Here is a 72,089-nt window from a genome sequence, read left to right as displayed (position 1 = left end):
TTAGTTGAGTCGAAGCTCGATAACAAAAATGAAATTGCCTAAAATTTCTTTAAATACTAAGTTTCTATGTGAATTTTTCAGTCTTGCTTCCGCTCAGCCTAGGATACCTTCGTATATGCCTCCGAAATCGGCCGTCTTTCCTTTTTCATCTTGATTTGAGGAAGGCAAGTTCCATACGTCAATGAGAAATTTCAATCCATTCAACTCGCATCGACGCTTGCACAAACGATGGTCAGACACTGGAGCACTTCACCACATACCAATAGAAATCTATTCAAAACTTATTTTCTTGAATTTATAGTTTATTTTGTTAAGTAATAAAAATAAATAAAAACCAAAAAATATTATTTTAAAATAATATTTTATAGAACACATATCTTTCTAAACTGAAATGATTGTATATATATATATATATAGGTAGATATATATATAACCTGAAAATTATTGTACCTAGCACATGTGCTGTGAGCCTATCTAGCCATTGACTGCATGCTTCTGGCCTTTTAGATCCAATATTCCTTTTGTACTATGAATTTTATCATTAGCTTTTTGAGTCAAAACAGATATATCTTTTTCTGGAAACTAGTTTCAAACTTGTGTATCTTTCTCCTTTAATACAGGAAAATTAGTTTAAAAGAGAAAAGGAGTATGTAAATATATATTTTATATCTAATATGGATTAAAATTGAAGTTGCATTTCATAAATAACTTGGTTAAAAATACATAGTGTATATATATCCCCTATATATTAATCCTGAAACTTTACAACATGTTTTCGTAGCCGCGTGTCATCATGAAACTGATTTTAAGAATTTTTATAAAAGTTACTTGGTCCATATAAATATATATTATATTTTTTTATTAAACTAACTATCAAATTGATTAGTAGTTTACAAAAGAATACTCTTTTAAAAAAAAAAGTTACGGAACTACCTAATATGATTAACATATATATGACAATTAACGATTATGAATAATACATATTTGATAACAATTTTGTTATCCTTTTTTTAATTTTATATTATTAAAAGAAATTAAACAATCACGTTAAACTTATAATAATAAAATTATTTTTTCTTATATGTTATATTTTGAATTTTTTAAAACGACTATAAATTACTAAAAGGTAAAAAAACCCACATTGAAAATTTTGTGATCAATGGTTTAATTTTTTTTTTGTTCAAGCAAGATACAAGTGATCATGAATCGTATGAATATGAAGTCTCATTAATAGATATTCATATCATTTAAATTAAATTATATACTATATAAAAATATGTTAATTTCAAAATTTGCAGTGAAAAATCATTGAGATTTTAATATTTTAATTTTGAAATTTGTATTAAAAAATCTCATATTAAAATTTTTGTAATTAACAGTTTAAATTTTTGTTAGAGAAAATATACAAATATTAATAGAATCGTATGAGTAAGAAGTGTCAATAATAAATATTTATATTTACATATACTATATATATCTAAGTCACTATCGGTAAAGTTTAATTATGTACCGTACAAAGTAAATAAAGTGATTTTTTTATTTATTTACCAAAACGTGATTGTAAATTAACAAAAGCTATTGGTTTTGATTTATGTGCTTACACTAATGTATATACTTTTATGTATATACATTTGTTGTAATAGGTGGTTTCTAATAGGTTATTTAATCCTGACAATCGCAGAAATATACTTTTTCAAATCGAAGTAATTTTTAATATTGTAAGCACAATATATATATATATATATATATATATATATATATATATATTATTTCATTCAGATTAAATTTAGGTATGATTTTTATTATTAAAAAGCTTTTAATGAAATATCATGACAAGATTCCAATCACCTCTTGATACACTAAAATTGTGTCTTTTCTACTGCAAGCAAACAATGTTGTTGTAATATTTGAGATTCAATTCCAGAGGAGCAGTTTACACTTTATTTCTATGGGATCAATATTAAGCTAAAACAATATGGGAGTTTTAAGATTAAGGTATCCTAACAAGCAAGTGACATGTTTTGATTTGGGTTTCAGATTAAAGAGAATGATAGCCTAGGGTGGTTTGATTGGGTGTTAAACAAGTGTGAGCCAAACAATTATTCAAGTTCAATTTAGTACTAGTCTAAAACTCGGATCACTTAAGATAGATCAGCCCACTGTCGTGGTGCTTCACCTTTTGTCAATCGATCTCATACCTAAACTGTCGTTTGTGCTGAGACGCGATGACAAACATTGAGATCAAATCTGATATGTTCACAAAACACCCAAACATCCACTTTCGCTGGTTAGGGATGTAAAGCTAATTCATATCATGTCAAACTATCTACTACACGGTTAATGAGTAGAATAAACCTAAGTTCAGACATTAATCTATCAGATTAAAGCAAGCAGTAAGCACATTTATGAATGAAGACAATCTAACACCCTAACACCCCAGACTAAGAAAGCTGACTACTCATCCATGAAACAAGAAAACATAGAGATAATAGATGCATGAAGAAAACATGTCTAAATCAATAATAAAAAGCAAGAGGGTTTAGAAATTTTCTCTAAAGGATGTAGAGATTTTTCTCCCTCAACAAGGTTACAAGTTTTCTCTCTCCAAAAATCGCCTTAAAAAGTAACGTAGTCTGTCTAGAATAATAATAAAATATATATTTAGAGGTCCTTAAAAATCTCTGCCGCAGGAGTATGCACTCGGGTTGCTCCGCACGTTCAGGAACAGCCTACAAGGTTGCTCCGCTCATGAAAATCTCCAATTCGGATTCTTTCTGACTATTTTGCTCCAGATGATCTTACTTCTCTCATATGCAACTCCAGACCTGTAATGACTCAAAAAAGATTAAAAAGACTCGAAAAAGACTTGAAAACCAATTAGAAAACATATATACAAGATGTCAAAAATATCATATATCACCTCCGTTTGAGTTTGCTCGAAGAATGAGAGATTTGATCATTCGTCTAATATTTGTTTCTCTTTAATACTCTATTTAGCTATTATAATTGTAAAAATGATAGATTTGAATTATTTATTATAAGTTTTCTGGTTTATCATTTAATAAATCAAACAGTTCTTAGTTTATATACACACTTTACATATACTAGAATGGTAAAGTATTATATTTTTTTTTATCGGTATACTCTTAAGTAACCAAATTTCAAAAGCCTAAGTTAATAAAATAAGAATTTTGTTTAGTTGTTCTAGAATTAGATGGTTTTTAGACCAAACATGTGAATATACACTAGACCTACATTTATATTTCGAGTCTGCACTTATATTTTATAACAGTTTGATATATTAGATTTGAACACTAACCTATGAATAGAGTTTGCTAGTGATTTTTTTCAAAAATTTGATTCTTAGATATGTATATGGAGTAGAACTAATTTTTACAGATGTCCATCTTTTTAAACTGACACCTATGTAATACACCGAATTCATAGAAGAAGTTAAAAAAAAAACTAAATTCATATCAATGAAACAGAAACGAGAACGAATGCACAATTTTATAGAGGTAGAAAATGAAATCACTTATGAAGAGTCAATAGTAAACAAATCGAGAGTAGAAAACCTAATCTCCTTTCGTCATTTTACAATCGATATTACCTATCTTATTTCGGTGATTTGTGTGAGCCGCAAAACTTAATTTCAATTTGTGCATATGAAATCATAAAAATAATTAAAATAAGTTGTAATACGTTAACTCTTCAACACCGATGATACATTTAAGAGACCAACATTTGTTTTCATCATTTTACAATCGATAAAGATTATAGTGTTGCAAAATGTTAAAACCATTTAATGAATAAACATTAGTATAAAAAATTATTTCGCGCATGCGCCTTTATTATCATCTAGTACATATATTATATAAAGATTTATATTATTAATTTTGTGAAGGATTTATATAGAAAGGCCATATATCAAAATAAGGATAAATGTTTCTAGAGAATAATGAAGTGCACATGTTGTAGAAGTGACAAATGAGTATGACAATGCACAAACGCGTGATTCGATCGTAATAAAATAAGCAAATAATTCATATATGATATGGTTAAGGTTGTTCAAAATGTCTTCACATCCTAACAAATTTTCATCATCATTATTCATCTTCACAAGGGAAACGTTATTCTTTCAATTTTTTTTCACGGAAATTCTAAATAGATTTTAGATATAATATTATAATTTATTATAACGGTAGACATTGTAATAGTACAAAATAAACAGTTCGTTTTTTTTGTCAAGCAAATAAACAGTTCCTTTATTATTAAAAATCAGCTTTCCAAAGGTTCATGCATGCAGCATGCATACTATTTTCATGAGATGGATAGCATTTGTTAAACAAAAAAAACAAATTATATCTAACCATCGGAATTTTTTTTGTTATAGTTATCCTAAACACCAACACCAATAATAGTGAACCGTACCGTAAGAGTTTAAAGGTCATTCTTCAACCATTCAGATCAAGTTATTATAATATGTAAAATATAGATAAATGTATCATGTATACTTAAGCTTGTATATTAATACCAAATTTATTATTCTAAACTCTATAATACTTAGTTTAATTAACTTATTCATGTTTGTAAACCACTAATCATAGGAGGTGATCGGTAGTTGTCGTAGGTGCTGTCTACAGCCCTATTTATTTCTACATCACCAAATTCAGAGCAATGAAGCTTTAAATTTTCTTTAGAAATCACAGTTCTTGAAATAACCTACAGCTGTACAAATGCTCTGCATAGCCAAATATTCAAAGCAATTTTTTAGTGTTTTTCATAAAATTCTACAGCAATAAAATTTAAAGCCACAACAAAAAGTCTACAGATTTTTTTCTACAACAAAATTTTTAAAGCTACGGCTATTACCAATCGGACCCATATTAATACTAATATCTTTTCTAACAACTAATAATTAGTTACAGAATGGACAAACGTCATGATTTAATGTGATAAGAATGTGATAAGATTGTTCTTATCACATGAACCAACAAAAGGGATAGGGAGCCACAGGTGAAGTGTTCCTGGTCAAATTAAAGCTTGGAAATATTAAAGTTCTTGAAATAGAAAGGTTTATTTTTTAATGAAAAAGATTCTTGAAAATTACACATCTCAAGTTGCCTAACAATCTACGCATCTTCTTATTTTTCTATCCAACTAAAAACTAGTTATAGTATGTGTGGAGACCATGTTTATTTATAGTATGATTCGATTGTTGTACGAGATTTAAATCTGACGCCCCATATATATATACATAATAAACCTTTTAGATAGAATATAGTGTTTTTTCTTTATCGTAGGTAAAAAATCTTGAATTTCAATACGACCATTTGTTTGAAAGAACTTGTTTTTTTTTGGGCAAAAAAATAACTTGATAAACAAAAGAATTGACTAATTGTTGGTCAATATTACCAATAAGAATATTTTTCTTCGTATTTCTCTAATGGAAAATTAGTATATAGAGGAGAGCTTCGTTGCTCAAACCCTTTCGTCTTCTTTCTTTAAACCTCAGCTTTCTTCTCTTTCTTTCTCTTCGAAAACCCTTTTCTTCATCTCCAAAAAAAAAATTCTAACAAAAGAGATAATAACTTTGATTGTTTCTGAGAACCATTAAGATAAAATGGATTGTGATGCATCAATAATAGTTGAAATGGTAGAAGATGAAGAACACATTGATCTACCACCTGGATTCAGATTTCACCCTACTGATGAAGAACTCATATCTCACTACCTTAAACAAAAGGTCTTCAACACTTTATTCTCTGCCACTGCCATTGGTGAAGTTGATCTCAATAAGATTGAGCCTTGGGACTTACCCAGTAAGTTTCTCAATCTTTCCATATTCAGTTTTTTTTTTTACAATAAGAGAATTCTAAATATGAATATAACCTCTTCTTTTTTGGTAAAATATGAATATAACTTCTCAGGACCTCTTATCCTTAATAAAAATTTGCACAAACAGTACAAATTTTATTTTTGTTCTATTTGTTTTAAGACCATTATTTTTGTTCTGTAATTAATTAAGTTCACAAATTTTATTGGTATGGCTTTTGGTGGAATAGGGAAGGCTAAGATGGGGGAGAAAGAATGGTATTTCTTTTGTGTACGAGATCGGAAATACCCAACCGGTTTAAGGACAAACCGGGCAACGGAAGCCGGTTATTGGAAAGCCACAGGCAAAGACAAAGAGATTTTCAAGGGAAACTCACTAGTGGGTATGAAGAAAACTCTGGTTTTCTACAAAGGAAGAGCTCCTAAAGGGATTAAAACCAATTGGGTACTGCATGAATATCGATTAGAAGGCATATTTTTACTCCAAAATCTTCCCCAAACAGCTAAGGTAATAGAGTTTATGTTTTTCTTTCTTTTTTTTTTGGTGGACTTGAGTTTGATCTTTTGTGTGTTTGGTTTTTTTGTCTGTGAATGTAGAACGAATGGGTTATTTGTCGTGTTTTCCAGAAACTTGCTGATGGTACAAAGGTTGATATGTCCGATTTAATGTTTCTTGATTCACATTTTAACCGTACTGAACCGACAAGATTACCTTCATTGATGGATTGTTCTCAAAGAGATTCCTTCCTTGGTTCGTCGACTCACGTGACCTGCTTCTCCGACCAAGAAACCAAAGACAAAAGACTCATGCATCACGAGTCCAAAGACCGTTCTGGTTCTCTGTTTTACTCCGATCCTTTGTTTCTTCAAGACAATTATTCGCTAATGAAGACGTTTCTTAACGATCAAGAAACCTTATTTCCCGGTCCTGACTCCACCGGTTTAGCCGCCGGTACGGGAGAATTGGATTGCTTTTGGAATCCTTGAGGTTTAGTTTCTGCTGTAGACTAGAAAGTCAATTTCTTTTGCAATGTGGAATTAATATTTTAATATACTTGATAGACTTGTTAATCAATTAAGCCATGTACAATACTAGACCTAACTCAATACACATAAATAAAAATTTATTAATTCTTTTTAACATTATTATTATCTTGAAACTAGAGTAGTTAGAAACAAAATTGTTTACTGTTCTTCGCAACGACGAAAGACATGTATTAGGCCACCAACCAAAGAGTTAATACTACGACTTATGAGTATTTTAAATAAAATTTGAAAGCTTTTATCAATAATATATTGTCACGTCAAACTTTAACATGTTTCTGAAAAGAAAAGAAAAACATGTTTTGGTGATCATCTTGTTTTCATACTACCTAAATTTTATGTTTTCCCAATTTCTAAGTTGGACATTTTTCGTTTAGCAAAACCATAACCGGCTTTTTCAAAAAAAAAGAAGAAGATAAACCATAACCGGCCGCCCCAAAATAAATCCTGAGATCGATAACCTGTTTCTGAAATAAAATGCTTATGTCAACGTGAACATGTGTGAGTTAATTATTTAATACTACCTAAACTAACAACAATAAACTACTAGACACGTTTAAATATATTGAACTCAACTCCAAACCCGATCCAAGAATCCGATCCAATAAAAAGACAATAGGTCCACGAAAGATATGATGTCCACTCCGAACTGCAAGAAGAGTCAGCGCAAAATGTAAAGGAGAATGAAGTAATAAATACGATCTTGAAGGCACATGATGGTCGCCCGAGATTACGTCGCCTCAACGTGAAGGAGAAGGGATACAAGTTTTCACATATCAAATTTATACTCAAATTACTCATATCAAATTTATACTCAAATTACTCTTGTATTCACTTATTCTCTTAAACCCCTTGTTCATCACAGTTGTATACGCTTATAAAATTTTAGTAACATAGACATTACATAGAAAGATCATCAGTAGACATTCTTTTTATAAGTTACTTTTTCGATATGTTAGTGTAAATCCTAACCCTAATTTCTGTGTGAATTTTGAAATCCATCATTTGACTCTAGAAGGAGGAGGAATTCACCATAAAAAGAACAATGAATCCGACGTAAAACACACATCGCAATGACTAGGATGGATCCAACGAGGAACAACTCAAGAATCACTCCACAACTACGAAATCGGTTCAACCCTGATGGAATTCCCATCACCCTGCCATTAACTAATCACTGAGCTAGATGCAACATCATTTCAAATACAAACTGCTCTATAAATTTTTCCTGAATATGCAAATTACTACATTACCGGGGTCACCTCCAAAGATTTACCCCTGTGCGACAAGTGAACGAGATCAAGCTTCTGAAACAGACATTTGCTCAGACCTCAACCAACCTTGAGCTCATGAAGTCGCAACTCCATCAAGCTACCAGCTCGGCCCCAGAAACCGATGAAATCTTTGAAGAGGCTCAGAGGACGCCATTCACAAACCGCATCGCTAACATTTTTGTTCCGGACTTCAAACAAAGAATCCATTGTTATGAGGGAGATTCGGATCACCTAGCTCACGTGACCACCTTTCTGCACTGCACTGGGACACACTTACTTTAGCGACGGGAAATGAGATGCCAGATATTCTGATTCTTTGCCAAGATCTTTGCAAGAGCGGCTGTGAACTGGTTCTCTCGATTAGAGATCTCTGTCGACAACTTTAATTAGCTGTCCATTTTTATTAAACAATATTTAATGTTCCCAATAAGATGAACCATCGTACATACCTCAGAAATATATTCCAACTTTGATCATTCATCGGAAGGTTTAGATATGTAGTTTCTGATCTTGATTTAAGCGACAGCTTGGGAATAGCTCTCAAAAGCGCATTATCATCGGAGCCACGCTTCCGCGATGACGGAGGTCAATGTAACAAACACAAACCAAGGAGGCACATCAATCCATGGGAACCAAAAAGTCCCGCTACCGTGACATATATTCTCCAATATAAATCAGGATTGGAACTTCTATAAAACTGATGGACATTCGACAGAAAAGTGTCGTGATATTCATATTTACATCCTAACCAAGTATAAAGAATAGAACCTATCCCGTAGCAATAATATGCCCACAAAGAATCCCAGTATCTATAACCCAACGAAACGAGATCAGAAAGCAACAAGCTCAGAAGTTCCAAGAGCTCATGTAACCCAAAAAACAATCGACATGATAATGGGACCAAACCTGTTTCATGATAATGCAGATCGGGGAATCAATGACCTCAGTGCACAAGAGAGCCATTAACCTCTCGAGACGCAACTGAAGTACTCAACACCAATAAGACGAGCATGAGATTCACGAAAAAAATGCAAGGGATCGAACCCCATAACGACGCGCTAGTACTAGAGATAATACTGGCTGAATCGAAGGTAATTTAATTAAGGTGGTGGTTGAAACGGAGAGTTCCGTTAATATCATCTACAGAAAATATTCTAGAATGCCTAAACATTTCCGACCTACAACTAAAGGCGGCAATACAACCTTTGACAGCCATCGACGGTACGATAATGGACTCCGTAAGAGTTGCTGATTCCCAACTCGTGTCGGCTAAGTCACAGAAGACACTAAGATTTCTGTAGTAGACTCCCCGAATGTTTATGAAGTAATCATCATCACGCCTTGGATTCACGCTATGTGAGTGGTACCATCCACATATCACTAATGCATCAAATTTTCAACTACTCAGGGAGTCATGACAATCCCGGGGAGCCAAAGAATGTTAAGAGAGAGCTAAATAAAAGAAAACTAGATACGTCGAGCTGCCAAAAATCAGCTACATCACGACTTCATCAAACACGAAAACAAGAGGAAAAGAATGTGGAAGCCAATGGTCCTCACCTAACATACAACAAATATACTTAGATCTAGCAAACCCGGATAACAGCATATGAGTCCGGGCGAAACTATAAGTCTGAGATTTTTTTTGAAAATGGTGACAAGTCATTATAAATTTTGATCTCCTCGCTAGTCAATGGTGCGCCAAAGTTGATGGCCGTCGGTTGCAGTGTAAGAGATGGAGAAGCTGGGGGGATTTTATGTATTGACTAGGAGATTGTCTGGGTAAGGTGAATAGCCTGTTGAACTTACTGTGCTCATCTGTAATACCATCGAAGACGTTTGCAACCTCTTGGGTCTTTTATTACGCTTGAGATCTTCGGGAATGTTGGAGCGAACTAATTTGCGCACAGAAAAAGGCTGGGTTCTCTGATGCTGGTTAATTGGGACCAGGTCTTTGACCTAATTTCTTGGAAATGTGAGTTTTGGGTTCTAATTTTTGCGAATATTATCATTGGGAAGGGGCGGCTGGGCTCGAGCTCGAGCTGCCTGCGTACCCTCCTCTAGGTATCAAGCTTTAAGGCAGGTTAGGTTGATGGGGGCTTGATGTCTTCGAAGCTTGCCTGATAGCAGGTTATCAAGATCTTTTGACTTCCGCATAGTCTCGATTCCTTTTGGGGTGTGGAATTTTAGGCATTGATGATAAGTTGACGGTACCACACCTTCATGCTCTAGAGCCAAGTTCTCCCAAGTATTGCGTTGAATGGGGGAGGTCGATCTATGACGGCAAATTCAACAATTTTTCGGATATATCATGTCGTGACTGCGTGTTCGATCGATCCGAGGAAATAGGTAGTCTCTTCGGTGAAGCCGATTGGCATGTAAACTCTTGATTGAGGAGGGCTTTGGTGAAGCCCATTATTTGAAGGCGTAGAAGAGGACATCAACGGATTCTATTTTTCTTTGGAAGTCTTTTTTGGAAAAGTCAAATATCTACAAAACTTCGGTCAATTTAAAAACTAACCTACTTATCGGAGGAAACTTCTTTAGAAGTCTTCTCCGGTATTATCGAGAATTTTTCAAAAACCAAAGTATTCCAGTATTTACAAACGAAGACTTCTCTAGAAATCTGCATTAGAAGAAGTTTGTATTAGAAGAAGTCTTCCATCGTAAATTTTCAATTGCAAAAATGACCAAAATGGAATACTTCTATAACTTCTCGTGGAAGACTTCTACGTCATTGTTTATTAAACTTTCATTTTCTCATAATTTAAAATGATTTTTTAAGATTTTCCTGTTATTTCATGTGTATTTAGTCAATATTGAGGCTTCTGAATGAAATTCAGAACATAATTGGTGATAATTACGAGGTTACAACATTCATGTTTATTAATGTTTCTAACTAATGAGAGAAGACTTTTTAAGAAGACTGCTAGGAAAAGACTTCGGGAGAATTCTTCTCCATTAGTTTTTGTAACAATTGTTTTTTCAAGAGTGTTAAGTTACTTCAAAATGTGTTTTTAACTTTCAAAATTGTTAATTAACTTCAAGAATAACAAGTAATGTGGTTTAATGTGTCGTTTTAGATCATAAAATATATATTTTTATTTCCTAACATAAGTTATTCCGTAAAAATATATATAAACCAACACAATACTTATTACACTTCAATAAAAAATAAAATAAAATTTTAAATTATTATAGTTTACTGTAGCATGGTTTAGTTTATTGAATATATTTTTGTAATTTATATTAAAATTACTCTTCATAACTATAAAATATGAATATATTATCATCTCAAATTAACGCTTTAGCATTATTTCACAAATTTTAAAGTTATATCTAAACTTATACACATGTAACAAAACTAAAAATTATATTTCTCATAATTTGTTTTTAGGGAAATTGCCAAAAATACCATTTTTTATGTTTACCTTAACCACTTTAACACTCACTTTCAAAGAGGAAAAAAGACATTTATAACCCTAAGGTTAACTAATCTAGACTTAGGGTGGAGTAGGTTTTTGGAATATGGATTTTAGGGTTTTAATACATAAATAAATAAATACTTAAAAAAATTAAAAAATATTCGAAAAAGATCAAAAAGAAAAAATTATAAAAAGTTTGAATTTGAAGAAGTATAATTAGAAAACTTTAAAAAAATTAATTTTTTTAACTTTTTATTTATTAAAGGAACAATGGGTGTAGTATACCCAACGAAGACCCAAATTGACCAAATGCCCATGGCTGTGGATAACCCAAAAAGAAGTGACACTGTGCAGAGGAAAATGCCCTCACTTTGTCGAGAACAGATTCGGCGGTAGTACGAGACATGTGTCAGACTGCAGAGATGGACGGCGGGGCAGACGATTGACTGTTGGATAAAGCAGTGAAGATCAAATCGAGATTATGTTACTGATAAGATATTCTGTAGCAGCTAATATGTTGTGTTACATATCCAATATATATTAATGATTAACTTTGTTGTTGCCAAACGTTACCAGGCTTACAAAGCGTGTAACTATAGAATTTATCGGGTACACATTATGTTAGTTGAAAACTAATTTGTGGTCAAATTATAATTAATGTAATGTGTAACCTCTAAGGCATAGTAGTTTATATCATCTAACATGTATGGGCTAACATATCAAAATATGTATATATAAAAATAGTATTAGACGCTAACGACGAAAAATACACCATATACTTTGATAGTTTGCATAAAGTGATGTAAATATATTTATGTCTACTTCAATTTTTAGATGTCTAAATATATGTTTATTGTGTTGGAGTATTGAAAGTTACTATACAATGTTAATTGTTGTATAAAATGTTAGCATATAAAGTTTTCGGTAAATGATAACAATAATAAGTATCGTTAAATATAGAGTGTAAGCAGATGAGTCATACGTAGTTGAAAGTAGAATGCTAACTGTTAATATTAGAAGTTATAAATTATATTAACGTCTAAACTAACTAATTAACTATAACATTAGTATGTAAATGGCATTGTAATCAGTACATCTGTTCAAATTTACTGATAAAAAATATTAGAGAAATTTTATAATTAATGATTATCTATATTGTTAAACAAATACTAAAAAGTTAGAGGCGAAATTTTATAAATAAAAATTTGTAAACAAATACATAAACTGCAAAAAAAAATCTGAATAACAATCAATCTGATAAAAACTTGGTTCCTCTACATAAAGACGTCGTCGTCAATCTTCTTTCACAATCTTTCAACCGTCACCAATTACGGTTCCGGAAAATTATGAAACACCTAACAAAACTTGTACCAGATAACAAAAATGTATCAGATAACAACTTATTAATCCACACCATGTATCAACTCATTTGTCAGCCAACAAACTAAGTATCAAAAATGTACAAGTTCACAAGCTATTTATTCAACCATTTATCATATACACAAACCATGTATCAATGAACGTCAACTCTCTTGTAATGTCATACAAACCAATTATTAATTCTTTGGTATCATATTATGTATCAGCTAACAACACAAGTACCAAGTAACAAATCGTTTATCGGATAACAACTAACTTATCCTGTAACGTATTAATTCAAAGACATATATCAATCCATTTGTCAGCTAATAAACCAAGTATCAAACGATGTACTAGCTAGCAAACCATTTATCAGCTAAACAAATCATGTACCCATTAACCTCAAGTATTTTGTAACATTACGTTAAACAATTATGAATTCTTCGGTATCAAATTATGTATCAGTTAACAAAACATGTAACATGTAAGAAATCATTTATCATATAAAATATAATTTGTTGATAAAACTGAAGATCCTCAAGAACATATTGAAATTAATCCGAAGAAAGTGTTGAAATTAATAATCTCAAGCTCACCAAAAATCTGTTTTGTTTGAGCTCTAGATTCAACATAACTTTCACCTACACCACCAAACAAATCTCTTTAGGCAGAACAATCAAACAAATTCAATAAATTCAATAGAACAAGAAAAACAAGTTAGAATCTAACTTGGTAAAAATTATTTTAAATTGTCAGATGCAGAAAATAATAAGAAATAATGGTGTAAGAAAGATTCAAAATCAAGGTAAAAATTATTCTTCGTTGTCACAAGCTTTTCTTCGGATTCATTTTTGTCAAACTCTTGTGTATTTGAAGATGAATGAGAGAAAAATGATTAATCAATGTAATGTGAAACTGGTTCATTTGAAGTGAGAGGAGAGAAGAGAAGAGAGAAGCTGATACGCAATTGGTGTTGTTTTGATTGTTTTTGGAAAATCGTCAAAACATTGCATTGTCCAATGAGTCGATCGGTGTCTTCTGCCAGAATACATATACTCTATGCAATGTAGGGGGAGGTAGCTCATAGGGGTAAAACAGTCATAAAAATGAACTCATTATTTGAGGGTTATACAACAAATATGATATAAATTTGGATGTATTCACGCTAATTTCTGTTTTTGAAAATGTCTCTTCAGTGATGGTAAACATGAATAATGGTACCAACAAAATTGTAAACATGAAAATTATCCTTGTTTTTATCTAATTTTAAAATATTTAAAGGTAGATAATCTATATAGAATAGTGTTTATAATTTTTCTTAGAATTCAAAAATTAAATTTCAGAAAGCTAATTAAAATGAATAATATACATAAATTTAAAAAAAAGTTATATAAAACTTAAATCATAAATTATGGATGCAATTATATTTCTACTAAATAAAATTTTGTAAACAACAGTAATTTCATGTTTTGAAATTGTAGATCAAAATCTAGCTAACGGTTAAGCCCAATCTCAGCTGCATAATGTTTTTTTGCTAAAGCAAGTGAGGATCATATATATATATTGTTAATAATATTGTTGGAGAAAATCAAACAGGAATAATAGGAGCTAAAGTTTCACGTTCAATATCTTAGATAAATTTGTTGGATTTCGAATAAGCACCAAGTCTTATGGTGAGACTAGTTAGCACTATGTTTTAAGAGTCTGTATGAAATTTCAGTTATTATGAAGGCTACATAAGTCATCCTTCTATCATTAATAAATATGCACAATTCAGATTCTAAAATACGGAGCATTAGATCCTTTCAAAATGGTAGTAGACGAAGAGATCACAGAGAAGCCGCAGCTTCTAAGTGAGAATAGATAAGAGATGAGAAGATGAAACTATCTCAATTCAACGGGAATCGAAACCATTGGAGTGAGGTCATGGAGAAATTTTTCCAAATCAGGTGATGGTGGAGTTTGATTGAGAATGGATTCGAGGAGTTAAAACAACTCCAATCGTAACACTGGAGTAAATACAACAACTCGAAAATGTCAAAACCAACAACCACAAGGTCAAATATTACATGTATCAATCCATTGATAGGGTACCCTAACGTTTGAACAAATTCACGACCAAAGTTTAGAGGCAAGGCTTGTGTGAAGAAGCCATTGCTTCATAAACTCATGAGAGGTTATCAGCTGGTGGAGATGAACGAACCTGAGAAAGTGGAGAATACTCAGTGTGTCTTGGCCATCACAAATCAGATGAGAATTAATGAATAAGTGATGTGTGACACAGAAGTGGTGGATATGATTATCATACTTCTAGTGAAAAGTTCATGTGTGTGGACTAAGTGATCAATGAAGTTAATGCATAATGACCAATCCAGGTGAAGAACTCCAATGGCTTGTGTGAAGAAGCCATTGCTTCATAAACTCATGAGAGGTTTTCAGCTGGTGGAGATGAACGAACCTGAGAAAGTGGAGAATACTCCGTGTGTCTTGGCCATCACAAATCAGATGAGAAGTAATGGAGAAGTGATGGGTGACACAGAAGTGGTGGATATGATTCTCATACTTCAAGTGAAAAGTTCATGTTTGTGGACTAAGTGATCAATGAAGTTAATGCATAATGACCAATTCCGGTGAAGAACTCCAATGTAAATTCCTAATATATCAATCCTAAACATTCAATCTCTTCAATTCCATTGAAAACCTTTAACATAACAGTGGATCTACTCAGACATAGAAGCAGAAATACAAATCATCATAGAAAACATAATTGGATTAAAGAGAATCAACTAGGGTTAGAAGAATAATCACTTGTCTCTCCTCAACTCAAAAACCTAATAATCCGCTGCAAAAATAAAGTTTTTTCTTCTAATTTACGTCCTAATAGGTATTTATAGACAAGGGGCACTTTTGGGAAAAAAGCCAAACCAAAACAAGAAAAAAGAAATTTCAGGTCATCACGTGCGAGTCCCATCGATTGATCCGGGTTTTGGATCGATGGATATGTTTACGTCCGTAAGATGCTTTGGTCGTAAGTTTGGCCCATTGATCAATTGGACTTAATCGATCGATGCATATGTCCAATCGGTCGACCACATTGTTCGGAGTGTTCCAAATGATCGATTCAGTTGTGTGCTGATTCCAATCGATCGATGTAATCTTGTTGCTCGATGGCTTTGCTTCTTCATGGGATTGACCGATCCGTATTTGCCATGGAATGTGATCGATCGATCCCCAGCTACAATGCACTCGTATTGCTTCAAATCGTCACGAAGATCCCTTAAAATCCCTGCAAAGTTTCACTAAAGTTTCCCAAACCATCCAAGCACATATAAATACATGAAAACATAGATAAAAACTCCAAAAAGCCTAGAAAACTACTAAAAACCATATTAATAAGTACAAAAATCTAGGATATATCACACCTTAACATAATGGCATTGTAGAGAGAAAGAACTACATAATGATGAATATGGTTAGGTCCATGCTTTCAACAAGAAAGGTAGCCAAGAGTTTTTGGCCAGAAGCAGTGATCTAGACATTATATTTCCTCAATACATGTCTAGTGAATGATGTGAAGAATGTTACACCACAAGAGGCATGGAACAAGGTTAAGCCTAATGTGAAGGATTTTTGTGTATGGTGAAGCTTTGAATATGTCAATATTCCAGATGTAAACTTTAGTAAGCTTAAAGACAAAATTTTACTGTGTTTGTTATTTTCTTTCTCAGAAAAACCAAAGGGTTACCGACGATTGTACAATTCAATCACTAAGAAGCTTATTACAAGAATAGATGTGTCGATGTGGTGTTTGAGGAAACAAAAGGCTGGAAGTACGAAGGAGAACAAAATCACCATTCTGATGTTGAGTGGACATGTAATGATGAAGACAAGACTTGTGAAGAAATAAATGATGAGGACAATGATGGGGCAGATTCAGGTGATGAATTTAACAATGAAACTCAAGCTGAATAACAAGCATGTATTGAAGAAGGAACTCAGAACGAGCTACCCCTCAAAATTAGGGAGGGAAGAAAAACAATCGGACCTTCACGCTATTTGAATGACTATATATGCCACAAGAAGTGAAATCACAAGAGAAGAGGATGAAGTCAACATGGTGGAGTTTAACTCTTGTGATTCTGCAACATGTGAAGAAGCATAAAGAAGTTCGAAAAGGAGGGAAGCTATGGATGAAAAATTAAAATCCATTGTCAAGAATCAAACATTGGAACGTTAAACTTTACCAAGTGAAGAGAAATACATAGGAATAAAGTGGATTTACAAAATTAATCTCAATTAGCTTGGATAAGTAACAAAACACGAAGCTCGATTGGTAGCTAAAGTCTACACTCAGGATCAACGCATTAATTATACAAAGATATATTCACTGGTTGCTCGGATGGATAGATTGATACTAGCTACTATAGAACAAAAAGCTTGCAACATCTACCAACTAGATGTAAAGTCATCCTTTCTTCATGGAGTTCTCTTGGAAGATGTATACATACAATAAACAAAGAGATGCATGATTAAAGGGAGTGAAGACAAAAATCTTCAACTTCACAAGGCATTATCTGGGTTAAAGCAGACTCCAAGGGTTTGGTTCAACATAATTGAGGAATACTTCCAGGGCCGGCTCAACACTGTTAAGGGTCCTAGAGCGAATATTTTTTTTTACCTTGTAAAATTTATATGTAGATAACGCTTAAAATATTTTTAAAATTTAATCAGTAATATTTTGTAATGAAAATAAAACTATATACATATCAAATAATTTGGACCATTTTCAATTTTATTTATTATATTTATAATTTTTTATATATAAAAATACAGATTTATAAAAAAATTGGGCTCCTTAATTAGTATTATACGGAGGGACACGGGCTTGGGCCCGGGGCGGTCGCACCGCTTGTCCCCCTAATAAGCCGGCCCTGAATACTTCATCAAAGATGATTTCCTGAAGTTACAAAATGAAAAGACCTTGTTCTTCAAAGTGAATAAACAAGGTAACTTATGCTTGTGAGTGTTTATGTGGGTGGTCTTATCTACAGAGAAAACAATGTGCCATTGATGGAAGTATTCGAGTTTTCAATACATAGGGAGTTTGACATCACTGATCTTGGAAAAATGAATTTCTTTCTAGGAGTTGAAGTACTACAAACGTCACATGGAATACACATGTCTCAACCAAAGTTTACATTGTAAGTTATGAAATGGTTTGAGATGGACACCTGTAACAATTAATGTGTACAATTTGATGGCGCATGGAAACAAACTTGACATAAATGAGCGAAGAGAACAAGTTCATGAGATCTCTTACAAGCATATCATATATAGAGAGTCTTATGTATATCACATCAAAAAGTCCTGATATGCAATTTGATGTATGTCTTCTCAGAAAATACATGTCTAAACCCACATTGTTACATTTGCATGAAACTAAAAGAGTTAACAGATATCAAAGAGGTACTACGGAATCTGAAATTTAGTATGAGAACGGAGGAACTGGAGATTTTCTGGTATATACTGATAATGATTTCACTGGGGATATTGATATTAATTAGAAACAATATTTCAAGGTGTGTCTTTCTCATGGATGAAGATTTAGTGATCATCAAAGTAGTAGTCCATCATCACTCTTTCAATGACTGAAGCGGAATATGTGTCAACATCAACTTATGCGTGTCAAGCTCAGGCTATTTGGTTACTTAAACATTACATGTTCTTACTGAAAGGAACATGGTATATTTGTAAGTAAACGTATCTCACTCGGTAGATATCTGTGAACCTTTTTTTAACTTTATGCTACATTGGTATCATAAAAAAATGCTACATTGGTATCATAAATATCGGATAATATATCCTTTATTCTATCAACCAATCCAAAGACGGTGCATTTTAAAATTAAAATCATCCTGAAGTACAAAAAAATCATCCTCCAGTGTACGCGAGTTTCCATGATCAAAACTTAACTTTTACGAGAGGAATATTCTATGGTCACATTCAATGTAAATGATTACATAATCAATTTACAGAAACAAACAAAAGAAAGAAACAAACCCAACATGCTCTGCAGTCGTCAACGCGCGGAGCCAGCTTAGAAACGCGCTTTTCTGTTTCGAATTGTTAAAAGGTCATCCTTTATACAAACAGTGTAGCCGATTACATTGACTTCCACGTTATCCTTCGACTTCTCTAGTTCTCTCAATATCTTTATAAGTTGCTCACGTTCTGGTATCACTTCACATGCATCTAAGCAAACTCAAACACACACTTGAGATTTTTTCTAAACACAGAAAAATATGGGTTTGGTCGGATCATTATTCTCGTTCATAGTCTTCCTTAGCTGTATCACTGCGGTTTGTGGCCAAGGTACGAGGATCGGGTTCTACTCAACCACATGCCCTAACGCCGAGACCATTGTTCGGACCACTGTGACAACTCATTTTGGTTCAGATCCAAAGATTGCACCTGGTTTACTAAGAATGCACTTCCACGATTGCTTTGTCCAGGGTTGTGATGGTTCAGTGCTTATATCAGGACCTAACACCGAAAGAACCGCTGGTGCAAACTTTAACCTACGTGGTTTTGAAGTAATTGACGATGCCAAGACGCAGCTTGAGGCCGCTTGTCCTGGTGTTGTCTCTTGTGCCGATATTTTAACCTTAGCCGCTCGTGATTCAATCGCCCTCGTAAGTATACAAAAGAATGAAGGGAGAATTATGCCTCAAATTATTTTAGATGCCAACTTTGCGTTTTCTGTTTTAATGTGAAATTATATTTATGTTACTATAGTAAAACATTTTTTTTGGCAAATTGCAAACAGAAAGAAAGGGTTTGTTTATTTTGTATATGCGTTTGGCGTTTACGTTTAGAATTAAAAATTGGTCTATTGGTTAAAACGCTAATGTTTTTTTTTTTGATAAGTATGTGGAACGCTAAAATTTGTAGAATCCTTTGAAGGGAAATACATAGTGCATGCAAGTTAACAGCATCTGAAAAGATATGATATGTAACAATAGAGATCTTAGTTAACAGATGTATATGAGATACTTATTAATTATAAAGTTTATATGACGTTTTTACCAAAAAAAAAGAAGTTCATATGACGTTTGCATGGGTGCATGTAGACGAAAGGACAAAGCTGGCAAGTCCCAACAGGACGCAGAGATGGACGAGTTTCATTGGCAACGAACGTTAACAATCTTCCTTCTCCAAGTGACTCCGTGGTTGTTCAACAAAGGAAGTTCGCGGCCTTCCGCCTCAACACTCGCGATCTTGTCGCTCTCGTCGGTCAGTAACTTTTACCAAATTCAAGATTCTGGTCCCAAACAAGTGTTTCACTCTTTTCACGCGTACTTAGATTAGACTCATAATCTTAAAATTAACTTCATCTTATAAATTAGTTAACTGAATATCGATTTTTTAAAAATTAAATTAAAATTAGCCTGAACAATATACCAAGCCTATAAAATATTCTCTAGACATTATTTAAAAAGGGATTTAACACATGTATTATCTACAATCACTTTCACAAAATGTGACATGGCTATTAAAATTGATGACATGGCTTATGGTTAAATATAACATTGACAATTACATTTAATGTGGGTTAATACTTTTGGTAAAAAATTTAATATATGGTAATAACTCATACATTACATATATTGTTGATTTATACTTTTGGTAAAAAAAAATTAGAGTATGGTAATTAAAAATACATCATCAATAAAATAAATATATTCAAATATAACATTAAAAAATTCGAAATATTAATTAATTCTATTTTTATAATTATACAATTTTATTACTAAAATTTTCAAAATATTCTATAATTTTTAGTCGTAAAATCATTAGTTTCTTACATATCTATGAATTTTATAATTTTATAAATACTATTTAGTTTTAATTTTTGATAATTATGCAATTTTTATATTAATTTTATTAACTTTATACAAGTTGATTTAATATATTTAAAGAAATTATTTATCTAAGATTATAATTTTAAATATTTACATATATACTCTTAAATATAATTTAAAATATTTTTTTAATTTTTTTTGTTCAATTAAATATAATTTATATTAAAATATCAGTAAGAAAATAATAAAATCGACAAAACTAATAAATTTTATTTTTAATATAATTTAAATTTTTAACAAAAAATTACAACACATGGTACAGGAAAACACCTAGTATATATATATACCAAGTCTATCATATGATCAAACATACTATTTCGTTGTATGTTTCGTTGACATTTTTTTTCCGGAAGTTCATTGACACTTTTCATGTCGGGGTATTGTGATATGTGGAAGCTAGGTGGATAAACAAATATCATTTTGGTTCATTTTCAGCTTGAATTTTATGTTTTTAAAATTTCATTACCAAACTAAAGAGGAGTATGGATCGGTTGATACAATTCTGATCCGATTTTGTAAATGACTATTCTCGGTTACATTTACATATATATTTGTAATTAAAGTGAGTATAGGGATGTATGATTTTAATAGGAGGACACACGATTGGAACAGCAGCATGCGGGTTTTTCACAAACAGAATATTCAACACGACCAGAAACAGAGCAGATCCAACCATGGACCAAACATTCGTACCAGACCTCCAAAGACTTTGTCCTCTAAACGGAGATGCATCAACCCGCGTGGATCTCGACTTCGGAAGTGGCAATACTTTTGACACTTCATTCTTCAACAATCTTAGTCGCGGCAGGGGAATTCTTCAATCCGATCACCTTCTTTGGACTAATCCAACGACTAGAACTATAGTGCAAGAGTTTATGGCTTCTAGAGACAGCTTCAATGCTCAGTTTGCGAGGTCGATGGTGAAGATGAGTAATATTGGTGTGAAGACAGGGGTGAATGGGGAAATTCGTAGAGTTTGTTCGACTGTTAATTGAATTGTTTGATTAGGCAAACCCGCACCCACCCCGCGGCGGGTCAAACGGGGCGGGGCCCGCGGGCAATGATTAAAATTTCCAGCTCTAGGCAAACTTATTGCCTCGAGTGTGTATTAATTTGTTTAGAGTGTGCCTTTTAATCTCAGTACTATGTGATTACCCGCAATAAAAAATTTATTGAATGATCATTGAATTCAGTCTTTTCAAATTATAACAAAATGACTCGTCTAATCTTTTTATCATAATGTAATATCGCATTGAAATAATTTATAGAAGCAAACATTTTTAAAATTTATATGGTGACGAAGTATAAATTTGCATTCTACATTTATAAGAGATATTATAGCGAAAGTTATAATGGGCATGATTTAATAAGTATAGAAAGTCTATTTTACCTCACTTTAGAAATAATAAAGTAGCACATATGTTTGTAATATATATGACAAAATGATTAACTGTATCTTTACTTCTTGCCAAAAAACATTCGATACGTTACATAATTGGAATTATTATGCATTTGAAACTATCCAAAAGCATTCTAACTACACAAACATACATTAAAAAAAGTTATTCACAATAATGGTAACCAATAGAATATGACAGGAACACTGCATTCCTTAACATTCCTCGAAAATGTTACCATTCATGAGAAATATTTTTTCCTCTTCATTCCTTCTCATTTCTTTTTTTTTGTAGAGAATTATAATGCAAATTTGTACCTTGTTAATTTTGATAAGGAATCCTCATTCCTTATCATTCCCAAAATTTTATTCATATTCATTCTTTTCCTATTCATTCCTAATGTTCTTCGATGGTTACCAGTCACACCCCAAATGAATTTAATATGGGATTGAATTCATGTCATATGGGTTGTCTCTGTTCAACATTTTCAACCACTTATTTAATTTTCAAGCTTATCCGGAATTGACTATGGAGAAAATGTTTATATATGTCTCCTGTTATAAATCAAGTGATGAATGTCCATAACCGGCCCGGTCCATAACCGGCTCGGTCCATAACCGGCCCAAACCCTAGAAGAAAGAGACATAGCCGAAACCCTAGAGAGAGGAGAGAGAGGCGGCCGCATGCCTTAGAGGAGAGAGAGAGAGGCGGCCACAAGCTTTAGAGAAAAGGAAATCCTATTTCATTTTCCTTGTATATGTAATCTTTCCATTTATGTATTTAGTAGTTATCCTAAATCTAGTTGGATTAGAATTTGTACTCTTTCCTTTTATCTCTATCTTGTAAACCTTATATAAGGGATGCCTTATTCATTAATGAAAGACATAGAATTCCCATTCTTTTACAACACGTTATCAGCACGATTGTTCTCTGCAATCTAAGCTAAAATCGCCAATCCCTTAAATCTAATCTAGCCGGCGACTTTAACCTAATTCTGACGAACCCTAATTTGTCCTAGCTCGCGTTCCAGCTCGTCAGCAACCGATCAGCTCGATCCCTAAGGTGTTCCTGATCCTAGACGACCTCAGCTTCCGTTCGCATCACAGCCAGCTCGTGTTCTCGATCAACCAGCTCGCAATCCCGATCAGCCGCTTGCAAACCCGATAGGAAGCAGCTCGCGAACCCGATAGGAAGCAGACGCGTCCCGTCCCGTTCAACTCGCATCCGACGACAGCCAGCTCGCGTCCGTCCGTGTGCAGCTCGAGGTTCATCCGTTCTCTTTGGTGGTCCGGTTTCAACCCTACAAACAAAGGTATACCGATTAACCTAAGAACATAATGATCAAACCCTAAAACCCTAATCCATTATTATGGAAATCCAATGTTCTTGATAAACCCTAAAAACTGGTATAACCTAAAACTGATCATCTTATAATCACTAGATTGAAATCGATTCCATTAGAACATGTTGATTGATTGTTCTGATCTGAATTATGAAAACCCTAAATCTTGGAATCGAAAACCCTAAAACCCTAAAGCTTGAAATCGATTTTAAATTGTTCTTGCTTGATTGAATGATTGATGATCTGAGTTTTAAGATTAATAGATTGATTGAATCTCGAAACTAAAATCTTAAGGCCTTGAAACCCTTAACCTCATGTTGACAAAATCGGCCACTTAAATGTTTAAAACCCTAAATCTCGTTTTAAATTCCTAAAGGCCTTGAAACCTTAAATCTCATATTGCTTAAAATTTGAATGATTGATTTGAGGTTTAGGATTGATTACATATTGCATGAGAGTTAGGTTGCTAGATTACTCTGATTCTGAAACCCTAAAATCTAGCCGCATATTACCAACCTTGAAATTGGTAAACCCTAATTGATATGCAACTGAATGATAAGATTGAATGCATCTAAATTGATTATCCTTGTTTGCATTATATTCTGTTGTGGCCGTTTGATTTTTCTATGAACCATACCGAACGGCCATGTGGCCTAACCATTCCGATGCATCGTTCATACTCGCGGCCTTGTGCCCTTGATAGATCACATTGTTTGCATCATGTGATTGAAAGTCGTGTGGCTTAATGCATCATAGCTTGGCCGTGTGGCCTAGAGAGACACCATATCTGAATGGTCGTGTGAACTTGCTTGCATATCTCATGAACCGATCTCTAGGATCATTGTATCACATTACATGGCCGTGTGGCCTAAGCATCACATATATACCTAGCATTCTCGACTTGTTTCGCACCATGATCGAGTAGTAAAGTGTTTTGGTCGAGAGACTTATGAAATCATATGCACTGATTATTTTGAATTGGTTGCATCCTAAATCATGAATTGATTGATAATATGGTTTTAGATGCCGAGATTTGAGCCTTTGGATTATGCCATTCTAAATCCCTCTGGAGAAAATTATCTAGAATGGGCAATGAATACTTCAGTTGTCCTGAAATCAAGAGGACTCGGAAGGAGTATCATTCAGGGTGATTATGCAACTAGAAGTGAAAAGTTAAGAGCCATAACAATTATGCGCCATCATCTCACTGAGGATCTAAGAAATCAGTACCTAAGTATTGAGAATCCTCTTGACCTTTGGATAAAATTAAAATCCAGATATACAATGGTGTTATTACCAAAGGTCAGGCATGAATGGATGAGTCTCAGATTCCAGGACTTTGAGTCTGTGGATGAATATCATTTTGCTTTGTCCAAAATCGTTTAAAAAATGAGACTATGTGGTGAAGTGGTAATAGAGGAGGATTTACTGGAAAAGACCTTCCTCACAGCCGATCCAAGAGATCTATTGTTACAACATATCTATAGAGAAAAAGGTTTCACCACCTATAATAATCTGCTCTCATGCCTAACTGAGCAGAGTAATCAGTTGCTAAAAAGAAATAGTGAGATGAGATATCCTGAAGCAAATAAGACTGATATGGATCAGGATGAATCCAAGGCAGCCGTGTCCAATGTAACTGATGGTGTGGCCGGCATGTCTATTGACTAAAGAAAGATCTCGACATGCTAATTGTGTTTTAAGTCTTTGATTTGTGTTTTGTTTTAAACCTAATTGTCATTCACGATTTTATATATAATAATAGAATTGATTTGAGTTCATTACTATTATATCTTTGCCTGATCTTACTTGATAATGTGAATGATTGATAAAGAAATCGCCTAAAAAGCATTATGGTACGGTATAATAGCCTAGTAAGAAATCTATGGCTAAGGCATTGCCTAAAGGGCATTATATACACCCAAGAATGTATGACCCATTGAGTTAATATGGTTTCCAAATAGAAACAATGGGCAAAAGGAAACAAGTTCCTTCAGATTTAAGAAAGAAACAAAATGCCTAAGACCCTTTTAAGAAAGTGGTCAAGACTATACCTATGTAATCTACTGATCAAAACTATGTTACATATCAGTATGATAAGAGGCAAGAGCCGTGGTGATCATACTGATATATCCCACGAAAATTATACACTTTATGGCAAGACCGGATTAGCCATCATAGTCTAAACTTGATGCAAAGATTGATATTGAGAAGGCACAAAGAGTTATCCCATAAGATCTCACGTTGTGAAACATGTATACAAAGGGAAACTCATTAGGTTTTATTGTCCTAAGAATCACGAAATTATAGTATGTTCATGAGGGGGAGAGAGGATAAACCCGTGATACATGATCAATACTACAAATTCGTGAACCATGGTCTATGACCATGATATAAACGGCTTGGCCGTGCAGTCCATTACCTATAAGGATCAGACATCCATCCTAAAGCTTAGGGACATCATGGATTTACATGTATATAAAGTGAAAATATATCAGGCCATATAAGTGAGCATAGATGTTCCCATATCAGATTGAATACGGGTCATAAACCATACATACACCATCTTAAGAGACTTTGAATAAACCACCACAGACATATGTGCTGTCTAAGATGGAACCTCAGAAGAGGATTGGGAATATATGTTGGATAACAGTATGACTTTCTCCCACGACTTCTAAGAGACCTTGAGACAAATATGGGTGATCAGAAAGTGACCAGGTACACGGATTGTATGATCAATGAATCCGACTATCCAACATTAAAAGAGAAAACTATAAGCTGGTAAAGAGTAAAGAATGATAAGAAACAGAATGGTATCAACCATCATTGTCTTGGCAAAGATCCTCGGATTAGACTTATAGACGTCCAAAGAAAGAAAAGGTTATACATAGCTAGCTAATCGAGATGCCAGACACTGGCCCGAAAAGAAAAGAAAAGAATGACTAAGTCATAACCAGCTTAGCACCAAACGAAATCTGATGTCCTAGAAAGAGACACAGTCAAGTTGCTACATAGTCTATACAAGATAGACCAAAGTGTTCCATAAGATAAGGAACCTCGGAAAGAAAAAGAGAAAGGTGCATAGAATACAAATCCGAGGTCATAAGGAAACCAGACCAGACATTGAGAAAAGGCAGCGCAGCTAAACATCCAAGGTATGTAGTTTGGGACGCCAAGCTACTAGGTAACAAAGGTCCTGGATAATGAAATCTCAAATCGATTAGATCATGTCTGGAACACAATGGAACCATATATAAATGTCGACACATAAAGATATATTTGTACATAAGAGAGTAGCACTTGAACATAAAGATATAAACGAGGATCAGAACCCACGAAAGAGTACTCATAAAGAATAAAGATTAGATTGAAAAGATAAACATGGGGTTTAAAGTATCTATAGAGAAAGATAGGCGTATTGGCCACATACATATATACAGAAACGTCATCTGATATAAACAAGTGAAATAGATGGGTCTTGTGAGGGAAAAAAAACGAGAGATATGGTACATGATCACGAGGTCTAAAGGTGTTCATGTTTCCTACTAACAGCATACGATCATAGCTTGTTACACAAGGATACTCACAGAGACCATGAAATAGATTATAAGGAGATAAACTCCTATGTGGTGGATGCTGCTACACAATTTCGAAATTGACAAAAGTCTGGTCATAAGAAAGAAATTAGATTGACATATAAAGATGTAGTAAGCAGCATATGGATCACTGGATAAAGGACATCATTGTTCCTAAGCTGTTCATGGACTGAAACAAAGCAGCTGGATATAGTATGTAATACTAGTAAAGGAGTTCTATAAGAACGATCAAATTCAGTCCATATGTAAACTAATAAAGAAATTCGAATTCCTTGTGTTTATACTAAACCAACCTAAAGAGAGGTTAAAAGGTTTATACAGATCTGTGACACTAGCATGGACCGACTAGATTGTAGTACGGGCTAGTGGAAAAGAAAGATCAGCCCAAAGAAAGGTAATTCGGATTGCCTCAGCTTGCTACCTCGGATAGCATGTTCTCCGGATAGACCAATCCAACATCAGATCCCTTAGATAAGGATCCGGCATAGCAGAACAGTCTGCTGCTGCTGTGAGGCTGAGAAGAGACATTTAATCTATCCTTCTCGATCGGATACCAATAGGTTGCAGTCCATAAGAATGTGTGATCGAAGTCCATGACCTAATGTATATTCAGTGTGTGATATGATCCACGGCAGAGAGGTCATGGGACGCCATCAAGATATGGATAAAGGACTACAATGCTTGATATATATGGCATTACCGAATGCAAGAGAGATTGATAACCGAGGTTGACGAATGTATTTGGCCGCAGAGCCATAGTTTGATAAGACTGTAAAATCCTTGCAGCAATGATCTTGGACGCTCATGGAACGAGTTACGGACATATATAGACAATGTCTATAATTCAAAACATGAATCGATCAGAATATAGTATGGTCGATGGTAGTCCGCACTTTATCATCATAACCAATCATAATAGCCAAGGTATTCAAGAGCTTATGTGGTTGGGATCTATGATTCAACATGATAATAGAGAAAGATCAATGGACAAGATATTGGTACACATCCGTGTAGAAGATACACCGGATCATAGGTTTACAACCTGAGATTATTAATTCATGGAACCATGCTCGGTATATTGTCCATATACACACGATTTGCAAAGACTCATGCACACATGAGTTTGCAAAGAACCGACAGTGATCTTCGAGTACAATGCAATGCGCATTGCTCAGCACATCATCTACTTTACTAAGACACACGATGTCAAAGGACATGAGAAAAGGCCGAAGAGGTCGAAGTGGTCCAATTACGGTTCAGTAATAACTTGACCGATTTGTTTACTTCCCACCTGCACGTTCAGGAAGATCACGCATCAGATGCGTAAACTAAAGAACTTCCACTGAGGTTCACATCAGGGGGAGTAGTACGTGTTGTACTCTTTTTCCTTCATCATGGTTTTGTCCCACTGAGTTTTCCTGATAAGGTTTTAATGAGGCAACGTGAAGCGTATTACAATCTTGTATGGTTATGGTATCCAAGGGGGAGTGTTATAAATCAAGTGATGAATGTCTATAACCGGCCCGGTCCATAACCGGCCCAAACCCTAGAAGAAAGAGACATAGCCGAAACCCTAGAGAGAGGAGAGAGAGGCGGCCGCATGCCTTGGAGGAGAGAGAGAGGCGGCCACAAGCTTTAGAGAAAAGGAAACCCTATTTCCTTTTCTTTGTATATGTAATCTTTTCATTTATGTATTTAGTAGTTATCCTAAATCTAGTTGGATTAGGATTTGTACTCTTTCCTTTTATCTCTATCTTGTAAACCTTATATAAGGGATGTCTTATTCATTAATGAAAGATACAGAATTCCCATTCTTTTACAGCATCTCCAACTATAGATAGATCATATATTTATTATTCACAAACATAGTAAACAAAACCGAAATCAATTATAATACCGAGTGCCACGTGTTGGTGATTACACAGGGCTACGCCAAATGTTATAATGCTTCTCAAATGTTGTAATGCTTATAATATCATTCACGTCTATTTGGATTTTTAATGTGATTTGGTATTATATATTGTTTGAACATAAATCTCTTATATATTATTTGAGAAGCATTACAACATTTGACGTAGCCATATGTAATCACCAAAATAATTTTTAGAATTCTTACAGAAATATGTTGGTCCATCTAAATATATACTAAACTTTCAATTAAACTAACCATAAACTTAATTATCAATGTTTTTCATACTTTCCTTAAATAAAACTACGGAATTGCTTAATTTCATTAAAATATATATGAAAATTAATGATTTTGAATAACAAATATTTGATAAAAATTTGTGTATCCACTATCATTTTATTTAATTTTATATTATTAAAATAAATTAAAAAACTAGATTAACCATATAATAATAAAATTTTATAGTTTTTCGTATATGTTATATTTTGAATTTTAAAAAATGACTATAAATTACTAAAACTGTTAAAAATTTCACAATGAAATTTCGTGATCAATGGTTTAACATTTTTGTTATGAAAATAGAACTAATTATAATCTTGACTAATTTGGACTTGAATAGTCCCGCTCGCCATATGGCGAGTCGGACGAGGGCGAAACCCCTTTCTACTTCGGTCCTTTCTGAAATTATTTCGGGAAAGTTTTCCAAGAGTAGCAATCTTAATTAGATGTTGATTTCGAGATTCCTGTTTTTGACCCCAACAGCAAGCCAACTACAAGCTCTTTATTAGCCATCAGCTTCATGGTCTGGACGTTGACTTGTCCCAATCGGGAATGCCATTTGCTTGCTTCAGTCGAGCCTATCAGCTGTAAGCACTTGACGTTTTCTACTTTTTTGGTCACCTTATATAGCCAATTCTTGGAACTCTTTGTCCTTACTACTAGATTTTCGCTTCGATCATACAGAATCAGATGATCATCTTTCATAAGAATCTCATACCATGCTTCCGTGGCCTGTTTTAACTTATGATATTGCTTTTTAAATCCGGAATAAAGTACACATTGTTCAGAACTTTTCTGTCGCCATTGAAGGTTTACATTCAGAGTCCACCATCGATCAATGCACACTCTGTGCCATCGATCGACAGCGAAGCGCGCAAAACCCAGACGGCTTAAAACCCAAGTCAAGACATATTTACAAGAAATACCCCTGGCCGACTTTTAACCTAATATTTATGTGCTCTGGCATTGTTCTAGGCAACACACGCTCTTTACTCTTTCCTACTTTTCTAGTTTTACACAGCAAAAAGGTTTTAGTAGATTTGGAGAGAAGATCCAAGACTCCTTCAGAGATTTGTACTGGAACTCCAATATTTCTAACCTTAATCTATTTATGCACTCTTCTATGTTATTTGCTATGAATTGCTTTGCTATGTCTAAGTAGTTCACCTTGTTAGGTTTAGGATTCAAATAGGATTATGAAGGATTAGCCCCAAATATAGATTGCTGAGTTGTTTGTGATATCCATCAGATAAATTGCTCTTATTGCTTGTGTTCTAGAGTAGCTAACTAGAACCCTGATATTAGGATAATTAGGCGCAAGTGGAAGCCTGGTCTTTTACCTTAAATAATTCATATTGTACTAGGATTGCTAGAAACAAACGGAAGTTAGTTTAGAAAGCCTAGTGAACATAGTTCAAATCCGTTCGGTAAAGCTTGCTGGAAGGAACATCGATCGACAACCCTATAGGTATATCGATCGACGTTCTGAAAGGTGTATCGATCGACTATCCATCGATAGCATCGATCGACACTTTCTACAGATCAACAAACGACAGTTGAGATCTGAGATCCAAATAATAGAAATTCTAAACAAACGAAAGTTGATAGTTTATTACTTTTTTTGAGTTCTAGAATATCCAATAAACTACTCTAGCTTCTATACTATTATAATCTTGATTACCTGAATATAAACCCTAAGTCTAAAGCTTTCTCATATTGATTACAAAACCTCCAAACCAATCAACCGCACAAGTGCCTTTTTCACCACTGCAATTTACTATGACCTAGCCTAAGTCATAAATTGTTTAAGATCTTTTGTGTGCCCTAGCTCCTTGTGGATTCGATCCTTAAGTATTACAACTCAAACTCTTATTTGAGAGAGTACAAATCACTTAGGGTAATTTGATTGATATCAACTTTTCAGAAAATTTTTAACAAGTGTTGATTCATCAATTGATTTCACCAAGTGCAATCGATTTCGATAAAATTTCTGAAAGTTTTCCCACAAAAATATCAATTGTATCAAACTCCTTCGTCTTGATCCTATCAAATTCGGCCATCAATGTTTGCAATCTTGCATCCTTCACCCTATCAGCTCAAACGTGTATTCCTTTTATGGCTTTCCACACTACTTATTGCGGTATCAAGGTCTCCAAGTTGTAGAATTAAAGCTTCAGGTATAGACTGGAACAATAAGGCGATCACCATGTTGTTCTTCCTCGTCTTTGGTTCCAATTCTTATAGCCTCCCATACCTTGTTTACCTTGAGTGCAACTTTCATTCGTATGGTCCATACTGTGTAATTAGCAGAATCTAGCATGGGAGACTTGATGGAAGATGGTCCGATCTCTTTTTGCTTGGTTATGCATTCGTCTTTCTTGTTGTCGCTCATGGTGTATAGTTAGTCACGATCCTTCTTGTTTTCTCGAACCTAACGCTCTGATACCAAATATTAAATCTCGATCTCAAAAACAAAACTAAGAACTCACTTAATAAGAATCACTCTCTTATTAATCTCTTAAGGAAATTCACTCAAAACCCTAAGCTCTTTCAATAAAAAAACTCATATGTTATGCAACTCCATATATATAAAATATAAATCCTAAAACCACTTGAAATATAATGTTTAGATAAATCCTAAACATAATAAACTTTCATATTTCCTAATCCATAACTCGGTAGGAAATAGATAACTTATTACTTAAGTTATTTCAAGCTTGATCCAACAAAAAAGCATGTGTTTTAAAAAAAAAAAAATTCTTCTTTCATATATTATGGGACTTTTGGATTGTTGAGCTGCTATTCTGGGGCTTCTGCCTTCTGGTATGAACATAGACGGGGTCTCGTCAGAGACGAGATTGTTGATCGGTTAGAGACTGATTGTTTGAATGTAAGCCACGTAACGACGATAGCTTCTCGGTCTCAGTAGCTGTTACAATTGCTGAACATCCTCTATAAGGTAAATTATATATTTATATTGCAGTATCTTAGAAGTTGTTATTGAGGAGATCCTAAGGAATTAAATTGAAAGAACGAGACTGCGAGTCATTTTCTGTGTACATCATCACTATTTAAAGTGTTAAAGCTAGCTTCTTTCCATAGCAAGCAAAGTCATGGATAAATAAATATGATCTATACGTACGACAGACGTGAGAAATGTCATGTACTTATTTTAGTTCAGAATATCATGTTATCATAACTGAATGTATTGGCATTTTCAACCATATCTCTAATATAACGTGTGATGCACCATCTGATGTGTTAGGTTATGTTTGTTGTCTTTCCTTTGGTTGCAACACAAGCAATATAATTAAGCTATAATATTTTACCCAAAAAACATAAAAATACTTAAGCTATAATAATTGTTTAATAGGTAAACTAAAACAGAAGAAAAAGTATTCTGCTGAGAACATTTTTGTGAGAACAACCGGCTAAAACAAACTGATTTTGTGCTTTTTCAGGAGAATGAGATCAAAAACCAACTTGATACTGTTCTCATGCTTTCCACGTCCTTGAATCCAGTTTATGGACGAAGTCTTTTAGACCGAACAGCAATTTCCTCAATACCAGTAATCAAATTGCTGACTTTATTTATGAGAACATATTTTTTAAGCTCTGTGGTGAGTCATGATAGCAGGTTTTGTATACACTCTCTCCTTTTGCCCTTTCTAATTCAAACTTGGGAAGACTTGTTGTTTGTTAGTAGGGGTTTATGGTCCCAAGGTGGAACGAGCTCTAAATGTGGCAAAGTGACTCTCTGTTCTACTAAAGAACTGAGATGCTTTACTTTTGCTTCCACTGAGATTAATAATAATATCAATGTCTCTAAACTTCGATATCATTTGCTTTGATTTGGACTACTGGGTTTCTAGACTATTGTATGCTTGTGTTGTCAAACGTTTGGACTACTAGAATACAAAGTAATATTATATTTTTTTTTTAAAAAATTGGATTACTAGGTTTATTAAGTATTACTAAAACAAATAAAACATATAAACATGAAAAATATATTTAACACATGTTTAAAACGTGTAAAACATATTCAACATTTTGACCCAAGAAAACAAAATTCAAGACATGTCCGAAAACAATATGGGAGAACTTGTATAGCTTAGTAAAACTTTAAATAGTTTAGATTGTATAACTTAGTAATACTTTGTGAATTTTATGATGATGACTTAATTTTATTATAGCTCATGAAAAAACGCTACAATAAAGGGGGGGGGGGAGGGGGGGGGGGGGGTTTACCATAGTTGCGGCAGACCTAGCGTTTGTGAAAACGCTACGAAAACCTTATTGTAGCGTTTTCAGTGTGTTACTAATGCCAATATATTTCTTGTAGTGGAAGTACTGCTTTCAAAGAACAAAAATTAAACTATCTGACCTCTGATAGTAGAGACATGGAACAAAGTGAGAAGGATGGTGGTTTAGGTAGTGGAGAGAAAAAAAAGAGTGTGGATAAGGGTGCAGGAGAGAAGGAAAGTAGAAGTAATATGAAAAAAATATCGTGGAGATGAGAAAAGCGAGAAAGAAGCAATGAAGAACAAATCAACCATCACTACAAGAAAACAGCGGTATTCTGACGGACATTCCGACGGAAAATGAAATCCTCGGAATATCCCGAGGAATTTCCGAGGAAATTCCGAGGAAACACAAAATTGGGTTTCCTCGGAATATACCGACGGAATTCCGAGGAAATATTAATCCGTCGATATATTCCGAGGAAATTCCGAGGAAAAATGGGTTCTTCGGAAAAAACCGATGAGTTCCGAGGAAATATTATAGCCGTTGGAGAACCGTTGGGGGATTTTACAAAATTCCGAGGAAATTCCGACGAACTAGCCTTTTCCGTCGGAATTCCGTCGGAATTTCCTCGGTCTGTCGGCATGATTTAAACTATAAATACAAGCACTCCTCTTCCTCTTCATTCACTCCATATCTTCATCCTCCCTCTTACTCTATTTACACACGAATTTGATTCATAAAAAATATGTCTTCTTCAAATTATTTTCGTTCTTGGATCGATCGACCTCATTTGGATCCGAACACGAGATTGCTTACGGAAGAATACCAACGAGGTATAACCGAATTCATGGGGTTAGTTCACCGACAACCGGAAGAAAAAACAGGTATGTTAAGATGTCCTTGCTCTAATTGTAAAAATAGAAAGGTTATTAAAGAGTGGGATGTTTGGACTCATCTATATTTGAGTGGGTTTACACGAAGTTACAAAATTTGGTATCATCATGGGGAAACTGATTATGAACATGGTAGTACTAGCGAACCTCAGCCAGCGGTTAGATTAGAAGAACCAATTAGAACGGATGTAGATTATGGTGTAGGTACTGAGCAAATGGTAAATGATCATTTTAGAGAGGAAGATTTACCCAATGCAGAAGCTAGGAGATTTTATGATATGTTGGATGCTGGAAAGCAACCATTGTACGAAGGTTGCAGAGATGGTCATTCAGCTTTATCATCTGCTACAAGATTGATGGGCATTAAAACAGATTATAATTTGGCTGAAGACTGTGTGGATGCGATTGCTGATTTTGTAAAAGGTATTCTACCCGAGGATAATGTAGCTCCTGGTTCATACTACGAGGTTCAGAAACTCGTAGCTGGTCTTGGTTTATCGTATCAGGTAATAGATGTATGCAGCGACAACTGCATGATTTATTGGAGGGCGGATGAACAGCGGGTTACATGCAAATTTTGTGGAAAGCCTCGTTATAAAGATACGAGTGGAAGAGTTCCAGTGCCATATAAAAGGATGTGGTATTTACCTTTGACGGAAAGGTTGCAGAGGTTGTATCTGTCTGAACGCACAGCGCAACCAATGAGATGGCATGCGGAGCACTCAACAGATGGTGAGATCAGACATCCTTCAGATGCAAAAGCGTGGAAGCATTTCCAATCAAAGTATCCCGACTTTGCGTATGAGAGAAGAAATGTCTACCTTGGATTATGTACTGATGGTTTCAGTCCGTTTGGCAAGAGTGGAAGACAGTATTCTCTATGGCCCGTCATTCTTACACCAACAACCTACCCCCAAACTTGTGCTTGCGACGAGAGTTTTTGTTTCTCTCGATTCTCGTTCCCGGACCAGAGCATCCTAAGAGATCACTTGATGTGTTTCTTCAGCCACTAATATATGAGTTGCAACAACTATGGGCTCAAGGTGCTGAAACATACGATGTTTCGTGTAAAGAAAACTTTCAAATGCGGGCAGTACTAATGTGGACAATAAGTGATTTTCCAGCATATGGTATGTTGTCTGGATGGACAACGCATGGAAGGCTATCATGTCCATATTGTCAAGATAACACTGATGCTTTCCAACTAAAACACGGAAGGAAAACGTGTTGGTTTGACTGTCACAGGAGATTCCTACCACCTGATCATCCATATCGTAGGAGTAGGAATTTGTTTACGAAGAACAAGAGGGTGTTTGACAGTCCACCTCCGGAAATTTGTGGGAAAGATTTGAAGATACAACTAAGAGATTTTGGTGCAGAAAGGACGCCAGACGTCGGTGGACATGAGCGTTTTCCGGTAGATGCTGTTGGAGAACTACATAACTGGCACAAAAAAAGTATTTTCTGGGATCTGCCATACTGGGAGGATCATCTGCTAAGGCATAATTTAGATGTCATGCATATTGAGAAGAACTTTTTTGACAATCTCATGAACACGATCCTTAATGTTCAAGGTAAAACAAAGGATAATTTGAAGTCAAGACTGGATTTAGTCGATATATGTGCTCGTTCAGAACTTCATGTTGATGAGAATGGTAGGGCTCCTTTTCCCATATACCGACTTGATGCAGCGGGAAAAGATGCGTTCTTTGATTGGATTTCAAACGATGTGGAATTTCCAGACGGTTACGCATCAAATTTGCGTAACTGTATCGACAGAAAGGAAGGAAAGTTTACTGGCTTGAAAAGCCACGATTGCCATGTAATGATGCAGCGCCTCCTTCCGTTCGCCTTCAAGGAACTATTACCACGAAATGTTCATGAAGCAATTGCAGGGATAAGTGGTTTTTTCCGCGATTTATGCACGAGATCAGTGACTCTTGAAGGTATTGAAAATTTGAAGACTAACATAGCCGTGATTCAGTGCAACCTTGAGAAGATATTTCCTCCCTCATTTTTTGATGTTATGGAGCATCTTGTTATTCACCTGGAAGAGAATTGGAACTTGGTGGTCCTGTGCAGTATAGATGGATGTATCTGTATGAGCGGTATATGTTCCATTTGAAGAAGATGGTGAAAAATTTAAGTAGGGTGGAAGGTTCTATAGTCGCACAGATGATCAATGAAGAAACTTCAAACTTTGCCGAGTACTACTTTCCAGCAGAAGTTCAGACCAAAAACAGAAGACCTGCTCGGCATGATGATAGAGGCGAACGGGCAACATATCATGTTACGGTTCCAGACATTTTCACAGACGTTGGACGACTTAGCGGAAAACCAAAGGACCGTCGACTTACTGAGCAGGAGCGCAGTCATTTGCAAACATATTTGCTCACCAACTGCGAAGACGTTCTACAATATGAGAGGTAAATAAATGAGCTTACAAATTTTTATTTTAACAAGTTGAAATTTAAATCTTAATTAATTACATTATTGTCATCATATACAGGATTTTCATGGCAGAAAAGCGGTTCGAGTATAGATACGCCACAGAGGACGAACTAGAAGAAATGAAGCAGAGAGAATTTACTGGATGGATGTTTACTTATGTGAGTGCTTTAAACAAATTAAAATATATTTTATCACATATTTATACTAATTCACATTTATTGATATAACATATATATATGTGCTATTAATAGGTGTCTGCTGGTTTGGCCAGAGGTGAAACATTTGACGATTGGATACGTGAGATGGTCGTTGGACCAAACTTTGTTGTGAAGTCATATCCGAGATTTTGTACTCGAGGATATGCATTCACAACTCAGAAGAGGAGACGTTCGAGTACGACTTATGATGCTGGCGTTTGTTCTGCATCAGGAGATGATGTATACTACGGACACATACATGAGATTTTGGAAATCAAGTATTTGGGCATGGTTGGATTGCGCTGTACTGTTTTCTATTGTGATTGGCACGACAACACTCCAGATCGAGGTGTGAGAACAGATGCATTTGGTGTTACATCAGTAAATTCGAGGCGAAAGCTGCAATATTATGATCCTTTCATTCTTGCTTCTCAGGCCGATCAGGTAATTAAATGTTAATTATTCAGAATGATTCATCATCATGTGTATTAATTTATAATTTTTCTAAATGTTACAGGTTTGTTATATCAAGTACCCCCGGGTAAGGAACAGAGATGATCCATGGGTTACTGTTACAAGACTCAACCCGAGAGGCCGAGTTCAGGGAAGTTCTGAGCTGGAAGACCCACTACAACCAAGCACATCCGGCAACTTAAGTGCAGCAGAAGATTTAGCTGGAGTTGGCCTTGTTGTCGATTTAACCGACTTTGGAGAGGAAGCCGTCGTTCACGTAGAGGATGAACCAGTGATTGGAGAGTTTCACCAAGATCCAGATTCAGATTCATCTGGTGATGATGACTCGGAAACAGACTACCATTGATTTTTTTTTTTTTTTTTTTAAGAAATACCGAGAAATTCTGAGGAACACTTGATATAACCTCTTTCCTCGGATATTAGTTATTTGGTTTATCTAGCAAGGCAAAGCTGAATACGAATTAAAAACTACTCAAAACACAACCAAATAAAACGAAGAAACCATGTAAAAGAAATACGAACTCATAATTAAGAAAAAAAAAACTAAGTTCAAAATTAACAGAAAATAAGACCATAAAACGTTAGAATAGAAAAGAAAATAAAATAGCGCGGTCGGAAATCAAATGGCAATACTGGCTGGTGATAGCTCCTACTCCTCGTCTCCTGCTCCAGATGTTCCTGCATCGTTGGGTCTCTTGGACCTCTTTCTTACCCTGTGTGTACCACTCGAACCCGAACCAGAGCTGGATGGAGAGTTGTCCCGATGAACTACATCATCCTTTTGGCAACGACACGGCCTGATACGTGAAATGGCAGCCCAGATCTTGTGTAGCATGTCGTTGTTTGTCTTTATGCTCTGATCTCTCCAATGTTGTTGCTGGCGCGAAGTGGCGTTCGGTGGAAGCTCTTGCAGCTTGTACTGGCTGGAGTCTGATGGGAGTAGCTGATGGGGTTGTGAATCATCTGGAATGGCTTGTGCAGCCTCATCTTCTCCTTCTTCATCAACCACGGCCTTGCCTTTGGTCTGATATTTTGGCGTGAAGAAGGATGGCTTGTCTACTAGTGCGGTAGTAGGGGGTAGGAACTCAACTGCAGCCTCTGAAAGTAGAGCAGTCAGGCCGATCTGAGGCAGGTGGCAGTAGAGTGTTTTCTTCGCTCGGTCCTGGAATACGTAGACGTAAGGACCATCCCGATCGATCCTCGAGTGGGGACCAGCTATGAACTCCTTACTTACAAGAGAAATGACATCCAGGTAGTTCCAAGCAATGTTGTTCGATCTGTCCAGTGCTACCTGCTGGTTCTCGCAGTCTACACCCACATGTCTAAGGATCCGAGTAATCACTGCACCAAATCCACATGCATTGCTCTTGTATTTGGTTACTTTCCCCTTGTATCCTGCTAAGTTTGCGGCCAGCACCGCTCCCATGTTGAAGGCAGTAGCAGGTGGGAATGTAGAGTTTCCAAATGCCGGTAGCAAATGCCTCACACCTTGGTACAGGAGGCACAACTCCCATTGCGTGACTGATGCGGCTGTGGTTGTCCCGTATAGCAATGAGCCAATGAGGCGTGTGGCATATCTCAGTACTGGGCTCCGGATAAGTGACTTCTTTGCCTGAGAAGATCTATAAACCCCTGTGCCAATCGTTTCCCAGAAGTTCAACAGCTCTGAAGTCCAATAAAGACCAGATGTCCTCTCCCCTGCACTCAATCCAAATAGTCCGCAGAGGTTTGTGAAAGATACCTCATAGTATACTTTCTGCACTACGAATGCCAGAAAACCTTCCTGATGGCTATCATCGGGACGGCTGACGTATGCGGATGCTATGAACTGGCGTACCAACTCCGGATAAGTGGGTTCGTTGAGGTTGCATAGTTGGCCTAGACCCATGTTTTGGAACAGCCCTTCAATGTCTGCTTTGATTCCCAATATTGTCATCGTCTCAGGACATGCTAGTTGTGTAGCCGGAACGGCTACCTTCTTCATGTTGTTGTAGTGGGTGGTATCAGACTTATCCCACTTCTTTGGCCTTTGCTCTCTCGCTGAGACGAACCCTCTTCTTGTGTGTTCTTCTTTGCTGATGTTTTCATGCGCTTCATTCTCTACAAAATAGAATCATTGCTCTCAACATGGTTATAATCAATTAAGAACTCAAAGCAACATGAAAATGAAAGGCGAAATCGAGTTGTGATAAAAAAAAACCAAATTGAAAAAAATTCTCAATCCCTAAATCATCTCAAATCCTGTTCCAAACTCGTTGATCACAGACAATTGTGTTCTATTCCATGTTTAAACATCTGTTTCATGCATATTTGATCAAGGAATCAACACGGAAATAAGAAATTCACAAAACCCAAAAAATTGCTCAAGAACACGATTTCAGAATGTGGAGATTCGTGGAGTATACCTGTCTTAGGGTGAAAACGAGTGTAGGAATCAGGTAGAGCTCGAAAAATCAAGGGGAATATAGCCCAAAATTGTTCAAATCGGATGATTATAGAGAGAGAAAGGGGGGGGGGGGCGAATTATAGGGGAAATCGGAGGGGATGAGAGTTCTGAGGTTTAGATCCAAAAAAGGTCGGGTTTTGCCTTATAATTCTGTTTCCCGCACACGCATCGATCGATGCGTTTTTGAACAAATACGGATCGATCGATCACATTCTTACGCTTTGGTCCATCTTAGTGATCGATCAATCAGTTTTTGGACATATATCCATCGATCGATCCGTTTATAAAAAAACTTACAAGATTTTCCGAGGACATTCCCAGGAACATTTGAGATTCTCGATCGATCGATGGGATAATCTCATCGATCGATCACATTCTTACGCTTTGGTCCATCTTAGTGATCGATCGATCCGTTTTTGGACATATATCCATCGATCGATCCGTTTATAAAAAAAACTTACAAGATTTTCCGAGGACATTCCGAGGAACATTTGAGATTCTCGATCGATCGATGGGATAATCTCATCGATCGATCACATTCTTACGCTTTGGTCCATCTTAGTGATCGATCGATGCGTTTTTGGACATATATCCATCGATCGATCCGTTTATAAAAAAACTTACAAGATTTTCCAAGGACATTCCGAGGAACACTTGAGATTCTCGATCGATCGATCGATGGGATAATCTCATCGATCGATCACATTCTTACGGTCCGGTCCATCTTAGTGATCGATCGATGCGTTTTTGGATATATATACATCGATCGATCCGTTTATAAAAAAAATTGACGTATTGAAACCCCAAACACTAGTTCCTCGGAATTTTCTCGGAACATTCCGAGGAAATTCCGAGGAAGAAGAGGGTTTCCTCGGAGTTCCCTCGGAATAATCCGAGGAAATTCCGAGGAAATAGGGTTTTAAAACCGAAAACAACGTTTTGCGGTTTGAATAACACCTATATAACCCTTATTAAGTGTCTTACGTTCATTATGAAGTCAAATATTTGTTCCTTACCATATAATTAACACTTTTCCGATTGTATGAACGAAATCCCACAACATAAGAGAAACACTTATACCTTTTAATGAACGGTAAAGGGAATACTTTCAATTAGTTTTGAAATTTGTTATTTCATGGTTTATGCTCATCTATACAAAGAATCCTCAATGGTATGCATTACAATTGTATAAGAAATGAAATACGGCAAAAAAAATTGATGTTTTGAAACCCCAAACACTAGTTCCTCGGTATTTCCTCGGAATATTCCGAGGAAATTCCGACGGATATTTTACTATCCGTCGGAATTTCCTCGGAATATTTTCATTTTACCGGGCAAATATTTCGCGAAAATTGAAATTAGAATTCCGACGGATAATGTCCGTCGGACCCTAGGTTTTATAACCACGAGCCCCTTCTTCTTCCCCATTTCTCTCTTCTTCCTCTGCGCGACTCCTCTCTTCTCTCCGGCGATTTCCCCCTGAAATCCGACGATATCTCCAGCGATCTCCCCCTTCTCTTACACAAATCATGTAAGGACCCTATCCCACTCTCTTAGGTTCTATTTGTTAGGTTTTTGTGTAGTTTTGATAGATTTTTGTTAGGGTGATTGGTTAGGATTGTGATTTAGTTGTATAATAGGTTTAGAATTATGATTTGGTTGAATAATTTGTTTTGTTGAATTGATTTAGATTTTTTTTAGAATTTTTTTTATTTTTTTTGTATTTATAAAATCGATTTTTGTATATAAAATCGATTTTTGTATTTTACAAATCGATTTTTCTATATAAATTCGTTTTTTTTGGATTTTACAAAAATAAATTTGTATATAAATTCGATTTTTTGGATTTTACAAAACATTTTAAATATCTATAAAACTTTTTTTGTGATTAAAAACTATTATTTGGGATTTAAAAATATTTTTAATATATATATATATTATTAAAACTATTTTTTGTAATTATTAAACTATTTTTATTTATTAAAACTATTTTTTGTTTATTAGAACTATTTTTATATATTTATTAAATATTTTTAATATATATAAATCTTTTTTTGTGATTAAATTATTTGGGATTTTTTTTAAAAAAAAATTAATTTATATATTTCTCTATTTATTAAATATATTTTTTTTAATTTACAGGTCTCATGATGATCAGACCCGGCCTCGACAGCGTCGTGGTCGTGGTGGTACGGGGAGCCAGTCTCGGGATTCCAGCCATTTTCAGGATTCCCCTTCGCCCCACAGCTCCAACCATACATCTCCCTCTGCTGCACCCGCTCCTGCTCCTCTCGCTCCCGCTGCTGCATCCGCTCCTGTTCCTCCGGGTCCTCCGGGAGTGATGCGTGTTGCGGAGTTGGTTCAACAGCCCGGTCGTGACCATCTTCCGTATCTCACTCCGTATCCACATGGACGGGGTCAAACATGGTAATTAAACATTTTTTTTTCTTTAAATTTGGATTCATTATTAACCGTTTATTCTTTTTATTAGGTTCAACCGATCCGGGAACGGGATCAGCGCATGGATCAACCGTATGATGTACTCGGCCCTCGACAGTGGACATCCGACTTTCACTCACTTCCCTACCGACAAGCAGGTTCTGTGGTTTCGTCAGTTTGCGGTAAGTATTCTAATTTTTTACTTATATTTTTAATCTTTAATATAAATTTTCTACTAATTGTGTTTTTTTTTCAGCAAGAGTTCAACTGGAATTCCGATGAGACGCTCTTTATCTATCACCACTTCGTCCATAAAGTTATGGACAACTATGGGAAGCAGATCCACGAGTGGAAGAAGAAGTGGAAATCAACAAGGTTTGATTTAATTTATTAAACAATTTTTTAATTTATTAAACTATTTTTTAATTTATTAAACTATTTTCTTTTTTTTTATTAAAAGGTCCCAAAGTCGATGAACGACACGGTCTGGAAGGAGTTGTGTGCGCATTGGGATAAGGAAGAGACGAAAGAAACTTCTTCCACCAACTCCACCAACCGCAGGAGCGACCGTAAAGGGAAGGGCATCTACAAGCATAACTTGGGTGCTCAATCTATTGCCACTCTGGGAGATCGCATGGTAAGTTCAACCGCTTTTTCTTCAATTATTTGAGTTTCAGAATTTTAATTTATTGTGCATTTCTTCTAATTTCTAATGTTTCTTTAATTTATGTTTTTTTTCAAGGCGGAAGAAAATGATGGCGAGCCGGTTGATGATCTCGCCCTAATGAGGAGGGCGTATACCAACAAGAAGACCGGCCAGATTGATGACGGTCTTGTGAGGGACGTGGTCGACCTGGTCCAAACTCAGGTGGTAGACGAAGTGTCTCAGCTTCAAACCGAGGATGACGCTTCGACGGCTTCGACCAACTTGTCCCGGTTTCGAATCAACGAAATCGTTGAATCCGTAAGTTCTTTTATTTTAAAAGTTCAATTCATTTATTTCTTGGTTTAAATTCGTAAATTTGGCTATTTTCTATTCAGTCGGTTCCAAAGAAGAAGGGACGTTTGGTCGGTTTGGGTCGTCGCACCCGGTCAGTTCCTCCTTCTTCTGCACCACCGCCCTTTGTTGATCCAGAAGTACTTACGGCTCAGTTGAAGGACAAAGATGATCGTATATCTTTGTTGGAGACCCAGATGGCGGCTCAACAGGCGGGCTATGAGGCACAGAGGAGGCTGAAACAGCAAATGATGGAGATGATGCAGAGGATGTACCCGAACGAGGTGTTCCCGGACGTGCCAGACCCGTAGTTTTTTTTTTTCCAAAAACTCGGAATGTTTTATTTTTATTTGTGAAACTTTGAATATTAATTAATATGATTTCAATTTTAATTTCATATTTTCGAATTTAAATTTCAGAAATTTTATTTTTTTAAAAAAATTAATATTTTTTACATTCCGAGGAAATTAATTATATTTTTTACTCGATCGATCGATGCGTTTTTGGACATAAATCCATCGATCGATCTGTTTACAAAAAAACGTTCGGAATATACCGAGGGAACTGTTCCTCGGAATATACCGAGGAACTGTTCCCTCGGTATATACCGAGGGACATTTTCCTCGGAATATTCCGAGGAATATGTCCGTCGGTATATTCCTATCGATCGATGTATTTATGTCCAAAAACGCATCGATCGATGAACGTCCGAGGAAATATCCCGACGAAGTTCTCCCTCGGTATATTCCGAGGACATTTCTGACAAACTAGTGATCCTCAGAATTTCCTCGGTAGTTTGTTTCCTCGGAATTCCGTCGGGAAATTCCGAGGGATTTCCGAGGAAAGAAGAAATTCCGAGGAATTATTTCCGACGACTTGTTTCGTTGGTATGTCGTCGGAATAACGATATTCCGACGAAATTCCGACGCTTTTTTCCCTCAGAATCCTTGCTGTTTTCTTGTAGTGCATTGGCAACTAATATAAGTGGCAAAGAAAAAAAACAAATCATTGTCAACCAATACAAGTTATTGCAACTTGGTAACTCGGTCAAAATTTTGTTTTTATATTTGTGTAAATCGGTAAAACTTTGCGAGTTTTCCATTTTTGTTTGTCACTTTGTACATCTTGAGATTACTTTGTTTTGTGTTTGTTTAACTCGGTAAAAGTTTGTCAAATTTCATATTTCTGTTTGTCAAACTTATTATTACTTTGTTTTAGCGTTTATATAAATTTGGTTAAACTTGGAAAAAACTTTACATTCCATTAAGGTGATACAAATTTTGATTAGTTATACATCCAAATTCTTATAACTACTAGAAATAATACAACAAAGAACTATCATTATTTTCCTCGCACTATAGGGTTTCTCAATCTTCATAGTTGCCGTAAGAAGTAGAACTTCTTATTTTAACACACTAACTTTGTTGTTTGTGTTTATGTTACTTGGTTTGTTATTTATCTTCGTAGAACTTGGTGTAACTTAGGATAACTTTGGATAAGTATCTCATTTTTGTTTGTCAAACTTCATAAAATTTAGTATTACTTTTTTTTTCATGTTTGTGTAATTAGGTAAAAAATTGCCAAAGTTTTCCATTTTCGTACGTCAAACTTTGTATAACTTCCTATTTCTCTGTTTGTACAATTCGGTAAACTTTGTCAGAATTTTTGTTTTTCATTTGTAAAATTTCGAAAACTTTAAAAACCTCGTCACTGAACCAATTTGATAGCAGTTATGATTAACCGTACAACCAAAATCTCAGAAGTACCATGACAGTATGAATAAGACAACATACAACTATCAATATACAAACAAAGTGAGAAGGGTGGTGGTTTAGGTAGTGGAGAGAAAAAAAAAGAGTGTGGATAAGGGTGCAGGAGAGAAGGAAAGTAGAAGTAATATGAAAAAAATATCGTGGAGATGAGAAAAGCGAGAAAGAAGCAATGAAGAACAAATCAACCATTGGCAACTAATGTAAGTGGCAAAGAAAAAAGACAAATCATTGTCAACCAATACAAGTTTTTGCAACTTGGTAACTCGGTCAAAATTTTGTTTTTATATTTGTGTAAATCGGTAAAACTTTGCGAGTTTTTCATTTTTGTTTGTCACTTTGTACATCTTGAGATTACTTTGTTTTGTGTTTGTTTAACTCGGTAAAAGTTTGTCAAATTTCATATTTCTGTTTGTCAAACTTATTATTACTTTGTTTTAGCGTTTATATAAATTTGGTTAAACTTGGAAAAAACTTTACATTCCATTAAGGTGATACAAATTTTGATTAGTTATACATCCAAATTCTTATAACTACTAGAAATAATACAACAAAGAACTATCATTATTTTCCTCGCACTATAGGGTTTCTCAATCTTCATAGTTGCCTTAAGAAGTAGTACTTCTTATTTTAACACACTAACTTTGTTGTTTGTGTTTATGTTACTTGGTTTGTTATTTATGTTCGTATAACTTGGTGTAACTTAGGATAACTTTGGATAAGTATCTCATTTTTGTTTGTCAAACTTCATAAAATTTAGTATTACTTTTTTTTTCATGTTTGTGTAATTAGGTAAAAAATTGCCAAAGTTTTCCATTTTCGTACGTCAAACTTTGTATAACTTCCTATTTCTCTGTTTGTACAATTCGGTAAACTTTGTCAGAATTTTTGTTTTTCATTTGTAAAATTTCGAAAACTTTAAAAACCTCGTCACTGAACTAATTTGATAGCAGTTATGATTAACCGTACAACCAAAATCTCAGAAGTACCATGACAGTATGAATAAGACAACATACAACTATCAATATTTTTCTTCCATTATTGGGTCCTTAATCCGCATGGTCGTTTGAGAAACCACAGAGAGACATCAATAATATTGGAAATAAGGATTTGGAACAGATTTAGAGAACTTCTCGATGATACCCTCGCCGCTGCATCAACACTTAATATGTAGCTTCAGAGTTTTGACTCTTGATTGACCTTTATTTTCTGAAAAAAAAGTGAAAATTGCATAATAAGTGAAGAAAGATGAAAAAGGAGAAATGGGATGAGAGAAAATGGGTTGAGAGGATTGAAAAGATAGTAGAAATGAGAAAACCCTAAAAATTAAAACAATTATAGTTACCAACTTTGTTTTGGGGGTCTAGAAAAAAGAAAAAATTGGGAGGAAAAATTCTGAAATTTGAGCGGGAAAAATTTCTACAGCATTTTTGGGGTCGAAGTTTTACCAAGTTTGTAGTTTTACAAAAAGCTTCAAAGTTTTACTTTTCTATTTTTGGTATTTTTTTTTTAGTTTTACTGTACTCAAAAGATTTATATTATAGTTATACCACTTATATTTAGTTTCTTACAATCATTTTCAATCAAATCATGTTGTAATATAATTAATTTTGTGGCATATATAAGTTTTGTAATGTCACAAGGTCAGTACTAAGAAAAAAAAGCACAAAAGAACAAGCTATTTCCTCTATTATAAATAGTACACAACTATGTCATGAAAATTTTGACTATAATTTTTTTGAAATTAAATCAGAAAATACTAACAAATAATAAGCATAATACTTGTAAACAACCAAACAAGTTTAGAATTTTGTATCTTCAATTTTTTTTGTATTTTATCTGTTTTACTAAGTTTTATTTAGTTTTTCTATTGTCTTGAAGAATCATCTTGAATAATAGATGCAACTAATCGTGGTGTGCATTTCCTTCTGGTTCCCGAATTTAAACTTTTTCAAGAGCAATTATGCACTTTTATGTATACTTTAATCAAAATAAATCAGAATTCTTAATATTCAGAGCTCGCAGTTCAAAATAATAATTTCAAAACAGTTATGATGTGATGCTTAATCAACTCAATCTTTCACATGCTCTCCATGTTATCCAAATCAATACCTACATTGTCTCTATCTAGAGTAACACCATCTTCCACTGAATTAGTCACCTTAAGATGTTGTTATGCTTCTTCAATTGGCTCATAGGTTTTACTACCAATGAAATATAACTCAAATTCAACTTCTTTGTACATGGATTTATGGTAATCTTTCTGCATATCCTATCCACTAGCATACAAGCTACCTTCGTTTGAAATCAATTCATAACCATCTCCGGCTTTATAATAGTATTTTTCATAATCAAAGTGTATGTTTGTGAAAGAACTTGTTGTCTCATGTAAAAATCAAAATGATTAACAATCAAGTTAGATGAAGTTGCACGGTTTAACCATAAATTTTTACCAAGTTCTACATTTTTACCAATATAGTTATATCAAGTTATACAGTTTAGTTAGTACAAATTTACCTAGTTACACAGTTTTACTTAGTTGTTATAGTTTTACCAAGTTATACAAGTTGTACGGTTATAGTTATACATAATTATACATAGTTATACCATTTTGTTCATACCAGGTTTTACAACGTTTTTTTATTTTTTTTGAAAATAAAAATACTAATCTGATACATTTTCTTTTATGATTATATCAGTGTTTTTGATTATCCAAATAGATCGAGACTCATTGTTCTCAATGCTCAATTAGTTAATTGTGAACACGAATTTGAAGTTTCTAATTCTTCACGAATGAATTAATGAAGAAGATAAATGCCAAATTGAATGGAGCTTGAACAAATTTGGGTTGAAGATCTACAATAGTGAGAGAAAGGAAAAAGATAGAGTAGGAGAGAGAATGATTTTGATTGGTTTAGTCAAAAGAGGTAATTTTGACATTGACCACGTTTCTTAGGAGTATGAATTAAATGAGGACTATGTAAGAATTAGTAAGAGTATGACAAAATAAATTTTGTTTCATTAAGAGTATCTTAGCATTTCACCATTTCCTATAAATCCAAAATTACCCAAGAAACCATAATCGAACCAGAACCGAATTGGACACGATTTTTTTGGATATTAGTTGGTTCCCAACCCTTCTATCTGAGCTGAACCATAAACCAAAATAGCCCAACTAAAACAGAACCAAACCTTGCAAATACCTGAACAGTTCTTAAGTTTCTAAAACCAAACACACAAAAACCGGAATATCCGAACTGAAACCAAATGTTGAAGACTAGTAGGGCATGTAAATAATCACTATTATTTTTACATATTATATAAATCCTTTTAGAGGGGGTGCATATGTGGTATATAGATGAATTAAGATATAATTATTTTTTTTAAATCCGATCTGGATTGGCGGTCAAACCGGTAAACCCGGTGACCATATATAATCCAGTTCGATTTAGTGAAAAACTCATTAGTTAAAAATCCGATAAAAACCTAAAGCCCCGCCATTAACCCATGAATTGACAATGGTTGACCCAATAAGAACCAAGAAAAATATAATAATATTTTTTTTAAAATCAATTAAACTTCTAATGTATTTTTTAATAGTACATGAAATTAAATAGATTATTTGATTTTTCATATAAGGTAAATGCATTTTAATTTATGTTATGCATTTCAATTTATGGGTTTTGTAATGATTATTTAAGGTTACATTTGTAAGTTTTGGAATTAAAATTTAACTAGAATAAACCCATTTTTATTTATGTAATTGATGAAATTGTTGTAAGTAGCTTAACCGTTTCAAATGCAAGTCCTTGAAGTAACTATTTTAATGATTTTGTGTTGTTGTATGTTGTTTATAAATGATTTGTACTGTATGTGTTTCATTTAATAAAATAGATATGAATGTAATTCTTTATGCTTGTGTAAATTGAAAGAAATCGTACCGGCCGAGTAATTAGGTTAAAATAAACCAATAAGGCCGATTTTTCTTGAGGTTAACTTTTACTATTACAGCTGCCATTACTATTTTATATATAATTAAACATTTATTAATGGCAAAATGGTCTTATGGTATTAGTTTTTCATAAAGGGTAAAAGTTAGATTTTTTTTTGGTAAAATGTTATATAGTAAAAGTTAGAAATGATCTTCTTTTAATAATATTGATATATTTTTGCATTGCTTTCGTTTCAGACAGACGAGATGGGAACTTGAAAGGGCTTTTACCGAGTGATGGAGCCATCTGATTTCAGCTTGGGAGTAAAAGGAGCATTGTACCCAGACCGAATAGGAAAGAATACAAAGCTCAGAGATCAGATAGAAATGAACATAAGCTTTGTTCTTCCTCCGGTTCTTGAATTGGTACCCGAAGATGTTAGGAGCCACTGCGGTAAACACATTTTTGTATAATACTCTTATTTGACTGTGTGTTATAAAGACACATGATCTGATTTGAATACAAATTTACAGGTTTTGACCAGTTTGGTGGAGAATGTGAAGCATAAGGTTAATGGGAGCTTGCTCGCTGACTACAGCAGGTTCAAGAATGAGAGAAAATTACATAAGTTATCTACTAAGCCAGAATTGTATTAATGTCAATATTCAATTATGTACAGTTTCTCAATCTTACCACATGAACAAAAGATTTATCAAATGGCTTCTTCTGTCGATTTGATTAACTATTAGATGTTCTAGTCGCTGAGCCAGTTCGAAATGCAAATAATAGAAAGTGAGAATTACATCAAGGGTTCGAGATTTAAGCCTCTGATTATTTAAATGTGATTTATACCTCTGCAAATCGTAATTTAGCATCATTTAGCAAAAACTAAACTAAATATAATAAATGCATTTGCAAACTCAACCAAACAATCTGAGGCCTTACTTTTCTCGAGGCAGTAATACAAAAGGTGGCAAAGACAACTTTTCACACAGACATCAAAAAATAGAGAAGGAAAAATCAAAGATTCACAAACGAAGAGTTTTGGTTCAGTTACAGAGGCTTACTTGGTGAGTTTGAAGTACAAGATGATGATAATGGCGACGACCAAAGCGGCGATAATGGCTCCAATGGTCCATTTGTTCCTGTTCATCCTCCTCGTCATGCCTGTCAAGATCTTCTTGCTCTTTCCAACATTCTCGTCTACTCCACTAAGCTGTATGTATGTATCATCAGAGTTGAAACTATTGGTTTAAAGAGCACCAATCATGTAGTATATAAAGTAGAGAGCAAGTACCGTGTCTCCAGCACGTAGGAGAGATTGCCTCTGACCGTGCAAGTCTTGGAGGATTGAAACGCCAATCTCTTCAGTCTCCATCATTGTTCTACGACTGTCCTTGAGCCTGTCTGTGGTTCGACCCAAACGTTCTGTTGACATCATCAGCCTTGCTCTTTGATCAGCTGAAGCCTGAACCTCAAATGGCGTATCAATCAAAACATGTTTTACTAGAAGATTGAACAAAATGCTAGCGAGTGAGTCCTTTTAGATACCGTTTTTGTGTCAGCCATGCCAGCTTCAAGCAACTCGTCCCGAGCAGCAGCGTTCAAGTTTGCAGATGTGATTCTCTTCACTTGTGTTTTGAAGTTGTTAAGATCAGACTTGAACTCTCTTAATTTGACAAGGAGGCTGGACTTAACACCGGGTGGGAGGCTCCTCGCCTCGAGATCCATTTTCCTAATCTGGTTAATAAAGAAAAAGGGTACAAAACTTCAAAAGGTAAGAAGGACAATTACATGCCTAATGACATACCAATGCCTCTGCAATTTCAAGGCCAGATTTGATTTCGGAAAGCTTCTGCTTCTTTTGTTCTGCAAATCAATCAGTAAGGTATCAAACACAGAAACCTAAGTATCCTATATTGTTTTACCTCCGTCAAGGGAAAGCGCAGAGGAACATTTCTTGGAAAGATTGGCAGAGAGGTCGCAATATTGGCGCTCGTATCCGTTAAACACCTCACTCATTCTTCCAAATAGATTAGATACAATCTGCAGAATCAAACCAACACACAATGATGATTAAAAGAAATCAATAATGAATCCTGATACGTTGTGCATTTCTGAAACACATGTCAACACGGGCTAAAAAAAAGAAATTGAAAAAGCAAGAATTCACACCGATCTCAATAGACTCGTGTGATCGAAGAAGCATAACCGAAATTAGGAATATAAATTTCGAGATTATAAAGTGGAATTCACAATCAGAAAAGAAGAGACAGATGAGACCTGATCAGAAACGGATGGGGAAGAAGAAGAAGTACGGTGTCGGAATCGGAAAATAGATGAGGCGAGAATGAATTGATGATGAATAATTTTAGTCTTTTTTTTTGGGTGTGCCCCCACTCGTTGACAAAGGAGAACAATTTCAGTCTTTTTTTTTTTTTTTTTTGTCAACCCAATATCAGTAACTTGAAGATATTACATAGTTTTGGTCTCTTCTTCTTGCTTCTTTAGCTAACATATCTACGTACGGTAGAAAAGGTCTATAAACATACTTGATGTTCATCGATCGGATAGGAACCATGTTGATGGTCGCTAGAATTGATCGATCGGCTAAGTGATGGTCGAACGATGAATGATGGATATATATATGGACGATGGCAACCAGAAGATTGGTTGTTCAACACTCTTCTTCTGATTCGATGGGAATCAAGTAGACGGATGGTTTCTGGCTGATTTGTTGTGCAACTCTCCTCTCCTAGAACAATGAGTGGATGATGGAGTCGATGGATGGAACGAATGATGGTATAAGACTCTTGCACAGAACCTTGATTAGTCGGTCGCTTTTTGCTACTTCACACACACACAAAGACTTGGAACGAAAAGGATACGCTTTGGCAAAATCTTGGTTTTGTTTATTGATAGTTGTAAAGAATACACAAATGCTTAAAAAAGGTCTAGGGGACTCGAAGCAAATTAATACATAGACTCGATTCAATGACCTGAACAAAGGCTAACAATGTGCTTTAAATTATTCAAATCGTAAATGAAAGAATAAAAAGGAAACAAGAATAGTTAGTCAAATAATCCTTGAAATGAGAAATTAAAGTTTACCTTATTTGGCTAATCGGCAACGAATTGGTTTGACTGAAGTTGCCAATTATGCACCTAGACTCCTTGATAGCTTGTTTTTTTTAATCTCATGTTGCTTAGGTGAAATGGTTGGTGTGGGCTAAGGCTTGAGAAGCTCCATAACAAACAAAGTGAGGCAGTGGGTTGATGGAAGTATGGGCCATTCTTTGATGCTTTTAGCGGGACCATTTTGATCTTCATAAAATTGGAAATGGACCGAGTTCTTCAAATATTTCCTTTGGTCCGAGATCTTCAAGTGAATCTTCTTCTGAACCGGATGTCTTCTTGTTGATGCTGAGCTGGCCGAACTGTCCTGTGAGTTTGTCTAGGCTGAGAGAATAGTCCGGTTGAGAAGGAGAACCTCCATTGACCGTTGAAGCTTTCTCGCAAGTCTTTTGTTTCAGACCATGTCCTCGAAGCTTGCCTTATGGTCGGGATTTGGGTGGTTTTTTCACGGTTAGTTTCTGATCTTGCATCAATACTGAAAAAAGTATTACCGATTTGACAAACTTAGCTTAAGAATTATCCTTTCTAATTGTATTGCTTCAGAGCTACAAGATGCCATTAGATTTTTAGCTGCTCTTAGAAGATTTAGTTGATCAAACCGAGGAAAGACACTTTATGAAATGTGAACAGTTCATTTGTTGAATAGCCATGAGAAGAGCTATTGTTTCCGATTCTAATGATGAGTTTGTCGGATGTATAGATGATCGACCTTGCAAGGAATGTGCGCCTTCTTTTCTAATGAGGAACAACACAATCCCAGATTATTCCGAGAGGATTATCAAGATGCATTGCAGGCTCTTCGATCTTGGATAATTTCATTCTACCTTGTTTACAACATATTGTAATAATAGATGTTTGGCCAGTCGATATTTTTAGTAATTTCGACAAGCCATACTAAAAGCATTACAATCACCACATCTCATTACTTGTTTTGCTGATTATTTTTTGTGTTCATTTTCTTTTTATCTCTATTTCAAAAGTAAATAAATGAGTATTATTTTATTATTTATGAACACATAAAATAACCTTATTTACAACTCCATATATTTTTGTAAGCTTCATATAAATAACAATATTGTTTATCTTTTACCTTTGTTTTGTTGTGAAATTTTGTCATATCTTTTTTTTTTTGAATCTATTCAAAAATTAATGATTAAATATTATAACTATTAAAATTGGCTGAATTAGTTAATTTGGTACAGTAAAAATAACATATATTAACAAACTTTTAAACAATTTCGATTGATACGTTTGTTTCCTAATTGCTTCAGCTCTTTACAGTTTACATATACATAACCATATCTACATTCTAAATGAGTGATTAAACATATTATTAATATTTAATATATATTTTTATTTATTTAAATTGAATTAAAAAGTATAGAAAGACCTGAGAAATTTTGTTTCATTTAATTTAAGGGTAATCTTACAATAAAATATAAAGATATATATTGTAAAAGATCATAATTTTTACAATAAACATAATATAATATATATGATAGAAACATCATTCATCTTGTTCATTATAAAATTTTGGAAACTTTTTTTTTATGGAAACAAGAAATATTATTAAATTGTCTCCCTCCATCTTGCATGAAAAAACTGTTGGATTTAGTTTTGGGTTAATTTGTTGTATAACCAATTTTTGAAGGGAAATTATGTATATGTCAATGATTTTGACATAACTAACTCACTAACAATTAGTTTCTATTTTAGTCGGTTATACCCCCATCTTTTATAAGTAGCGGGTAGAAAAAAAAAGGTGAATGATGTAGTTGTTAAAATATATGGATGAGAGAAAAACACCATTATTACTATCATATCACGTAATGCCACCAACTTACACACTTATTTATGGCATACTATGCACTGTAATAAAACTCACGTCACACACTTATTTGCCACAAACATATTTATACATAAAAGAAGAAGAAGCTATCTATGTCGCACGTTTAGTGACCACATAAATAGGTACAGAGCGTTCTATTTCATATGGCCAAAGTGGTATAAGACTATAACCATATCCATAATCCCTAATAGTATAAGACACCAACTCCATCTCAACTCCTAAATAATAAATTTATCCTAAACCCACCTCCAACCTCTAAATGCTAAACCATAAACCATAATCACTAAACTCTAAACCTAAATATGAACCATAAACTCAAATATCAACCATAAACCTAAATAGAATGGAACAAAATAAATAGTATAGTACATGTTGGAGAAGTTATAAAATGTTTATGCTTGCATGAAAGAAGTTAATGTTGACCAAAACCTCAACCCCCATCTTCCAAATACTAAACCCTAAATCCTAATCACTAAACCCTCAATCCAAATATAAACCCTAAACCCAAATATCAAAATTATATACATAATATTGTGTAATCTTAAACTATATTATGTAATATTATACTATACAATATAGACCATTCATTGTGATAATCTACTTTTAAAATATAAAATATAAAATATAAAATGACACAACAACAAAACATAATTCATACTCATATATTGTATAATAGCATTTCTATTCTATGCTCATCAAATGAAATAGAAATAAACAAATATTACATTGCAACAATTAGAACAAGCGAGAAGGCTATGGATAGCAAGCTTAAAGAGGAGAGGAAAGTGGTATTCCTATATTTTTTGGTATTCCTAATTTTTCATTACAAATATGAGAACTGTTGAATTTAAAGAGCACGACAGACTGTTCTATTTCATATAGTATAGAAATATGTGAACAAAACAGACTATATCTTAAATAGTATGGTAACCCATACATATGTACACAAATATGTATATAAGTATCTCTTTCTTTGTCTTCATTAACTGTGATTCTGCAATCTCATATTCGTTTTGACTCCATCGCCTGATTTAAAAATCTCATAATTTTTTTTCTTCACTTTCCGCATGAGTTCCTGGAAGTTCTTTTCTTCACCAAGAAACTTCGCTGTGGATAAAAATGGTTTCTTCCAAAACATCTGAGAAGAACTCCATTTACCTTCCATATAATTTACTATTAAAAATTAACATTAGAGTTATGTGTGAATATTAGTTGTTCACGATGTAGTTTTGAAATGATTAATTATTTACTATAAACTATTGCCTCAACCGGTTGTTTTAGATGTAGACAAAGGTAGAAATATATTATTATATAAAATATACATTATATACTAACTATTTAGGTTTATTAGTCAGCCAATGAATTATTGGTTTTTTTTTAGCCATAGAGTGCAATTTCCCTTTAGTTTTTTGAAGACCAGACATTTTCTTCAAATTTTTTTTTTTGAACGGTGTGACATTTTCTTCAAATCAATACATAGTCGGCATGGTTTTTCTAAGGTTGTGTAAATTACTTAAACGGATAAAAATTTATATCGGTTACATTATAAGCATCTAACAAATATGGTTAATTAACGCTTGATACAATATTCAAGAATTAAAGTGTCACAAGACATCAAGTGAAAATATAAAGCAAAGGTCGACTAAGCATCTACGATTTGCAATGCGGTTTTCTAGGAGGCTGTAGCTAGTAGAAAGTGTATGGTTTCCCATATTGTGATTACAGACCATCGCGTTCTGGACAATGGGAAACTCCAACACTCACCAATATTGTAGATAAAATTTCTCCCAGTTTCCAAATCTTATGCAAAAATTATATGTTTATAAACATCCATCTTTACACTTGGAATTCAAATGAAGTTTGTGAACTAATTACTTTGAAACTTTAAAAGATAAACAAACAAAGTTTTATACATGTAACTTCCAATCTTGAAAAAGATGAATAATACTTCATTTGAGGTTAAGAAATCAAAAGCAACAACAAACAAACACATTATTGAACACAAGAAAACTTGGCAAGCGAAATACAAACAAACACATGAAATTTCCCATGCCAAGAAGTCTATTATCAAACAAATTGGGCATCTCAAAATAACTATTACTACGACTGATTTTGAACCAATGTGGTATATCTTATTGTAGGCAGTGGCAAACCTAAGTTGACTAGGGAGAAGGCAGTTGCCCCCACAAAAATATAGAAATAAATGTATTTGCATAAGAAACAACAAGCTTTTCGTAGCATAGATGGTTTCAGTTCTTTACCTGCCTCTCCTAGACCACGGTTTGAATTCCCTTCTAGCCATATATTTCCCTTTCATTTATTTTATGTCCCCACAAAAATTTTATCCTAGATTCGCCACTGATTGTAGGGTGATTAGAAACATATCTAAAATCAACAATCTCTATATTGTACTTAAGAATGCAATCAGTTAAATGGAATCTCTATCTAACATGCACAACCAATCTTATTTAGTATAACAAACCGTTCAAACTCTCTACTTTTAACTTTTGTTAAATTAAATAATTTTAAGAATTATACATGTTCCTTATATTCATTACGGTATTAACAGTGAGTCTGTGTAGACTTGTACCTTTTTGATATGGAGTAAAGAGAGAAACAGATTAGTGGTTTTGAATCGAGGATCCAATAGATGTATTGACTGAAATTCTAGATGGGTAAATATATCAAACGGAATCAATGAGCTTTTTGAGAAAAACAATATACTCTATGATTGTAAGTAACTCCACACAAGCAGAAAATTAAGAACGAAGAATGGTGAGGGGAGGGGAATGAAAACACCATATATAAATTTGTTAAAAGTTTCTATTATGAAATGGTTCAATGGGTAAGCTTCTGAAAAGATACAACTTTATTATCAAAGAGTTTAATGGCTAACCTTGTGAAAATGTACAATTCTTCATGAAATGAAGACGTCTTTTTCTTAAGTGAATCTATGATGTCATATTTTGTATCGTAAATGTATCGTAAATGAAACTGTAACCATTAGATTATATATTAGAAACAAAATCCACCATTATATATTTTTTTCCTATAAAACTGATGACATAAGCGTTTAGATAAAAACGAGTTTGCTATTATATATGGATTCTCCATTGTCAAGTGCAAATTCCCTCAAAAAAAAAAAAGAGTACAACAATTTTATTTTCCGTGTAACACCCGTCCGATATTTTAATATCTACAAAACTTCTGATCAAATCTGACTAAAAATATTTTAATTGCTGACTAAAGAAAATATCTTTGGAGACACCTAATAAAATATCAACTTTTCCCCAAACCTTATAAGAAACAGAAACTAAAACAAATATAAAATGACATACATTAAAAAAAAAACAAAAATACTAACACTAGAATCTGTAAATTTTGATGAGAACTGCCAATAATCAATAACAAATTTTATTGATGTTGTCCACGGCCTGGCGAACAATAACATTTAACCTCAAATAACGGCAAAGAGACCACTTCTCAAAAATAATACATCAAAACTTTATAATGTGCCAATAAAAAGACCACCACTAAGTTCAAAACACTTCCCGATACAGCTGCTATACATTCTGATATGTTCGTATATTGTCTGGATGGAAATCGTAAACAAACTCCAAAGCCTTAAATATTTGGAAAAGTGAGGCCTCACCAATCAGAAACTTATGAAATCCAAAATAAACCGGTAAATAAGTTCTTCTCAAACGCAATTCCTCTGCTCATTTTATATCTTATACGCAACTCAATAAAGGGTTTATGGGGCTTGTGTGCCCAACACTTTTCTGAATTGCTCCAAAATATATTTCCAATCAAATCCATAATTTCAACGTGCATTCCATAGAAGTCCAAAGCTCAAAACTCCAAAGTATTATAATAATAATCCCCTATTATCAAGCAAAAAGCTATACTGCAAAAACAAAAACTTGGATATAGTGTCTAAAAAACTTCTTTAATATGCTTTTCTCTTCTGTATGGAACACAAGTTCTTTCTATTCCACCCCCATCTCAGGTGGAGTATCTTCAGGCTTTGCGTTTCGTCTCTGAAACTGATCGAGCTCTTCTTGAGGGAACACTTCAGATTGCAGAGACGGAGATATCTTCTTAACATGAAGCCAAGTAAGTTGCCAGAAACTATCACTACCGATATCATCACCTGGTAATAGAACACCCGTTGTCTTCATCACCAGCAACGTGTTCTTCAGCAGTTCCGGTATGAGTTCATGGACTTTCTCGCTGCGTTTTCCTCTGAACTTGGTCGACATGTAAGTCCCCATACGGTCCAATACACCAAGCCAGAGTCTGCAGAACGATGGTTGCTGCGAGATGTCTTGGAGAGACTGAAGAAAAGCCTTTGACATGAGCTTTGTGGCGAGCACAAGCGTTTCTTCAACCGTTTTCTTGAATGTCTTTCTTGAATTTTCGACTGAAACCGCGAGCAATTCGTCTAGCAATGGGAAGATTGCGGAGTCGAAGCACTGGAACCATAGAGGTTGCGGTAACATTATCCCGTCTGCACCGGCTACAGATCTCTGCAGCATTAAGATGGCGTGGTTTCTCACTTGGTCGCGCTGATCAAGACAAACTCTTTTGAGGTTGTTCACAAGCCTGAGCCACATTTCTCCAATATCTTGGCTTAGTTTCATCATAGCTTCATCTTCTCCCACCGACTTTTTCGCCTCTTGAGACCACCTTGCAAGACAGAACACAGAGTTTGACATTAAGTCGATGGCTGATATAGACCTATCGATTTCGCCGACTCGGGATTCAGCAAACTGTCTAGCTGCATCTAAACAGAGAATGTAGTTTGATGGTAGCAAGTGAGCTCCTTCTGACATTATAAACCGGAGAGCTTCAAATCCAGCATCAGAAGCTTCTGGATGCCGAGCTGTGATTGATAACAGAGATATGATTGTTCGCCAACCAACATGAGATCTGACATGAGATGCATTCGCTTTTACAAGACGGGCAACTTCTTGAGTAATGGGTTCGCAGTACGCATCAGCCACTCTTGCATCAAGCTTGAGAACAAGTTGGAGTGACTTCAGAAGTTCGTCTGTTAGGTTCTCCTTGTAAGGCAATAATCTCTGACAAATCTTCAAGACACCGAAAACAGCCTTTTCAACAAGCGGGCAAGGTGTTGTCGTTGACTGAACAATACCCGAGATGTGCTCGTAAACAGTTTGCCAGATCAGTAGGATTCTGTCTCGGTTGTTCAGAGTTACTGCAATCAGAAGCTCAAGGCAAAAGACCGCACTAGCTTCATCTTTCGCGGCTGCTTTTATGAGAGAGCTAACAAGCTGCTGCAGAGACTCAGCTTGGAGAAACTTGCTGTCAGAGAATATGCTATCAATGTGACAATCTTTCACTATCCCACGAGCGAGTTTATAAGCTGCCAGTTCTTCCTCAGTTGGCAATGGCTCTATCTCTTCCATGTCAAAAGACAAAAGCTGGCTAAACCGACCAATAAAGCTAGAGGATTTTCTAGGCGCCGCTGAGGGTTGTGCCTGTGATACTACTGACACGGGATTTGCTAAAGGTCTTTCTTGCTCTATGTTACTAGTTGATGGCTCCGGGTCATCCGCTGCATCACTAGCTATATGAGCTGGTAAGATCTGGAGTTTGTGGAGGCTCAAGACACATTCCACGATGCTTTTCCAGCCCGAGCTGATATAGTCACCGTATTTGTTTGCAATCAAGAAAAGAGCTTCGGTAGCCATTCTAGCTCTGGCATCTTCTCCTAGAGCAAGAACAGCTTCATCAACAGATAATGAAGCGAAGAATGGCGTGAATATGCAGAGAGACACAACCAGATCATCCAATACCCTATTCAAATGATAGTACGCTGAAAGTTTTGCAATGGCGAAAAACCCATCAACACATCTCTGTAAAACATCTTCTTGCTCTGCTTGCTCAAAAACCACTGATGTAGCTGCAATAGTTGGACCATACACGATATGAAACATGTCACGGCCCAGATGCGATGTGCTGTCACATATGATATAGGGGCTGGTTTCTTTGGACTTGTAAATCACACTAATCCACCGACTCGATGTCATCATTTGGAAACCGGTTCCCTGATCTGGGATCATCTGAATCTCACTGTCGCAGATTGAATGATACAGCTCAGATAAGTACTCCCTAGGAAGATCTGCGCCTCCGTTTATGCACCTGTTGTTACGGATGAAATCTTCTTCAGTCATCTTTTTCTTAACTTGCGTGTTGTGGTGATCTGTGTTCAGCAAGATTATCGAGTAAGATAACAAGAGGGCAGCATCTTTATCAATCAGTATCTGTGGCGACTGCTCATAGTATCTCTCAGAAAACGCCTCAAGCACCCTCTGTATCTTCTGCGACTCGCCAGGCAATCTAAATGTACCCACAAAGAGACGCAGAGCATTATCAAGATTCATGTTCTGGAAGTCAAACGTCTTGGCAAACTCATGAAGCACCTGAACACAGAACTGGTCATGATTTCCCAGGAAATCTCCTATAAGATTCTTATCTAACCCACATGTATACCTGAAGAAGCACGCAACACTCTTTGGATCAAGTTCCTCCGGCAGCAAGTGCAACGCTTGGAGTTGTTGCAGACCCTTTTTAGGATCATTGTTAAAATGATCAGCCCCAACCATCAGCCTTTTCTTGATGTGCTTTGACTTACGGACAAAGGGAACCCATAAGTTAGGATCTCCGTAGTTCTCACATCTCACTGTCCAAAATGCTTCATATCCTTCTTCGTGTGTAGGAACATCTGACGCCGGCAATTCCTCACCAACCCTTTCAGCCATTCCCTGAACCATGGAAATTAACCCATCCAACGCAAGTATATGCATAGCTGATAAAGGCCCATTCACTGGGAATGCACTCTTTGATAGCAAGTTTGAAACATCTTCGAACACATTACTGCAGGTTATATCACAATCAAAATTCGCAAACACTTCAGCCATGAAATTATGTTGTCTGCAAAAATCAACTAGAGCTTCCATAGCAACCTCCTGTTGCTGGTAAGAAGAGCCATGTTTGCTCTGTGCAATTCTCAGAAGTACACATGAGAAGAAAGCTTCAAGCTGCACCTTAAGCTCAGTACGGAAACTCAGGTAGAGATTAAGGACGATGCTGCAAACTGTAGAAAGAACCAGAGGGCTCATTGACATACCAAACTGCATCAAGTTACAGAATAACTCATCCTGAATTAAACTCAGCAACTTTGGGTGCTCACGGAAAGAAGAGCCTCCAAGTTCTATAGCGGAATTAACTAAACCCAGAGCGAAAAGAGGAACGTCTTCATCAAATGCGATAGGGTTGGACCTAGAATTGACTTCACCGCTTTCTCCAACATTCAACAGAGTACACAAGAAATGAAAAATCTCTACCATGCATGGAATACCAAAAGGTGCCAACATTGCACTTTCACCATTCGCAGCAACATTCAAGTCATCACTGACCTCAGTTCCCTTTTCATCATTATTAAGCTCTGTTTCTGGAGCAACCATCTCAGAACTTCGAGGATCTTTGTCAGTGCCGAGAGTAACAGATACGCTATCAATATTTCCATTTACAACTTTGCTTTCTCTAGATTTCTGATCCCAGTCCACTGTTCCCACCTACACAGGAAAGAACACCGTATGAAATTTGTGGAAAGATGGTCAGCACAATTCACCTCAAAACTTAGTCATGGTACAATTTGTTAAAAATTCTATCAATAGAACAAACAGAATAATGCTGACATACAAGTTTAACGAGATTTACCTTGTCACCGACATTTAATTCGGTTTCATTAGCTAGCGGGCTGATATAAGGAAGCTGAGAGAAGATACACCTGACCAACTCATGCATAGTGTGTCGCGCTAGACGCTGCAACAATTCACTTTTGGAGGTTGATTGATGAACAACACGCAAGCAAATGTTGATGATGGTGAAAATATCTTGATTACTCAACCCATTAGCTGCCTTACTCTTGATACAAGCAAGAAGAACTTGAAGTATCTTCATCAGAACCACTTCCTCGGAGGCAGGATCAGTTACCTCGAAACGACAGCTTTTCAGAGCATCAACTATGATATGCATCGCCTCTCCCACATTCACGGTATCAAGTGTAAAGACGTCAAGGGTTAAGATCTTGTAGACAGAGGACAAAGCAACGCCAGTGATGGGAGCCCCAGTTTCATCAGATAGTATGACGTCCAGAAACGGCTGTATGTAGAGCTTTGGGTCAACGTTTTGCCAATTGGCATGCCACATAAATATCTGTTTACGCAGTTCTTTCAAAGAATGGATAAGAGAATGCTCCAACTGATCATCATCTCCAATGTAGCGAACACCCCACCGCACATTCCTCCTCATCACAGCCAAAACTGCGCCAATCTCGGAATTGATCATGGACGCCACAGCAACCTTGGACGGTTTGGAGTGACAACTCTTGAACTCTCCTCCATGGAACGAGTTGCTTCCCGAAGGATGATGATTCTGATGCCCCATAGCGTCTTAGCTCAAACACCGAAACACACACGAAGCATGCAGAGCTGCAAAAGAAGTTGAAAGCTTTCATGCTTAGAAAGAAGTTGACAGTAACAATGGCCAAACAAATTCATTGACAAACAGAGAAAAGTTACACAGACCATCTATTACAATGGATATACCCAGAAACTCTACCCATCTACCTATCCATGGAGTCATTGTGTAAGTGAACTAAAACTTCATTTAAGATTATTGAATAGCATAACCAAACAATTCAGATCCAACGAAAACTATAAAAGCTAATCGCACATTACAGAGAAATTGGAAAGCTTGGATCGAGAGAAAATCTCAGTGTACCTGGCTGAAGGAGAGATCGGGATCTCAATAGAGATTCACTTTCTACTCTTTGAAAACGACAAACACACAGAAAGATAATGAGCTGTTCCTTCGGTTCTCAGTGAAGGCACGAGCCGATCCGGTAGCGTGAGAGCTTGCCCCTCAAAATTCAACTGAGATAAGATCCCCTCAATCCCCAGCAACGCATCACACGTGGATCCTCCCTGGAATTGGCTCCGTGAAGTGTGACGATGATGGAGATCGGAGAAGCATCGGATGTTCCGAGAGAGAGAGAGAGATGATCCAAGACAAAGGTTGTGAAAGCTAAGAGACAAAGCTCCGAGATGGGCCGTATCGTGGGCTTGGTTTTGCAATTAATTCTTAACAGACTCATGGGCCTCAAATACAATCATATGTTAAGCTTGGAAATGATTTAGGTCAAAAATAAAAAATAAAAAAATTACACTTAGGCATACTTTATCTTTACTTATGTGTTAAAGTCTAAATTCTCCTTAGTTAATGGTCAGCCGCAAGGAAATATAATCCCACAAAGGGGATTGCGACAGGGAGATCTTTTGTCTCCTTTCATATTCATCTTATGTACAGAAGCGCTTGTAAGCCTTTTGAATCATGCAGAGAATTAGGGGTGTTCAATCCGGTAAAACCGAACCGAACCAAAATAGAAAAAATAATTTGGATTTGGTAGTACTGAATATACCGAATGGATGTCATTTTTAAGAAACCGTGGTATATGGATATGGTTTGGTATATAAACTGATCAAACCGAATAAACCAAATAAACCGATCAATTAAAATATAAAGTATAAGTATATGTAAATTATATAATATAATTAATAATATATACCTAATTTATTTTATTGGTATGATCTTCCTACTTAAATGTTTATTTTAGTTATTTAATATTTTATTTTAAGTTCAAATTTTTTTTATCAAATTAAAAAAACATATTTTTTACTTTTTTTAATAGTATTATGGATTACTGATATTTCTTACTTTTATTCCAAAAAACTATTATTGTTATTAAATAAATATGTTTACTGATTATTTAAATAGTAAAATAAAAAATAGATTATTTAAAAACCAAAATATCGCCATGTTATAATTAAATTTAAAGCCGATATCTAATCTTATAAAGTAAAATACACAAAATATTTTAAAAGATAAATATATTTACGGTTTTTTGGTATAATTCCGAATAAACCGAAAACCGACGGTATATAAACCGAACCAAACCATATTAAATATGGTTTTAATATGGTTGATATTTTTTATAAACCGAAACACCAAAAAACCGAAAAAACCGAACCGAAACCGAATCGATATCCGGATTGAACACCCCTACAGAGAATCAAAGAAAGATAACGGGGATGCGTGTTTCACGCGCTAGCCCTCCGCTATCCCACCTTCTCTTTGTTGATGATAGCTTGTTCTTCTGCAAGGCAGAGCCACGTGAATGCGATGCAATCATGAAAGCACTTGAGACCTATGGAAAAGCTTTTGGACAATGCATTAATTTTGAAAAATCTTCCTTACTCTTTGGTAAAAGAATACCTGGACTTGTTAAGGATACTTTAAAAACTTCAACTGGGATTGCAAATGAGGGGGGAATGGGTACCTATCTTGGTATCCCTGAAGATATTAGCGGTTCAAAGGTAAGGCTCTTTGCCTTTCTGAAGGAACGACTACAAGGCCGTGTTAATGGCTGGATAGGAAGATGGCTATCAAGGGGAGTAAAGGAGGTGCTCATAAAGTCTATATTGTTGGCTCTGCCCAAGTATGTAATGTCAACCCTCCTTTTACCTTTAGAGACATGCGAGAACTTATATAGCTAGTGTCATTGCACAGTTCTTGTGGAGTTCAAACCCTCCTAAAAGAGGAATTCACGGGGTTAAGTGGGAGAAACTCTGCAAATCAAGAGATGAAGGAGGAATAGGATTCAGGATGATTCATGAATTTAAACTCACATTACTTGGAAAACAGTTATGGCGATTAGTGCAATTTCCTAACTCCTTATTGGCAAGGATTCTGAGAGGACGATATTTCTGATGTAGCTCACCGTTGCAACTAAACATTACGAACAATCCCTCATATGGGTGGAAGAGTATAATGGCTGAAAAGACATTGATAGAGTTGGTGATTAGACAAAAGTTACATTCTGGTAATGAAATTAGGTTCTGGGAAGATCTTTGGATCCCAACGATGCCGGCAAGACCAGCTAGGCTAATTACACCGGTGGTTCACCCAATGTTGCCAGTAAGTGACCTGATGATTGGGAACCCGAAGAGATGGAATACTCAGATGCTGGAAAACTATGTTTATCAGGATGACATCCCATTGATCCAATCTCTGGCCATAAGCCAGGATTATCATAGAGATGGATATTGCTGGAGCTATACGAAGAATGGAATGTATACTGTCAAATCAGGCAATTAACTTGCTTAAGGATGAAACATTGGAGGCGCAAGAACCTAGTATTACAAATTTCAGGCCTTTGCTTGGAAAATAAAAGCGCCTTCAAAGATCAGACATCACATTTGGTAGATGATATCTGGACAGTTAGCAGTAACGAGTAATATGATTCATCGTCATATGACATGTGACAACCATTGCCCTCGGTGTGGTGCAGATGATGAAACTATAAATCATGCCATCTTCGAATGCCCTCCAGCCCTACAGACTTGGGCACACGCGAAAACACCAACACCGCCAACACTATTCCCAAGTGGAAGCCACTTCTCAAATATAGATTGCCTCTTATGGCGAAAGAATGATATTGAAGATTTAGAATTGGACAAGGACCCATATCCTTGGATCATATGGTACTTCTGGAAAGCGAGGAACGATAAACTATTTAGAGGGATAGACAGAGACCCTTTGGAAACTGTTAGACACGCGAAATCAGAATGTCATGTCTGGTTTGAAGCAAATCAAAGACCAGAAGGAATGGTGGAAGCACAAAACCCAGAACGGGCTCTAATCTCAGAGAGATGCATGATAGATGGATCTTGGACACATAACGCACTCTTTAGTGGCTATGGGTGGACATGGATAAATTCAAGAGGAGTGACGCAAATTTTGGGAGCAAGGAATCAACGCCGACGAATCTCACCATTGCATTCAGAACTGGAGGCTTTATCTTGGGCAATGGAGTGTATGCTTCAGGTATCGACATGTCAATCTTTTGGGACCGACTGCAAGGACTTAATCTCGATGACCAAAGACCCCGGAGCATGGCCGAAGTTTTCTACAGAGCTGGAGGAGTTTTTGAAGTTGAAGATCAGATTCACGGAGTTCTCGATTGTTTTTGTTCCTCGTTCGGAAAATATATCGTCTGATTCATTAGCTAAGATAGCCAGATCCTTTCATAGGGAATTGTATTACATTGGTTATTATGTTCCGGTCTGGTTACCACCTCAAGCTTGAGTAATAGGTAATAGAATAGCCATTTGAAGAAAGAAAAAACTAAAAAGAGATTAGTTATCTCATTACCTTGATATCATCTAATCTATAAACGCTGACGTTTTGTTCCTTCTCACATTGCAACTCTAAGGGATGTGTATTCAATCTAAAATTTGAGGTGATTTGATTTTTAATGAGGTTTTAGATGATTTTAAGGAATTGAAGAGAATAAAATAATTTTTGTTAAACCATTCTAGAATATCACCAAAAACCATGAGATTTGAGTTTTAATTTTTTTAACTAATAATAGGAAATCTATAAGTATATTAAACCAAGATTTCATACTATATATTTAGTTAGACTGATAAATTAAATTTTGAAATAGACCAAGTAAAAAGTTGGTTTATACATTGGTTTATACTTTCTTTTAAATAGATGATAAATAAAACGGAAACTCAATGATTTTAAAGTCATTAAATAATAAATAAATATAAAATATAAATATAACAATTATTTTACATAAAAACTTAAAAATTCAAAATAATTTTTTTTTATAAAAATTAAAAACTAAGGTTTAATTATTTTAACTCATACACATTAATCTAGAATTTGGAATAAAAACACCCAACATACATATTATGAGTTCTAACATTTCAAATTTATTAGTCAAAAATATTTAATATAAATAGGTCGAAATTTTAATGATAAATTCTAATGTATATATGTAAACATATATTTAAATATAAACTGTAATAGAAAAATAATTAAAGTTGTAGAACAAAAAAAACTCCGGGCGTATCACGGCAAACCCCTAGTCAGTTATAAAATTTGGCTTTGTATAATGCTTGGTCTCATGGTTCAGAAACATCTTTGTGACTGTTTACAACAAAAAAGATCATTTGTTTGAAGGAAAAAAATGTTAACTTTACGTTCTTGAGAAGTGTTGACGATGTAGACGGAAGAATTAATCGACGAATTCACAAACCAAACCTAGCTAAATCGATGAAGATTCCAACAAATTGAAGTTAAAAAAAAAAAAGACAAACAACAAAGAGGAAAACCTAAAAGTTGTCTTCAAGGAATACTAAACATACCAACAACCTAATTATAGAGTCAGTGAGGGCTTATAAGTGAAGGGTTGGAGTCGATGTTCTGCAGGGCCAGTCTGGGGTCCATGGAGCGGGTAGTTTCCACGGGGCGGATTGTTACAATAAAAGTCAATTTTTTTTTGTGACAACCTGTCCTGCGGACCTAGGCTCACAGCCTTGTAAGGCACCGACCCTAACCTTTCACATGTGAGCCTTCACTGACTCCCCATGTAGATTATTGATGCGTTTGGCATTTTCGGACCCAAGACCTCAACCTTTAATAATTCTTCCATAAAACAAGCTCTCACCAATTGATTTGAGTCTGGAGCCCAGGGGCCGGGTAGTTCCCACATGACAGGTTGTAACGTACATGTTGTTATACTTCTGACAGGCAAGCCAAAATCCGCTTCATAACACATATTTGAGGTTTAAATCAGATGAATCAGACAAAAATAAAGTGAAATGAACTGGTGGTGGTGGAACATAAACGAACTGAATATCAATCAGCGATCTATCTGTACACTTCAGCCTACATTGTTAATGTTTGGTTCGACTACCTTTATATTTTCGTAAAACAATGTTCGATTTCCTCCATCTGAAAGACTCAGTTCTTAGGAGTGAGTTGATGTTTCAGATCTTCATACACGAAATGGTTATATGAACTCTGCAAAACATACCAATAGACAGACACGATCTGGTATATATATGCTACATTAGTTCTTCCTCTGTTAGTATGATTCGAATAAGATGTTTCCATTTAATGTTTAATAATTTTTTCATTTAAGGACTTGTTCAAAGAAAAGAGAAGATGAAAAAGTGCTAGGAAATAAGTCTTCCCTTAAGACTCCAACGAGTTGAAATCTTTTCTTATTCGCCAAGATATAAGTCATCTTGCACGAAGCTTGGATTTTGTTATCCTTGTGCATGTAAGAAGGCCAAAAAATTTAGTAGATATCATGCATAATAGTTTAGAAATCAAAATATAGGATAAATAGACTTGTAATTCACATTCTCATCGGCTTAGATGATATCCAATGTTTTTCCGGACTTAGAAGTGCATTGCTTCCATGTAAGTAGGACCTTAACGTGTAACTGCCATTCTGTTTTGAAAGGTTTCACATCTTTCAATGGTGTGATTTTCATATTAGAAGACATGTGTTTTTTTTTTGCTTGGAATGAGATGTGGGATGAATGATATACTATGGATTTGACCATTTTTATGCCATAGTATATATCTTATTTAGAGTTTTATGATATGTTTGAAGTCTATTCTAGTATATTTATAGGTTATGTAACTCAATCCTATAACTCCATATCTTATTATTATATTTGAACGGTTTGTAGCAAAATAAAATTCATATATCTTATTTACAGTCTTTATGTTATGTTTGAAGTCCATTTTTAATTGAATCAATATAATAACTGTATATTTGTTTGGCTATGTAATGCTCCAAAAACCATTTGTCAATCAATCCTATAACTTTTGGTCAAAATTTAATATACTCTCTAATGCTTTTAATAGATGATGTTTTGGAAAATTTTATTTGTATTAAATTAGACGACGTTTTAAATTTTAATGCATTTTTTTTGTAACCTTACATGTTATATACCTTTTATTTCCTACAGTTTGTTATTAATGAGTTAAAATTTGGTTAGGTGGATAGTTAATAATGTTTTGAATTATAAAAAAATGTATTAAGAATATTTTTTTAATTTGTGTGCGCAAGTATAAAACATCAACTAATAAAAAATGGAGGGAGTAGCTTTATTGATTTTATTTCTATAATTTAATTTGACTAAATTAAGTACCGTTACTTTATTAATCTATAAATAGAGTTTCACAATTAAATGAAGACCATTCATATTATCTTCAATCTCTAAAACGGTATGGAGAAAATATCAATGAAACTTGCATTCTTTATCTTCATAGCTATTAGCTCCGGTAAATATTTATATTACATATATTCCATGCGTAAGATGTTTTATAATACTGTATTATTGTTAACATATCTTTCTTATGGTTTTTTAGTGATGAGTATCACAGAAACTGGAGCAAACCGGTTACTACAAGAAGAAGCTTCTCAAACTGTATTGTTGCACCATGAAGCTTCTTCGCAGGAGGCTATCAACCCAAACAAAATTCACTGCAAGAAAGGGTGTCATATTGAATGTGTTCCCAATCCATTCATTGTTGAATGTTTTTGTCAATGTTAATTTTAAATCGTTTATTATGATATCTAACGTCCAAATAAGATTTATTTACGATCAGTAAGATGATATTTTATCACTAGTTTTCCATCTGACATTCATTAACTTTCAACCTTGACTGATTATATACTCATTCAACAGGTGATCTAATCTTAAAGCAATATTTAAACTCTGAAAAACTTAATGAAGATGATATATATTTCTCATATCGTTCATCACTCAGAATGTAATCCAGTCGATGATATAGTTGTTGTTGGAGATGGGCTTAGCACAGGCCCATTAAGAGCTAAGCCCAAAATCAGGCCCTGATGATTTCGCTAGAAGACAAAACGTACGTCACTATAAATAGAAGACGTCAGATTCATTGAAAGGAGGTTCAGAAAAGTACAGAAAGTACAGAAAAGGAGAGCATCGCCTCTTCATCACAGACAAAGTCTCGGACGACCTCGACCACTAGACGAGCTCAGCCCAGACGACCTCAGACCATAAAATAGAAAGATACTTGTTTAGACGAACTGTTTAGACGAGCATCTTTAGTTCTTTAATTGACCGAGCTTGTTTATTCTTGACTATTAATACGAAAACTCCACCCCTTTATATCATCTATAAATATTACATCACCGACCGGATATGGAAACAACAATTGGCGCCCACCGTGGGGCAGGGGATTCTTCTTCACCTCAAGACAGCTCGGCAGTCACAGAACCCACAGCGCAACCAGACGCCCTGATTTCTGCAACCACCGACCATCCTGGAATGACAAGCACACAATTAGCTGCAATGACAATCTCGGACAACCTAGCCAACACCTCCACGCCAGTGGCAACGACCTCGGGCGAACCATCAATGGTGGCAACCTCGGACCATCCAGCCAACACCTCGAAGACAGTGGCGACGACCTCGGCCCTACCAGCAGCAGTTACGACCTCGCGTTATCCAGCCGACACCACGTCTCTCATACCGACGACCTCAGTACCTAACACAAGAACGACGTACTCCACTCAGCCAGACATCTCCCTGATCTTTCAAACCCTTCTCGGTAGGATCGACGAGCTCGCTCGAGGAACGACCTCTCGCTTGGACGACCTCGCGCATTCTCAGATTATTTGCAACAACCGCATCAACGAACTCCAGTCTGTCGAAATTGGCGCATCAAAATCACAACAAGTTGATATCACTCCACGACTCCAGCGTGTTCTGTTCAGCGATTTACCAACACCAGTGACCGGTTCAGGACAGCAACAATCAATCCAATCCAACGATCTACGTGCACCAATCACAAATCCCGGACAACAACATCAGACTTATATGAACGAATCTTCAGCACCAATCATCGACTCCAGACAGCAGCGCCCATGCGCCAACACTAATTTCCTGCAGATCACCAACAGGGAAACCCAACACAGAGATGACGACATTGAAGAAATGAGGGCTCAACTACAAAACATGAACTCCAAAGTTCATCAGGCAACCAGCGCAGCACCAGAGATAGATCGTATACTCCGCGAAACCCATAATACATCTTTTACAACTCGTCTCCTCAGTATTCCTGTCCGACATCAGAAGAACAAAATCAAACTCCCGACTTACAACGGAACATCTGATCCAAGAGAGTATCTCACCGCTTTCAGTATCGCAACGGGGAGAGCCAATTTTTCACCAGAAGAACGCAACGCCGGTCTCTGTCAATTGTTTGTGGAAAATTTAAGCGGACTCGCCCTCGGTTGGTTCTCACGCCTTGAAACTCATTCTATTGACGACTACAATCAACTCTCGACGGCTTTCCTCAAATACTACTCGTTGTTCATCCAACAGAGTGCAACTAATGCCGACTTATGGACTCTAGCTCAAGAACCTACAGAGACACTACGCTCGTACATCGAAAAATTCAGAGCCATAGTTTCTCGCATCACCGTACTCGACGAAGCAGCAGTCCTCGCACTCCGAAACGGTCTTTGGCATGAATCACCATTCCGAGAAGAGCTCATGAAGTATAAACCACAGACTCTGGATGATGCACTCCATCGGGCTATCACTTTCATCGAAATCGAAGAAGATAAAGCTGCATTCAGCAAAAAACACGCAGCCATCAAAAAATCATCTTCAAAGGATAAAGAGCTTGACGAATACAACGAGCCTAGACAGCATTATGACAAAGTGTACAGAGATGGAAAGAGTAGAAAAGCATCCAATTATCAAATCAGCGACCAACCATCCAGTCGCTCCACAGGAAACTAGGCTCGCAACAGTCAAGGATCAGAAGATGCCCAAGCATATTGCAGCTACCATAAATCTAAGACCCATAATACAGAAGAATGTCGGTATCTACAGGAGTGGTTGTTGAATAAGTACCGCAATGATCGGGATT

The 72,089-nt window shown here is 35.3% G+C and overlaps 5 protein-coding genes across 8 annotated transcripts; 3 read left to right on the top strand and 2 right to left on the bottom strand.

Annotated features, from left to right (window-relative positions):
* The first annotated feature begins 5,236 nt into the window (after positions 1 to 5,236).
* Positions 5,237 to 6,981, top strand: LOC106402917 (NAC domain-containing protein 92). The gene is made up of 3 exons (XM_013843743.3): positions 5,237 to 5,822; positions 6,066 to 6,343; positions 6,433 to 6,981. The coding sequence occupies exons 1-3, from the start codon at positions 5,624 to 5,626 to the stop codon at positions 6,820 to 6,822; spliced, it is 867 nt and encodes a 288-aa protein (XP_013699197.1). The 5' UTR covers positions 5,237 to 5,623; the 3' UTR covers positions 6,823 to 6,981.
* A 12,128-nt stretch (positions 6,982 to 19,109) lies between these two features.
* On the top strand, positions 19,110 to 22,051 carry LOC106405082 (peroxidase 62). Of its 2 annotated transcripts, none has more exons than XM_022705132.2 (3): positions 19,110 to 19,629; positions 20,068 to 20,230; positions 21,432 to 21,865. In XM_022705132.2, exons 1-3 carry the CDS (start codon positions 19,240 to 19,242, stop codon positions 21,632 to 21,634), a joined length of 756 nt encoding a protein of 251 aa, XP_022560853.1. In that variant the 5' UTR covers positions 19,110 to 19,239; the 3' UTR covers positions 21,635 to 21,865. The 2 variants fall into 2 exon arrangements, with proteins under 2 accessions (XP_022560853.1, XP_013701143.1); XM_013845689.3 differs by having other exon boundaries at positions 19,116 to 19,629; positions 21,451 to 22,051.
* A 28,097-nt stretch (positions 22,052 to 50,148) lies between these two features.
* On the bottom strand, positions 50,149 to 51,688 carry LOC106402531 (vesicle transport v-SNARE 11). Of its 3 annotated transcripts, none has more exons than XM_013843289.3 (6): positions 51,512 to 51,688; positions 51,157 to 51,274; positions 51,039 to 51,097; positions 50,780 to 50,968; positions 50,526 to 50,696; positions 50,149 to 50,444 (listed from the first exon to the last, which is right to left on the bottom strand). In XM_013843289.3, the coding sequence occupies exons 2-6, from the start codon at positions 51,248 to 51,250 to the stop codon at positions 50,292 to 50,294; spliced, it is 666 nt and encodes a 221-aa protein (XP_013698743.1). In that variant the 5' UTR covers positions 51,251 to 51,274; positions 51,512 to 51,688; the 3' UTR covers positions 50,149 to 50,291. The 3 variants fall into 3 exon arrangements, with proteins under 3 accessions (XP_013698743.1, XP_013698742.1, XP_013698744.1); XM_013843288.3 differs by having other exon boundaries at positions 51,404 to 51,579; XM_013843290.3 differs by lacking the exon at positions 51,039 to 51,097 and having other exon boundaries at positions 51,512 to 51,527.
* A 6,311-nt stretch (positions 51,689 to 57,999) lies between these two features.
* Positions 58,000 to 63,316, bottom strand: LOC106382937 (ARF guanine-nucleotide exchange factor GNL1). The gene is made up of 3 exons (XM_013823023.2): positions 63,027 to 63,316; positions 61,962 to 62,734; positions 58,000 to 61,816 (listed from the first exon to the last, which is right to left on the bottom strand). Exons 2-3 carry the CDS (start codon positions 62,688 to 62,690, stop codon positions 58,202 to 58,204), a joined length of 4,344 nt encoding a protein of 1,447 aa, XP_013678477.1. The 5' UTR covers positions 62,691 to 62,734; positions 63,027 to 63,316; the 3' UTR covers positions 58,000 to 58,201.
* A 5,475-nt stretch (positions 63,317 to 68,791) lies between these two features.
* LOC111212072 lies at positions 68,792 to 69,803 on the top strand. The gene has a single exon (XM_048760607.1). It carries the CDS (start codon positions 69,401 to 69,403, stop codon positions 69,725 to 69,727), a length of 327 nt encoding a protein of 108 aa, XP_048616564.1. The 5' UTR covers positions 68,792 to 69,400; the 3' UTR covers positions 69,728 to 69,803.
* Positions 69,804 to 72,089: the final 2,286 nt, after the last annotated feature.

Source organism: Brassica napus, chromosome C6 (genome assembly GCF_020379485.1).
Source record: "Brassica napus cultivar Da-Ae chromosome C6, Da-Ae, whole genome shotgun sequence".
In the NCBI taxonomy this organism is placed as follows: domain Eukaryota; kingdom Viridiplantae; phylum Streptophyta; class Magnoliopsida; order Brassicales; family Brassicaceae; genus Brassica; species Brassica napus.
This window is presented reverse-complemented; position numbering and strand designations above follow the sequence as displayed.

What these genes read in the sequence shown, in the direction of transcription:
- LOC106402917 (XM_013843743.3), top strand. Translation starts at nt 5,624, where the DNA reads ATGGATTGTGATGCATCAATAATAGTTGAAATGGTAGAAGATGAAGAA. An exon ending in TGAGCCTTGGGACTTACCCA is followed by an intron (nt 5,823 to 6,065) that starts GTAAGTTTCTCA and finishes TTGGTGGAATAG; the next exon opens with GGAAGGCTAAGATGGGGGAG. An exon ending in ATCTTCCCCAAACAGCTAAG is followed by an intron (nt 6,344 to 6,432) that starts GTAATAGAGTTT and finishes CTGTGAATGTAG; the next exon opens with AACGAATGGGTTATTTGTCG.
- LOC106382937 (XM_013823023.2), bottom strand. Translation starts at nt 62,690, where the DNA reads ATGGGGCATCAGAATCATCATCCTTCGGGAAGCAACTCGTTCCATGGA. An exon ending in AATTAAATGTCGGTGACAAG is followed by an intron (nt 61,817 to 61,961) that starts GTAAATCTCGTT and finishes TTTCCTGTGTAG; the next exon opens with GTGGGAACAGTGGACTGGGA.
- LOC111212072 (XM_048760607.1), top strand. Translation starts at nt 69,401, where the DNA reads ATGGAGAAAATATCAATGAAACTTGCATTCTTTATCTTCATAGCTATT.
- LOC106405082 (XM_013845689.3), top strand. Translation starts at nt 19,240, where the DNA reads ATGGGTTTGGTCGGATCATTATTCTCGTTCATAGTCTTCCTTAGCTGT. An exon ending in CTCGTGATTCAATCGCCCTC is followed by an intron (nt 19,630 to 20,067) that starts GTAAGTATACAA and finishes GGGTGCATGTAG; the next exon opens with ACGAAAGGACAAAGCTGGCA. An exon ending in CGATCTTGTCGCTCTCGTCG is followed by an intron (nt 20,231 to 21,450) that starts GTCAGTAACTTT and finishes TGATTTTAATAG; the next exon opens with GAGGACACACGATTGGAACA.
- LOC106402531 (XM_013843289.3), bottom strand. Translation starts at nt 51,250, where the DNA reads ATGAGTGAGGTGTTTAACGGATACGAGCGCCAATATTGCGACCTCTCT. An exon ending in GCATGGCTGACACAAAAACG is followed by an intron (nt 50,697 to 50,779) that starts GTATCTAAAAGG and finishes TTTGAGGTTCAG; the next exon opens with GCTTCAGCTGATCAAAGAGC. An exon ending in TCCTACGTGCTGGAGACACG is followed by an intron (nt 50,445 to 50,525) that starts GTACTTGCTCTC and finishes ACATACATACAG; the next exon opens with CTTAGTGGAGTAGACGAGAA.